We start from the raw sequence: 72,089 nt of genomic DNA, 5'->3' as shown, positions 1-72,089 counted from the left end.
ATGGTTTAGTTCACACGCCTATTTACAAATTGTGTAGAATAAATTTTAAAATATATTTTTCTTTTATTTACACATTATTATCGTTTAATAGGCCTATATATTTTTAAATATTTTTTTATCCAAATGTTTTTCGGTTTTGTTTTTTGTGTGTATAGTCAAAGAACGAGGGATAAAAGTTTTAATTCCTGACGCTGTTACGTCCATTGAATAATTCAAATAGAGGAGTAAAGGCGAGGCGTTCAGTGGAGGTGAGAATGTGATCATGGTGAGGCGGAGTATGTGATCACGGTAAGGTGGAGTATGTGATCACGGTGAGGTGGAGTATGTGATTACCGTGAGTTTGAGTATGTGATCACGGTGAGGTGGAGTATGTGATCATGGTGAGGTGGAGTATGTGATCATGGTGAGGCGGAGTATGTGATCACGGTAAGGTGGAGTATGTGATCACGGTGAGGTGGAGTATGTGATCACAGTGAGGTGGAGTATGTAATCATGGTGAGGTGGGGTATGTGATTACCGTGAGTTTGAGTATGTGATCACAGTGAAGTGGAGTATGTGATCATGGTGAGGTGGAGTATGTGATCACGGTGAGGTGGAGTATGTGATTACCGTGAGTTTGAGTATGTGATCACGGTGAGGTGGAGTATGTGATCACAGTGAGGTGGAGTATGTTATTACAATGAGGTGGAGTATGTGATCATGGTGAGGTGGAGTATGTGATTACCGTGAGTTTGAGTATGTGATCACGGTGAGGTGGAGTATGTGATCACAGTGAAGTGGAGTATGTGATCATGGTGAGGTGGAGTATGTGATTACCGTGAGTTTGAGTATGTGATCACGGTGAGGTGGAGTATGTGATCACAGTGAGGTGGAGTATGTGATCATGGTGAGGTGGAGTATGTGATTACCGTGAGTTTGAGTATGTGATCACAGTGAAGTGGAGTATGTGATCATGGTGAGGTGGAGTATGTGATCACGGTGAGGTGGAGTATGTGATCATGGTGAGGTGGAGTATGTTATTACAATGAGGTGGAGTATGTGATCATGGTGAGGTGGAGTATGTGATTACCGTGAGTTTGAGTATGTGATCACGGTGAGGTGGAGTATGTGATCATGGTGAGGTGGAGTATGTGATCACAGTGAAGTGGAGTATGTGATCATGGTGAGGTGGAGTATGTGATCACAGTGAAGTGGAGTATGTGATCATGGTGAGGTGGAGTATGTGATTACGGTGAGGTGGAGTATGTGATCATGGTGAGGTGGAGTATGTGGTTATGGTGAGGTGGAGTATGATACCATGGTAAGGTGGAGTAAGTGATCACGGTGAGGTGGAGTATGTGATCACGGTGAGGTGGAGTATGTGGTTATGGTGAGGTGGAGTATGATACCATGGTAAGGTGGAGTATGTGATTACCGTGAGTTTGAGTATGTGATCACGGTGAGGTGGAGTATGTGATCACGGTGAGGTGGAGTATGTGATCATGGTGAGGTGGAGTATGTGGTTATGGTGAGGTGGAGTATGATACCATGGTAAGGTGGAGTATGTGATCACGGTGAGGTGGAGTATGTGATCACGGTGAGGTGGAGTATGTGATCATGGTGAGGTGGAGTATGTGGTCATGGTGAGGTGGAGTATGATACCATGGTAAGGTGGAGTATGTGATTATGGTGAGGTGGAGTATGTGATCATGGTGAGGTGGAGTATGTGATAACTGTGAGGTGGAGTATGTGATCACGGTGAGGTGGAGTATGTGATCATGGTGAGGTGGAGTATGTGATCATGGTGAGGTGGAGTATGTGGTCATGGTGAGGTGGAGTATGATAACATGGTAAGGTGGAGTATGTGATTATGGTGAGGTGGAGTATGTGATCATGGTGAGGTGGAGTATGTGATAACTGTGAGGTGGAGTATGTGATCACGGTGAGGTGGAGTATGTGATCATGGTAAGGTGGAGAACAGAAACAAGGAAAAAAAACTTTTTTGGCATTGACTCAAAAGGCATTTTGGTAAGTTATCTCATAGTGAAAGAAAATCATTAGGACTGTGAACGTTTTTCACAGACACAAGATTATTTGTCTTGACAAACAACAGAATTATTTTTTGTCAGTAAATAAAAATTAATAATAAAAATTAATTAATTAATTTATGAACTTATTTTCAGGAAAAAACAAAACTTTCTGTGAAGTAACAATTAACAGACTAACATAAAACCTCAACACAATGTTAAAAATAATGACCAGATGTATTTGTAAAAGGAATAAGAATGTGTACATTTATGAAATATGTAAGAAAATCTGAGCACTGAATTTCTAAATATTTTAATTTATCATTTACTATCAAGAGATTATTATAAACTGATCATTCTTAGAATTAGTTGAATTGAATAAGTAAAAGAATTTTATTAAGTAAAATAAGCAAAGCTAAATAAACAACTGTGTAAAATTTAGCCGCATTTTCAAGGTCTTCAAAACTAAAATTTGTGTAATTGTAATACACAAAAAAATGAGAATTCCACAAAAAAATAACAGCAATCTCATGTACATTTAAATCAATACCACATTCATCAAATCATTTTTTAAAAGAACTAATGTAAGAGATTTTTATATGGCATCCTCAGTCCATCAAATTTACAGAAAAATATTTAGTAAACGATCATTTAAACTATTCACAAAAATAAATTATCAAAAACAAAGATTTTTAAATTATTATCAAAAATATAAATTCTAAAATTATTATTAAATATTTTAAATATGACAAAAATCTCTAAAACAGGATATATGAAACATCTATATATTATATTAAAGATTATATATAAGAAGCATAGTTTCAAAAAACTCCCAGTCTGGGTCTATCAAAAGTTTGGAAATCTATTTGAAATTGCGGTTCATGAATGAATTGTTTCAAAAGATACCTAATATTTGTGTTTATTTTGTTTTATTATAGTACATTGTCTTTACAAACATTTTATTAATGTAAAGAGTAAATGTTGTAAATAGCAGAAAAAAATTGACTTTCAGTTGCTGAAGTTAAAAATAATTTTAAAATATAGAAAACTGGAGGAAAATTCTTTTCTTAAGAATTGAAATCTTGACAGAAAAATAATAAAATCAATATTCTATAACAGAAGTGTAAAAAAGTTGTTAGATTTTTAAATACCTTTTGGTTCAAAGTAATCCAAAGAAATCCTAGTAAAGATTTATAACACAGTGGAAGATTCAGATTTTTAGATTACAGGGCTAAATAAAAACTATTTGAATACACAAAAGAGTTATACAAAAAAAGCAGAGATTACTGTCTATTTATAGCTTCTTGAGGTGGAATTTCGCCCATTATTACACAGAAACATAGGCTTCTACAAAATTCATTGCTTCTACAAAAATCATATTTACAAAAATACAAAAAATTTTGGCAGTGGGGATATGAAAATAAAGTTCTGACTTTGTGGATAATACTAAAGAAAAATACTTTAGAAAAATTTTTTTGACTTATTTAATACAAATAAATATATAATTTTTAAAAAATCACCTCAAGTCATAAAGAAAATGGATTGAGTAAATATATAGCAGTATGTAAATACTAAAATGCTAATAAATAAATATATAATATATGGATGGATAAATTAAAAAATAAGTACATGTTCCAAGTACTCTAACACATTTATAAGTCTATGTTAGTCAGACTGAAATAATCACAAAGCATAAATGCAAAAAATGACCATAAAGATGTAATTTAAGTAAACCGTACATCAAATAAAAATATAAAATACTTGAAATAAAAATGTTTGAAACATTTGTTAATACTAAAATGTTAATTTGAAATATCTTTCACTTGGTATTTTTTAAACTAGACATTTTTAAATGTCGACAATTCCACATTTGTACAGAAAGGCCAATTTATGTTTGAGCAATGGTTTCATAGTTCTTGTAACAGCTGACTTTGGAGAATTTCTTCTTGTAACACCCAACTTGGAACACTTTCACTTGCATCATCCGACTCTGGAACTGTGATCTGCTAGCCAGATTTCTAGAAGTCCTTTACGATGTCAAAAAAGTATCACCGCTGTAAAAAAATTTAAAATATTTTTTTAAATGCCTATTTTTAAAAAGCTTTCAAAATCAAACTAACAAAAATAAATGTAAGATTCAAACCAAATAACCTATATAACTGGAAATAATTTTTTTTTAAATAATGTAACACTAAAATATAAGAAAATTTTCAATAAATTTCAAATAAATAAAAATACAATCAGCTGGTTAATATTTTATTTTTTTGTTTTATTCATACATTTAAACATATTAATAGTATTTATTATTCAAGAGGCATGAATATATAATGCTGCATCTAATTATTCAATAATTTATAACTATTAATTTAATATTATTAAATAATTATTAATTAAATTGTACACAATAAAATAAAAGGGAATTTAGTAGAGTAAGGAAATAAATTCCTTGTAATTCTAGTACACTGTGATCTAGCACTCTAATATACGAATATTAAAAAACTCCAAAAGTGGATTAAAAAAAATTGTAATAAAGTTTCAATATATACTAATTTAAAATCCCAAATAAAATATCTGAATTTTTTCTGGAAGTCAAAACTATTTTTGGCACGCTAAGTTATTATGAATCTGCTACCAAAACAAAGCAAAGTAGATAGGTCAGAACTAAGGCAAACAAGTGAGACTTTATAAAACTAAAATCTCCAGAGGACCAATCAGATACAGTGTGTGTGTTTGATAGATATTTGTAACGTAATAATGTATGCTATCTTCTCTTCCTACTTTTGATAATGAAAACAACTAAAAATAATGTTTTCATTTACTTCACAGTCAATTATATAGTTCTTTGACAAATAGAATAATCTAAATCAGAGACTTATTTTAGTCTGAAAGTTGACCAACCAGCGCTACTTTATTTTGAACTGAGTTTTTGCACAATACCTCATGACACTACTTAATTTGAAAATATTCTACCTCAAAAGTGAAGGTGCTTTTTTAAGATCCCTTACATTAACAGTGTTGTACTCTGCTTCCTCCCCCCCCCCCCCCCCTACACACATTATTATGTGTCCAATGCCATCAAATAAAACCTATACATTATTTACAAAAAAATAGTTGGAGATATTAAATGCACAGACTTTACGTCACTGTGCACCATTAAATATTAAATATTCTCTTTGGAAATTTTGATTTTCATTATATTGAATCTTAAGTGTTACAAACAAATTTTAGACCTTTTAAAACAAAATATAAAATAATATAAAAATATACTTTAGCTAAGGCAATTAAACTTGTATATATATAATCAAGTAATAATTGTAATTATTGTTGTGTTTAGATGTCATTGTTAAACAGTTTTCCAAATCTAAACCTTTTTGCTTTCTTGTCTGTCATACGGTGAATAGTTTTCTGTGAATAGACAAAAGACATTACAAAATAGTTGCATTAAAAGACAAAAGACATTACAAAATAGTTGCATTAAAAGACAAAAGACATTACAAAATAGTTGCATTAAAAGACAAAAGACATTACAAAATAGTTGCATTATAAGACAAAAGACATTACAAAATAGTTGCATCATTAGGCAATGGACCTTAAGTTGCATTAAATAGAAAATATTTTTTTTAAATTGCATTAATATGATAAATTATAAATGCTAAAACAATACCTGTTTTGTAAATATATTTCAGATTAAGCATGAATATAATTGTCAAGTACAGTAATTTCTTTCTTTAATGAGAAAATAGGGAGTGGGAAACTTATTTATAGTATCTCATATTAATTTTGAGAAGTGCTTATACTGTCTCATGGTAAGGAAATACATTTTCTTCTCAAAGATGATGTACATTTAGCTTCTAATTATAGGCATACATATTTTTAGAATTTCTAAACAGATGCTGCAAATTTATTATTTGTTTTAAGTGCTGTATAACAGAATCTAGCGTATGGCAGCTTTTAGAGTAGGTTTTAAGCTGGTTTATTGTGCAAATGGCATTAACAATATAATTTTTTAACACATGATATCTTAGTTAGGGTTAGGGGGTTATTATGTTTAATGGTTAGGGATTACGTTTAGGGTTTAGAGCTCGGGTTTATCTAAGATTGCAGTATTAAAGACTTTAATCAGAGCTAATAATAAGAATTTGAACTGACCATTGAAATAAGCAACTTTTGTAGCATCTAAAAGTTACGAAGGCGTTATTTTATTTAATCTCAGACTTTATTTGTTAGGGCGGAGGTAATACAAAATGTACTTATTTCTGCTCAACAGAATTTACTTCCTTAGTGCCTTGCATATTTCCTCTATTGTAGGCAGCAATAAGTAAGCACTACCCCAATTTTGAAAATTAGTGGCAAAAATTGACCATTCAAATATTATAATTTCACAACAAAAAAGTTGACATTTTAACTACATTCCTTTGCTTGGGCAAGTGATATATCCTTAATTGCGTGTATAAATGTAAACAAAAAAATTCAGCCTAAATATATTATTGTTTAGCTCAGGTTACCTTGAGCAGTGCCTAAATATATTATTTTGTTCAGCTTACTTTGAGCAGTGAAGTAAAAGAAATGTTTTATTCAGCTTAAATTTGAGCAGTATCTAAATCTATTATTTTTTTATTCAGCTTATTTTGAACACTGAGGTAAAAGAAATGTTTTATTAAGCTTACTCTGAGCAGTATCTAAATCTATTACTGTTTGTATTCAGCCTACTTTGAACACTGAGGTAAAAGAAATGTTTTATCCAGCTTACTTGCAACTGTAACTTGTTCATGAAAAACACTTCCTTCCAGCCTCGTTTGTCTGTTAGCATCAACAGCTCTTGTGTGATGGGTGCAGTTGAATGGTCCATATAAATCTTAGACCACACCGTGTCAGAGGAACACAGCTACCAGATAAATATGATGGAATATGGTCATTAGTTATCTAATACATTCATACAGTTTTAGCAAGATTAATAACAACATTTTAACCCCTAGTGTTGAATATAGGGTTACAGGTATCATTGATTGTAAAAAAAAACAAAAAGCTCTACAATTCAGAGATGTCAGTTGGTTCAGTGGCACACGATGACGTAACTGAGGGTGTCACCCCCTCCAATAATTTAGCTTTTTCATTTTGGTGTTGCCCCTCTTCTCTATCTATGTTATTATTACAGTGTTTTGACTGTAAATTTTACAATTTTTTTTTTAATTAGGGTGACCCCCCCCCCTTAATGGGGTCACAAATGGGCATCAGAAAGTACTATGGAGAGGTGTGGTTGCATCCCTAAGCTCAAAAAGAGGTCCATGGGATTATGGAGGATTTTTGTTTTAAATTCTCAAAAATTTAAAAGTATTTTACCTGACACTTTAAAATGTGGCAACTTTATTTGCTTTATTCAAAGATGCCATTTACTTTGCAAACAAGTTAGAACTAATTGCATTGTAAATTAACAGGAAATACATTGGCATAATGATTATAACGGCAATGCTATAGGTGTTGTTCCCTGCAAATTAATATTTGGGCAAAAAAAATTTTTAAATCAAATTATCCGAATTTTTAAAAATTTTGCCTAGAAATATCCCTATAAATAACCATTTTATCAGAATTGTCTGCAAACTTAGACTATGCTCCATGAAAAAGAATAGGGTCAATCAAGAGTTATGGTAATGCATGGTCAGACAGTAGATCACAAAGATCCTAACCCTGGATCAGGAAATTAAAGACACCATAATAAACCTCCTAAGTTAACTTGTTTACCATGGTCGATTTTTACCAAATACAAAATACTTTACAGTTTCAACACAAGGGTAAAACCAAAGCATGTGTGTCAAAATTGTAAATTATGGAGAAAATTTTTTCTAGCCCTGGCTAAGGTCAGAAGGGAAGCTAGTCTAAGTATAACTCAATTTCCTTTTCAAACCTGATGATCTATGGGGCAAGTGAAGTAGTGTTCACCTGTTTCTGTGATCTCAGGATAAAGTAGTCAGTACTACGCCCAGCTGCCCTTACTTTCCTTAACATGAATCAGGTACACTTCAGAGCTATGAGGACTCAGGTACATTCTACGGACGAACCCAGATTTGAGCTCGAGATTTTGGAGGTAGCAGTCATGTGCTCTACTATTCAACCATGCCATCTTAGTGATAAGGAGTTACTGTTTATGTACCTCTCTAAACATTCTGTTAACTTGTCCCAACTTAGAAACAGCTGTCAAGTCAAGATTGAAGATGATTCTTAAAAGAACCTTCCTTGGGAGCCTGTTGAGGCAGTCAATGTGGCCGAGGATGAGTCTGTCAACAAAATGCAACTCATGCTCCCCAAGGGTCCTCGCTATTTCACCTGCAAGGATAAAAACATAGCCATGTTCATTATAATTGAAGTACTTTTTAAAACAAATGAAATATTTCAGATAAATTATTGTTCAATTGATACTAGCCTTAAATGTTTTATATAAAAATAAATTTTAAAGATTTTTGTTTTTGTTTTAAACATTCAAAATTGATTTGAGTTAACTACAACCATATTCATAGTAATGCTAGAATTTAAACATGGCATGCATTATTATACATTTAACTACTTAACTAATATGTGGTTTTGGCTAGTCAACAGATAATAATATTACTGATTGTTTTAATTTTTTAAGTTTTCTTTTCTTGTTACATTGAGTGAAGTAAAATACCCTTTGAGACCAACAGGATTGAGCTCATCAGTTTCTTTGACTTTAGATATCTGTCTGAGAAATGTGGTCAGCATTATGACAATCCACTACCCCCCCCCCCTCCCTCCAAATTGAGTTAATGTGCCCATCAGAGTTAAAGGTAATCTGGGACTTCCTGTAAAGACTCAAGACTTATGGCAGTCATGTTCCTTTCAATCTGATGACATCATCATTCCTGTGGACCCCTTGTCGAGCTTATGGACACGGCCCAACTGACAACTTATCACAGAAAGATGCTGCTTAGTTAAATACCTCTCATTCTTGTATCATCAGGGAATTCATCGTAAGTGCATTTCATGTCGGTTGGTTGTTGGTTCGCATCTGCTCTTGTAGGAGGAATTATTCTCCAAATTCTGAAATGGATCTTCATAAAAAACAAAAGTAATGTTTTTTATGAATATTTTTTTTTTTTTAAATTGAATGGTTCAAAAGAATGTGGGGGAAAATGTACAAAAAAAAATTGAAGTTTCTTATTCTATGAGATTTATTTTAAAATTTGTGAGATATAAAATAATGATTCTGTGGTGGAGGGTACTCAAGTGCTGCTAAACTATGCGATGTTCTTCAACAGCTTTAGTTAATCTAATACAGTGTATTTTGTGAGTGTTATTGCTGTGATATTTTAGTCAATTCAGGGCTAAACACAACAATTCTTGTAAATAAATTACTAGCTTATTCACAGGAGTAGAAATATTAATCTTTATTTGAAAATTTGCAAAACATTTCAGTTTTTTTTAAAATTAAACCAAGGGACTATAGGGTAATTTTGTCTAATCAGCAATTTATAATAAGGTAATTAAATAAGAAAAATAGTTGAAATTTGGCTTGACACCGTTTGTTTTCAATTAAATAAATGTGATAATATTATCTATAAAAAGACTAAATATTTTGAAAATTACTGAAGGAAAATAGTTCTCTCTCTTTTATGTTTACTTATCTTCTTGTATTCCATATAAATAAACTCTTTATTGTTTATATTACTCAAATACATGGTCTTAGAAATAACTTAATAATAAATATGCTAGTGGCTATAACTAGTTCTTATAGGATTAGGTATGATTTAGTAATAGTATGATTTAGCATTGTGTTGAATTATCAGGACTGTTGTTCTGCTTATACATAAGAACAATCATTTTGCAATTTATTGCAAATTCTTTATCTAGCTGATTTCCACTCCTGTAAAACGACAGGATGTATATTGTGAGTAAGGTGCAAATACTATAGGTCATTTGACATTTTTGTCTTGCATCTTACTCCCACCCGATATTTACCCTGGGTGTGGGTAAAATGCAAAGATATCTGCAAAAATTACTGACTTCGAGCCATTGGATGAAAGGTGTAGTAGTGCATAAAAGACAGACATACACACACAGATTGCTTTTTATATATATAGATTTCTTAATAAAAAAATAAACTACACTTTTTAAATTGTTTACTAATACTTCTACGCTTTCTATGAGTACAACAATACAAAGTGTAAAAGATCGGAAGGTATTGGCCTTACATTGAAAATGTGGTTTAATATTTCTCCCACTGACAAGACTATATACTATATGAACCCACAGTGACCCCAAGCGCTTTTGTCTTACTGCTCTTGCTTAGGTTATGACCTATGTTCAAGTTTTTGTATGCACTGACTGTGACCATTCAAACTGCTGGATTTTTCTCGCGCAGACAAAACTTGAGCTGGCCAGAAGCGGGCGACAATGTTTAGAATTTCAAATACCCCACAGACTAGATCTCTTTATTTCATCTCGCAATTAATCAAACGCCTCACCATTTCATATCTCACAATTTACCAACACCCCCTTTCCTCCCTGATCAAAGCAATGACATGTAATAGATGTCAAGCCTCTTTGTTGGTATGCTTATGTCTGATGTTCATATGTATCATCATCATGAGGGCAAAAAGTCACTCACTCATTTCAGCATATGCCAAACTAGTATAAAATATTACTAGATCTAGATCTATATTCTCTTAGGGCTTATTAGGCTATAATTAGGACATTACTAATTTTAGTAATTTACTATCTATGATTACGGCCTAGAGAAAATAATATAAGGTAATCTATCGTTTTAGGTACGTAAAATCAGCAGAGGCTAGTAATGTGAAAAAAAACTGACTCATTACATTTTAGTTTAGTAATTTTTTCACATTTTTAGGAGGATTTATGTTTTGAAAGTTACAAAAATGTTTCAAAGTTTCATTCAGGTACCTGTTTTTAAGCAATTAAATTAAAACTTTTCAGTAATAAAGAAAGACTAGCTATATTTTCATCAGATGCAACTAAGCTTATTTACTTTAGCAGCCATCTTGCTTAAATTCTTTTTGGTAACATTTTAGCCGGAGATTTAGGAGAAACCTCTCTAATTTACAGATGGCCACTGTTTGAATAGCAAATCTTGGTCGCAAACACTGCCGTTTAGTTGACCTATATAATATATATTGATAATATAATTATAATGATTATAATATGATAGGTCATATTTACTATTTTGCTTTTGGCTTATTATTCAGTTATCTATTAAATTTATTATATTTAACACAAATATATCAAAATATACTTGTATTAAAGCCATAACAATGAGGCAACTTTCTTTCACATTTCTAGCCTTGGCTGATTCTACGCACCTAAATTCTAAAACGATAGATTAGGCCTACCTAAAATTAAAATAATATAGTAGGCCTAGGGCCTACTCTGCCTAGGGTAATAAATATTTAATTTTATTGTGAGTGTTTCTTGTAATAAATACTTCGAAGTGACTACGCGTCTCGCAGGTTGGATTTGCCATCTTGTGATTGAAAATGCTTACTTTTTCCTTTTCCAACACATCCGGTGTGGTTGAGTCAACAGTGTGCCGGCTGTAGACTGTTCAAACCCTGGATTAGCACGACCAATACTAGTTTCTTTTATAAATTTTATTTTTTTCATATTGAAAACATGACGTGTGATTCTTTTTTTTTAAATAAAATTTCCAAACATCGTCACTGGCGTGATTGCTTGCTTATGTTTACTATCACGTCAGTGAAAAATCCCACCACGGCCCACGCTGGCGGGGTCACTGTGAATTCAGCAGGCCTAAAGCCTAAAGCATATGTCATAGAGTGAAAACCAGTTCACGAGATCGTCTGGGTCTTCACTTCTCTCCCCCCCCTTCCCCCTTAAGCAAATTGAAAGTTTTTTAAGTTCACATAGGATTAATATTAATAATATAGACTTAGATCTACTATCATGCATGCTAGATAGCTGGAAAAACTATTTACTAAAGGGCAGTGTGATTTAATTTATCTAGATTGCTGCTAGATCTAGGACTATCATCTGACCCACTACTGACACTGTACTGTTTTTTTTACAAATACTAGACTAGATCTAGTAACTAGACTAGATCTAGATTATTAGGTGTTGAAATAATTAATAATTATTATAGGTAATCTATCGTTTTGGGTACGTAAAATCGCCCGCGGCTATTAATGTACGAAAACGTTACCTCATTGTCAAGGCTTTAATAGAAGTTTATTGTCATATGTTTGTGTCAAATATTATAGATAAATGAATAATAAACCTAAATCAATGGCTAAATATATCGATATAGGCCAGAAATTAACTTTAAACAGCAGTGTCTGAGAGCAAGATTTGCTATATAAACAGCAGCCATTTGTAAAATAGAGTGACTTCCCCCTGAATCTCGTGCTAAAAGCTTATAAAAATAAAACTTAAACAAGATGGCTGCTATAGTAAATGAGCATGGTTGCATCTGTTGGAAACATCGCTAGTCTTCATTTATTACGGAAAAGTTTTAATTCAATTGTTTAAAAACAGGTACATAAATGAAACAAGGAAACATTTTTATATTTTAAAAAACATAAATCCTCAACATGTGAAATAATTATTAAAATTTAAGGAGTCACCTGGTTTTCACATTACAAGTCGCGGGCGATTTTACGTACCCAAAACGATAGATTACCCTATTATTATAATACACTTAAACTAGACCTAAGATCTAGATCTAGATCTATGTCAACATTAAATTGCTAACACGAAAAAAAATCGGGCAGTCTATTTATTTAGATCGCGTGCCACCAAGGTAGAGGATTCAGCGTAACGCGGAACGAACCGCGCAAATGCGGCCTAGGCCTAGGGCCTAAAAATTTAGATCTAAAAATACTTTACCATTTCTGGAGTAATAAATAACTGTAAAAAATCTTTAGATGGTGCGGGTGCAACGTCTGTTACTTGATAAAGTGATCCATCCTGAGCCATCCACGGTGCGCATTTTGCTTTCCAGCCAGTTAAGTCTAATTTCATACTCAACTGGCTGGATTTCATACTCTGTCTAGACGACATTTTGAAGCTGTACCGTCACCATCCCAACGACCTTCACCTCGCTCGTGAACTTCCGATCAGAAAATCCTTAAAGTTAAATTCACTAGCGGCTAGAATCTAGACGAGATCTATTATGTGTGTGTATATATGATGTTTCTTTAACATGATCTGTTTTAAACATAATTAATTGTAAGGTCGTTTAGGGAGGGGGTAGTTTATTGAAATGTAATGCAATATATAGCTAAAAGGCTAAAAGCTTAAGGGTGGGGGGGGGGGGGTTACAGAAAATGTGACAACCACAGATTTGTACCCCCAGATATTTTGCTCCTGTGGAAAGGGTGATTTTGAAACTTCAGTAATAAACGGCTAATATAAGAATGGTTAATGCTTATTAGATCTAGCTTATATTTAAATTTGATATTTTTCTTCTCCTCCACCAGCTTCGCCCGTTCGTTCCCCAGCCCGAGTAATGTTTGAAAGAAACACGCATTACGGTGTATTTTTAGTGTGGTCAGCACTGTGCGCAACTGCCTTTATTTTCCTCAACGTAAGTCAGGTACCCATCAGAGCTGGGTGGACTTAAGGAAGTGTTTCTTTCAGTCCTTTTTCTCCGGCCACTTGAGACTTCAGGGTTCGATGGACTTGAATTTCCGGTGGGGGATGGTAGACACTGGATAAAGTATAATATATTTTCTATAAAAATTGTATATTTTGTCGTTCGAGTGGGGTGGGCGGTTGATGAGGGGGGGGGGGCACTGAAATTAAAATAAAGCGATGATCCTACCGTCATGAGGTAGAATTATCAATAAAATCAGCATCAAAATGTGGCAATTTAAGACACTTATTTTTTTTTTATATTAATATACAAATAAGAATTGAAGCCAGTATAAACTATTAATGTATTATTTAAATTTCAAGACTCGTGTTTTATACTGAGATACATAATTTTTTTTAGAAATCTAGATCTATTATTTTTAGTGTTTACTAGATCTATAATTGTTTCAGAAAATAGTTTAGACCTTTTCCCCCTTAAAAATCAGACATAGCTCTGTGTTATGATTTGCGGAATACGTCATCAGTTTCAGCTGTGTACAATATATCCCAGAAAAGAAAAGCAGCAGTCCGAAGTTGAGATTTCTAGTTATAAAAATGACAATTTATACACCATCACAGGGTGAAAAGAAACCCGACAAAGATGTTTCAGAGCCAGAAGTTGTCACTGAACCTTTGGTATGATAGACCTTTATTTTGTAGTTAATATAATAGTTTATTTATTCGTAGTATAAAAGTGCACTGTTAGGACGGTTCGGTAGCGGTTGCCTACACTTTGCCTTCTACACACTAACTAAGACTAACACTAAACTACACTTCTTTTCTCTTTCTGAGCTGAGTGTTGTAAGTTGTTGTTTTGCCAATTGCTGCAATTAGATCTAGACTCTTTCTAATTTACAATCTTAAATCTGCAATAATAATAGTAATAATATTAGTGCTGGGGGATTTTTTATACCTGTGTCTATGCATTTTGTAGTTAGTCTCATATAAATTCAATTTTCTTCAAATTATAAAAAGAATAGCATATAATTGTAGAGCTTTAAAAATGCAATCCAACAGTACCAATTTTATTAATTTAGCATAATCGGTTGATTAAATATAATTTTTTTAGTGTCGCAAATAAAATATATAGAAACGCGACCAAAAACGCAGGTAAAAAGTCAAATTCACTTGTTTTAAAGCTAGTAAGCAAGAAAAGACATGATTCTTTCTTACTATTGAAATCAGTTTGCTTATACCTACATTTTTTTACACCAAGGTGAAAGTAAATAGTTTATATAAATTTATAAAATGCCATTTATATAATTTATTGTATGTTTTGTGATGAATTTTCAATTGGAAAATACCGCATTTGGAAGCAGAAAGGTAAATTCTACAGAACAGATGTTGTTTGGAATGTTATAGATTATAGATCTAGGCCTACATCAAAATGTTTGTTTAATAAAATTCAATTAGAGTCCACCCATTTCTGATGGGTACCTGATATACATTGGGGAAATTAAAGGTAAAAAGTAAAGGCGGCTGTGAATATCGCTGACCACACGGACAATCACTTCATATGCCGAGGTCAAGAAACATGAACTCTACTTTATCTGCCAAATAGATTGCTTTGTCTACAGAGGAATCTTAATTAATGTTTACAGGGGCCTAATAAAATTGAGTTATGTTTGTAAAAACAGTGGGCCTAAGCTTTAAAAACTTATTTTGGTCAATATCGGAAAAAATAAAAATCTTTTCGGCTAAATGGGTTGAAAAAAGCTTTGAATTTGTTTCATTGTTTGTTATTATATCTTGTAGTATTTAGAATTGAAGCTTTCTTTCTTAATTACAAGTTGTATTAATTTCAAACCTTAATGTAATTTCTTTTTAATTCAGTATTAGCCTAAATGTAAGGTAGGCTACAGAATTCAGATATTACCTATGGTTTTGTGATTTTTATATGTTTATAACATTTGTGTTTATGAAATGACCTAATGAAGTTATCAAGCAAAGTGTTTTATTATTATTTTAATAGGCCTGCAAGTTATAAGTACAAAATATAGATATCTAATCACTAGATCTAGATCTAGAATCTAGGTTTAAGTTTAAGAAAAAACTACCAAAAGGGTTTGAAATACTTAAATATAGTACTAAAAGTAGCTATGTTTTGAAAAAAAAATATCTTAAACTGGAGACATTCAATTTAAAAGTCATTATAAAAACTCCACGATCTAGATTTATTTCTAGATCTCTAGTAGGAATACAGATTTAGAGGCTTTCCCATCAGTATCAATGTACTATCTTAGCTATGTGGGAGGTCAGTACGAGTTCACTGGGAAAAAAATCGGATCTGCCGTAGGGGGGTGGGTTTAGTGCGCAAATGCTCCTGACCGATTGCCAAAAGGTACAGAAATTCTAAAGATACATTTTAAAAGAAAAATGGACGGCTGAACTGCAGTTATCAAAATATCTGTGTAAGTAGAAGTATAAATAATAATATTTTACACAAATATAGCTGTCTTTTGCTAAATCTAGCTCAATTTCCACGAAAATCGCATCCGGTCGCAATAATTTTTATATCAGCTTGTCGGCCATTCAACGATCTATCACGTGTAGCAGACGCCAAACAGATTTACCCGTATGGTATTGCGCGAATGCTATTTTTAGCAACAGTGCCGAGACGCGATCGAAAAAAACGAACTAGAAAGTGGCTATAAAAAAGCGGGTCAGGGGAGGTAATTCAACTCGCGTTATGAGACTAGCTACATTTTGGTGAAAAATTAGGCCTAAACAAATTCTTTTTATTTAAAAAAGTATCAGCAATAGCTAGGACAATGGTAAACTAAGTCAATTTAGTGTGTCCGATAATAACATCTGTAAAAACTTCTAAAAAGTAAAAAGGAGTGTTAGGTGGTTAGGTTACTGTGTCAACTGTGTGTTGTGTGTGGTACACTTGTAGAGTAGAGTACTTGTAGACTGTAGACTGTGGGGTCAGTAACTAAAATACAAACAATACATGGCTTGATTATCAGAATCTCAAGGCACCTCTTAAGCCTTAAGGTCTAACCCCAACCCTAGTCCCACCACACTCCTAACCCTTATTTCTAACCATAAAACTAGGGTTGTCGGTATCGGCCGAGATCGCGGTAAAAATGAAAGTTTCCAAAGCAGATACATCCCATTTTTATAGAAATGATATTTATTTTTGGATATTTTGACATTAGTAAATACTCATTTGAAAGTAGTCACCGTAAGTAGGTCACGTTGCCCCCATTGACGCCAATGTTATATTTCTTCATCCCGATCCGCCGGCTTTTAGTTTTGATACACTAACAACAGTATTCTTATGTAATGTACAAACAAACAAATCTCCTACTTGTTGTTTTAAAAATATTTTAATATACCTGTCTTTCATTTTTTTCAACTCTGGTTCTAGTTTTGCTTGAAGTAAAATTTTGCTGAGTCAGACATAGGTTACCTGTCTGTTGCTAGAATACACTACACTAGCTATGTGCTAACTGTAATTTTAAGTATTCAAGTTCTACTTACCCTTACTTATAGTCATATTTATATGCTGAAAATCAGAATTCATACACAATACACACATAAAAACATTGATCAGATAACTTCAGTTCACTTTTAACAAAATGGCCTCTACTTCACCTGCCCAAAATAATAAGGCAATTATATGCACATTACAGTGTTCAAGTCATTTACTTTAGATTGCTAACTATGTAGTTCTTTCATTCACTGTATTTATATAAAGCATTGCTTTAGAAACTTTTTCATATTTGCGCAGCAATGTTTTATAACAAAATGGCTTAAAGATGGACTCTACTTCACCTGCCCAATATAATGGGGCAGTTATATGCATATTACAGTGTTCAAGTCATTTACTTTAGATTGCTAACTATGAAGCTCTTTCATTCACTGTAAAACATTGCTTTAGAAACATTTTCAATTTTGCGCAGCACAGGTTTTTTGGGGTTATAGAAGGAAGCCAACACAAAAATATGCTTCTGTATTATTTTTATTCATTTCAACAGCATTAACAAGTTCTATATATCATTCTAGCTAAACTCTACAAATATGAACAAAATACAACTGCAAGTAAAATAACTATGCTCAATTTATTCAGGCATACCATGACTTGTCACAATTGGCCAATGCAAAAGCAAGGGGATTCCACCCCTCACAAAAAAATTCGCTAAAAAAACTATTTGAGCTAGACAAAAAAATCTTTTTTGTTTTGTTTTCATATAGTTGAGCTCTACAAGAATATGTAATTTTTATTTTTATATTATGATTAGTGTTTTTTTTACCAAAATCCCTAATAAAACTAGTCGAGATTGCAATACTACTAACAACCTAATAAAAGTTTGGGGGTCCATTCTCTTATAGGCAGCCTAGGTTTCATTTGATCTTTCAAGCAATAAAGAAGTTAATTGTATTTGTATACGGACTTAGTGTTTGATTATTGTCGACCCTGTCCTCACATCACAACAGGAAGCTAATTCTTTACTTGAACTATATAAAAGATAAATATAACTCAAACTTTCTGTATGGAATACATTTTCTTTTTCAATACATATGGATAATAAATTAATTAGCTCAAACACATTGGCAGAGTGGGGAGCATAATACATTTCAAAACTGGAGCCAATCAGCGTTGTCTTTGCCTTCACACTGTAAATGACAAAGTGTTCACAAACATAAATAACTTTTTTTTAAAATTATGTTGTATTTATGGATATTATGAAAGCCTATGTGTTGTTTTTATTTTTCAAAAATGTTTTGAAATGAAAAATCATGTTTTTTTCCAGGAAAGCCCATTGTACCTATTCTTAACTTAGGCATTGAAATATCACTACATCTATATCACTAACTAAGAAAAAAAAAGTTCTTCCATCTTAATTGGGCAGTTCTGTTGCATTTTTAACGTTAAAACTTTATTACTATATGACTATTTAACATTGACATAACTTTCAAATGATTTGATGCATAATAAGTAAATAACTAATGTCTTATTTAACAGTGACATAGCTTTCATAATAATTTGATTCATAATAAATAATATAAATACAAAATAGTATTGAGACAAATTAAAAAACCTTGATAGAATGACAAGCTTGTAATTAGTTTTTTGTAGGTAAGGATGACACACAAGTATTTTATTCTTTTTATGAGAGTAATGGTGGCCACGAAATAAGTTATTTAAATCATTTAAGTAATTTTTTTGTCCCTAAATCCAGTCTAGTCTTAAATTTGTTGATACCTTGAAATGGGTGTGAAAAGGATATAGATCTTTTTTTTTAGCAATAGTGTATGTTAAATTATGAAGTGATTTAATAAGAAATTGAGTGAAAGTTGTTATGAAACGAAGTCATCTGTATGGTTGGTATATGATGGTGATGATGATGACTGCAAACACAATTTCAGCTATTTCAGCTTCTTAATTTTAATGATTGATACTTTAGTCTTGGATAACATCATAATCTTGAACATAGATAGTGGCCAGCCTTAGGGCCAGCCCTGCAACACTGCAACACACAAAATACGACTACATCCTAACCAAGCTAAAAGTTCAACTGTCCTAATTTCTTCTCCCCCAAGCTTCACCCTTGAGTTTCTTAACCCCTGCCTGACCCTGGCAGTCCATCGCGGGGGAGGGGCGGGCGCCCTAACCTGCACTAGCTACGGGGATGCATTGTGTCCCTGTTCAGGTGTGGGGGGGTGGCGGTGGGAACGGCAGTACACTCTGTCACAGTTCAGGTGTGGGGCAGGAGGGGGGTGGGGTAGATACCCACTAGCCGTGGGACGAGGGGGGTTGGACTCAGTTATAACAAAAGTGTATAGTAGTAATTAAAATTTATCAGGGCGTTGCAGTTATAAAAAAAAAGCATGCAATGCCATAACTGAAAATAAAAAATGCACACTATTACTATTAATCTAAAAAAGTGAATGTGTTTAATGTTATTGTTGTTTGAGATAAACCTTAGCATACATCTAAGTCGAGGATTACCTTATTTGTTTTGTAATTCTGCTAATACTAGTTCCTTACATACCTTGTTTGTTTTGTAATTCTGCTAATACTAGTTCCTTATATACCTTGTTTGTTTTGTAATTCTGCTAATACTAGTTCCTTATATACCTCATTTGTTTTGTAATTCTGCTAATACTAGTTCATAATATACCTTGTAATGTTTGTTTTGTAATTCTGCTAATACTAGTTCCTTATATACCTTGTTTGTTTTGTAATTCTGCTAATACTAGTTCCTTATATACCTTGTTTGTTTTGTAATTCTGCTAATACTAGTTCCTTATATACCTTGTTTGTTTTGTAATTCTGCTAATACTAGTTCCTCATATACCTTGTTTGTTTTGTAATTCTGCTAATACTAGTTCCTTATCTTACATGACAGACCAGCTTCAAAGATGAGGAGGAGGCTGCCTTAGACAACCAGGTCCAGGTGAACTATTTCCAGAGGAAGAGACGCACATACTGCATTCACCTTCTGCTGATCATCTTCATCCTTGTCGTGCTGGCATGTGGAGCTATTGGTGCCACAGTCTTCTACAAACATCTTAACAAAAGGGTAAGTTTGTTTTTTGATAAAGTAACACAACCTCTCTAACACTTGTAAGTCTTTAGAATTTCTCGCAAGTGTGGTGCAATCTAGTGCTCTAATACAGATACTAAATAAATAATAATTTAATTTTCTTTGCATTTAAAACTGGGTTGAATTGTTTAGAACTCTGACAACCACGTTTTCCCCAACACATTTTCCAAAGATGTGTACCAAAATTAGCTTATAGCAGAAGTACCTAAAAATGCAAGTGAATTTTATTAAATCTGTAAATGTAAAATTGTTAAATCTGCCTCCATAAGTAAATTTTAAAAATATTTTATAGCACAGGTTCCCAATGTTGGGGGGGGGGGGGGGAGGGGTGTCATCAATTTGTATATAAACCAAACAAAATTATCTTTTTGATTGTGTAGCGGTCACTTGTAAAAATTTGGGAACCTCTGGTTGAAAGAGTAGTTTTAAACAAAGTGCACTAACTTGTCTGTGTGTTATGTGTATATATAAAAGTGGCGTAACTTGAGTGAAAAAAATGTTTCAGAGCACTGAATTTATAATTATGTCATTTTAATGTATTATATACAAACACATTGTTTTATACTTTGCATTCAACTGTTCTTATAATTTGCATTCGCATAGCACACGTTACATGTAGCTTTTGTTTGAAGTAGTTGTCTATTTTAGTTTACTGTAGGAGTTTGTTTTTAATAGAAAAAAATTATTTGCCTAAAAAAACTTACTTGCCTAAAAACAGTTGGTGGTAGTTGGAAAAACATCTACATTTAAATTGAATGATTACCTCCCTAAACCTAAGACTAACGAAAACAGAGTAAGTAGGAAAAAAACATTGTTTCTCTCTTTGAAAACTTCAGAGTCTGTGCTATGACACATGGTTCTATGCATTGTGTGCTGCTAAAATAGCCTTTTATTTTTAAGCCATCACAGCCTCTCTCAAGCCAACTTTACACATTCTAAAAGTTTGCTTTTCATATTATCTGTTGAAAATATTTCTGTTTATGTGTACTTTCAGCTTGTTTGATAAGAGTACTTTTTTAAAAAGTTTTTTTTTTGTACATACAGTTCTTTTATAGAATTGTAGTATATTTGGTACAATACTAATAGTTATCTAAAAGTGATAAAATGACTACTTTGATATGTTGATTTTCATCATGTGACCACTTGCTTTTTTAAGTAACACTACCGTGGAGTCCACTTTGTTTTCCAATGCTTGTGAATTCTCAAGAAAATATTAAGCATTGGTTTTATCTATTTCATCACACATAGAAGAATATCCTCACAGTCATTGCACAATTGCTTAAGCCATTGTTTCATTTTATATAAATACTTTTTTTTTTAATGAATAAAATTTGTTTAGCTACTATTTGTCTGAAGTGAAATGAATTTTATAAAAATGCTATAAAATATTGTTGAATAATTTTGATTTATACTTTAGTTCCATAATAATGTGTGTAATATACATTTTAAATATTGAATTTTTCGTTATTTAACCTTATAATAAAAACATTTTTATTTCTGAAAATGATTACATTGAATTTAAGAAAATATTTACATAACTGCCTATAGATAGCAGAAAAATGTATCACTTGCACAGCTTTATGTATTCATATTATTTTTCTGTTAAATTTGTACACCATTAAACCAACAGATTTGTATGGCTATTTTATTTCCTTTCACATTGACTGTTTAATTATCTCACCATCAAGTAATATTGATACTGCAGCTCTCTCCAAGCAGACATTTAGGTCTCCTCTGTTTAGTGAACATTCATTAATGTCATCTTTGAGTGTCATCTACTAGTTGTCACTCTATTTTTAACTAAACTATTATTAATTAAACAAATAAAGTTTATGTAATTACATTTACATTTTTTTAAAAATGCTACAATAATGCCAAACACATAATTTAGATATTACCCTAATTATTGCTAATAACTACGGCTAATAACAAAATGTCCTAAAGATTGAGATGGTTTGTTTTATAGTGTATTGAGATGCTGATAATGGAACTATTATTTGTATTTTGTAACAGACTGGTCAGTTTGTCTCATTGTAGTGTGCATAGTTTGCATGTAAAATACACTTTTGAATCAATATGCATACAAGGGCGCCATATTAAGTATAATGACTACACTTATGTAGCTCTTATTATATGGCATTTCCTCTGATTATGGTGTACTTATCTGATGTACTTTTCTTTTAAAATATTTGAAAAACTAAACATAATGAATACATCAGGGAAAATTCATCCAGTAAATAGAAGACTAAATTGACTGTATATAAAACTACAACTATGGTGATGTTAAACTTAGAACATAAACATCCTTTCTCCAGGTTTACAGTGGAGTCTGTGGGAACATTTACATTGACACCCAGTACAACAGAAGCCTGGATAGGTTTATTGGAGATGCTCTGGAGGACCAGCCCATGGACTATGTCGAGGAGAGGATCCAAGTTTCAGAAGTTGACCTGTATGAAGAGCTGTACACACCACGCTTTGACGAGGTCCGCGAGAATCTGGTCTGGCATGATTTTGCTAGGGTGAGTTGAGGATCTGGTCTGTTATGACTTTGCTAGGGTGAGTTGAGAATCTGGTCTGTTATGACTTTGCTAGGGTGAGTTGAGAATCTGGTCTGGCATGACTTTGCTAGGGTGAGTTGAGAATCTGGTCTGGCATGACTTTGCTAGGGTGAGTTGAGAATCTGGTCTGTTATGACTTTGCTAGGGTGAGTTGAGAATCTGGTCTGGCATGACTTTGCTAGGGTGAGTTGAGAATCTAGTCTGGCATGACTTTGCTAGGGTGAGTTGAGAATCTGGTCTGGCATGACTTTGCTAGGGTGAGTTGATTATGTCTAATGTCAGCTTTCACACCCTAATGTCAAGAAATAGCTGGTCTTTCATAGCTTAGCTAGGTGTATTTTCTAACTTAAGTAAACTTTTTAAAACCCATAGGTCTGTTCAGGAGGTGAAGTAGAGTTGGTCAGTATCTTTGAGATGAACGCATTTTAGAACTGGCTTTCACTTCTCCTTTTCGACATGATTTATGTATCAGTTTTACATGCCACCAACTAATAACATTGTTGAATATTTAAAAACTATTGTTACTCTCAGAATTTCTCTGTGATCATTGTCCCTCCATTTTTACTTTCAGAATTTCTCTGTGACCATTGTCCCTCCATTGTTACTTTCAGAATTTCTCTGTGATCATTGTCCCTCCATTGTTACTTTCAGAACATCTCTGTGATCATTGTCCCTCCATTGTTACTTTCAGAATTTCTCTGTGATCATTGTCCCTCCATTGTTACTTTCAGAATTTCTCTGTGATCATTGACCGCGAGGTAAGGATGTGCTATGTCATGAAACTCAACAGGAGCATCATTGCCCCTCCCAGGGATTTGATTGACCTTGTGGACAAACTAATGGTAAACATTTAAAATGCTTTTCTAACACTGACCAAATGACAAATAATTCTAAAAAATAATAGTGGAAAACATTATTACATGGCCATTGTAGCTGTACAATTTTCTATGGCCATTGTGGTAAACATCCTAAATTTAAATCAGTTGTCTATCAACACAGCTTAGCATCTATAAATAAAATGTTTAAACTATGTGTCATTCATCCAACAACACTTGTCCTGTTTCACTATCATTCCATCTGCTATATTTGCACCTAAATAAAAAAAAAATGAAACACCAGGAACTAGCTCTATGCTGATGAATTAAACAATTAACTCTATTATGCACTCCTTTTTTTCTCTTCCTGGTTATAATTACTAATGGCGGTTTAGTCATTTGTATTATTTATTTAGTAGTTTGTCAGACAAAAGCTTTTCAAGTTCTGACATATTTTTGTACGACTGCATTGTATTAGATACTTCCAAAAATATGTATTGCTTCAATAGGGGGTCGGCGTGGTCGAGTCGGTAAAGCTCATGGTTGCTAAACCGAAAAGTCTCGAGTTCGAACCCTCGGGCAGATGAGGCTCGTTAGCTGGGGACAGCGACTCTTCTAGGAGAGACAACTCCAAAATTAAACAACTGCTGCCTTGTAGTTTGTTCTTGGTTGGACAAAGGCTATGGAAGCAAATCCAAAAAGAAAAGCAGGCTGAAATCGGAGTCAATGGCCTCAATGGCGCATAACCAGTTGACACGTAACGCTTAATTGTGTTGGAGGCGTGGTTGAGTCGGCAAAAAAGCTCATGGTTGATAAATCGAACAAAGTCTCGAGTTCAAACCCACTGGCAGATAAATCTCGATCACCCTCAACACTAATAATTAAGAACGAAGAAGAAGAAAAGAATCCTTTAATAAAAGTAACTAAGTTTTAAATTTTTTTTTTTAAAACCCCACTGGACACCCGCAGTATTATTTGTAGGTTTTGTTTTGGGGCCTGTTCTCTATGTATAGTTGTATAGTTTTGTATTTTACAGGCTGGTGATGTTAGTAAAATAGGTTTGATTACAAAATAAATGTAAGGTTTGCAATTGATGTTTTGCCTGTAGGGGTAGATAAATCAATTGTATTAAAATAGAAGAAAAAAACATGGTAAATACTTAAAATATATTACTGTAACTGTAAAACAAGAATGCACTATCATAAAAAAATATATTATTTATTTTTAAATTAAAAAAGAAGACAACTTAATATTAAACTGGGATCAGATTACTTATAGTCGCAATTAAAGTAAGTTTTAATTTGAAGCTCAAAATGAGTTCAGTTTCATTATAAATATTGACAATGACAGTTTAAATACTCTTAATCAGTATGGTGTTACATTGAGTTATTATATTTTTATATTACCCTTGATGCAGATACTATTCCATAGTGACTACTCTAGGCGAAAAGATACAAGACTTTGTGACCAGATTTTTTATGCATATATTATAAACAATTAGATTGCCAAATGATTTGTCTTCTTCAGTCTGGATACTACCTGCCCAAAGCCAGGGTAATCAGAGAAAATTACCACATGGTTCAACCTCGTTTGAGTGACCTCTCCACCCTCGGCCCTCGCATCGCCTCCAAGTGTGGGGAGTATGCTACTTACTGGCTAGAGAAATTTGTTGGGGGAGGTAAAACATTTTTTTTCTGCTGGTACTTCTTTTTTTTTTCCTTGTTAATATCTGTCCAAAATGTTTATAATGGTTGCAATTTTATTTGCTTTGTACTTCCATTGATGAAGTTGAAATAATTTGTATGTTCTATTTTGTGTCTATTGGCAGCAGTTTAAAAACTTAACCTATTCTAATTTGCAGTTGTAAAGCGAAGTGTGAAGGAGATCATAGATGACAAGAAGACCTATGCAGTCTTGTCAAACCACATTGACCATCAAGAGATTTACAAAATCATCGTCCATGACTACCGAGAGGTTGAGGTAGCTAGTGCTGAGTAAAACATCAGCACAGCCCCCGCTGGACACAGCAGATTAGACACGTGTTTTTTTATTTACTTTAAATGAGGTCAAAAAGAAACAGAAAAAAAACAAAACATTCCTATTTTAAAGAAATTAGTGCTGTTCTAGCTAAAAAGAATATTTTGTTAGCCTGTTTGATAATCACTTTGGCTTTTTATCTACATATGGTTAGCTAATTTTGTAGTAGGGGTTTTAATTATAATTTTAAGAAAGAAAATAATTTTAAATTCAATATTTCAAATTTTCAAAATATGGGGAAGTAGTTTTTGTTTGTCCTTTGACAAATTTGTAAATATCTTTCTTTTGCCATTTATGTAACCTTTCAATTATCTCAAGCTTTTCAATCTAGCTGGAAAAATTTTGTTTACAGAAATAAACTTTCTTTTAGTTTACAATTATTTTAACATAAAACCCAAATGGCAATTTGTCTTCTGTTTTTCTTTTTGTTCTCAGAACTGTAATTGTTTGTAAATTACTTTCCTGTGTGAAAGTACTTGCCATGGCCCTACTTGTTGACAGATATTGATAATGAATCCAGTCCTTAACTCGTTAAATTCAGAGAGAAGTGTCTATTGCCAATTGTCTAAAAAAATGACATTTGAACAATTTTTTAATTACATGTTGATACTTTTTTGCATGCACTTTATTTATCTTATGTATCATGTTGTATTATATTGATAATCCTCTTTGTATGAGAAAAGGAAAACACTTAAATTTGTTTTTATTGTGCTTTGTTTGATAAAAAATATTTTGGCCAAAACTAACTTGTAGTATTTTAAATTAGATTATGTTCAGTTTATGAAACAAATTTTCACCTGTTCTCAACTTAAAGTATGATATAAATTACTTCAATTGTAGGTTAAAATCTTTTAAGCAGTAGTTAATAATTTATAATTTGCAGGTAAGTTCATGAACTCTTTATGTCCATATATGTAAGTTATTCAAAATTAATGAATGGTCACTTTTTATATTGTGCTAGACACTTGAAATATTGGATGTTTCAATGTCAAATATTTTTTCTTAAATTTATGTAAACTGCATTTGTATTAAATGTTTGTAATTTTTTTTTTTGGCTAACTTTGTACCATTGTGTAGCATAAACAGATTTTTTTTTTCATTTTAATTGTAATGGTCAGGCAAAAATGTAATTATCTGTCTACTAAATTTTCTCACTCAATCAGTCTGCCATTTTTTGTAAGTTTTGTTTTTAAAAATGTAATGTAATTCATTCCAAATTTTCAAAAGTGTATACATTTTTTTTTATAACATCGCATTTTAATACCTACAATTTTTAATATACTATGACAAATCACATGTACAAATAAAAATTCACTCATATTTTTTTAGACAGTTTCTACTTCTACTACAAATAGAAAGAATAACTCATCAGCATTTAATTATAAGTTTACTTAAGTGGCATGATAAAATGGTCACAGGTACAGCCTGGTTTATTTTTCAACACATTTTTTTAAAGCTGGTTTTGTAATTCACTGGCTAGAATAGCACATTAATTGTAGACTTAAGTCGCCTTATGTTATTGTGGAGGTAATGGATTTTATATATTTTTCTATTGTACATGTTTTTCTTTTGTTTAATTAAATAATTGATATACTAATAGATGTAATCCAGCTCCAACACAAGACGTTATCAATTTTTTTTTTAAAAATGCATTGTCAAAATACAATTTTTTTTGTCAAAACTTTACAAAACTGGCTCGTTTTTTTTTACTTCAAAGTAATGGTCAACACTTTTTTGGGGTTTGGCTGAAATGAATCTGTGATAATTTATTAACTTTAGATGGAACAAAAAACTGTTGAAAGACGACTAAGAAGTCTTGCTGTTGTACAAACGCTTATTGTAGTTGGTCCTGTAGAATATCACTCGTCGTCGCTCTGAGAATCAAAAATATTTCATGTCCATTGTATATAAATAGAAAACAAAACTTTGTTACCTTTTAACAAAAAAAAATGTAAGATTTTTAAATTTTCGCTTGCTTCCTCTGCAAACATTTAGTTTTGTTTAAACTTGTTAAGTTGGAATTTGAAGAGTATTTTTACAACAGGTTAAATATAAATTGTATATGCATGTTGTATGTCAAAAGAAAACAATTATAACTTCCATTTACTTTTGTGGAAATTTTAATTAAAGATTTTAACTGTAAAAAGGTGTTTTTTTTTGTACAACTTGACCAAGTTGGACGATAACAAAAATTAATTCAGTTTATCCCTGTTGAAAAAAAAATGCTCTTCAATTTATTTATAACAGCTTTTTAATGTTTTATTGTATTTTAAGTTTACAAGCACTGCTCTAACCTTTTTTATTGTTTATATAAATCATCATAAAATTAAGTCAACATTGGATTTAAAATATCCCTACTAAATCTAAAACTGTAGATCATAAAATTGATGTTTCCCTTATAGGCTGATTATACCAACCCAATCAAAGCACTAACTGTTACTCTAGTATTTTAGTAAGACTGTTCAGTATTTGGTTGTAAATAAAATGTCTCTAAAACTATTGTGTTCTGTTCTTTTTTATGGGGTTTTTTTTCTAAAACTTTACATTGCTGTTCCAGCAATAGTAATAGCGTAATTTGTTAGCAATCTTTATCATTTATTTGATAGCTCATCTTTCATATTGGGGATAGACAGGTGGTGAAATAATTGATGAGGTACTTTTGGTATTCCAAAGGATAACCATAAAATAGTAATTAGCAATTATGGACGGCAATGCGTTTTTGTTTTTTTTTGACATTTTACAAAGTTCATTTTGAATTATTAATTTTTGCTGCAGTTGTGTGCTTTACACAGGCCACCGAAATGTTACAAATCGTGTGTTGCCAGAACAGTTGGGCTGAGAAATACTTGGTAATCGTTTTTGTGGTAAAATGTGAAGGAAAACTTCGAAGTTGTTTCCCTTTAAAAAAAAAACACAAAAAGGGCTCCTACTTCTTGATTGACTTGGTCTCTATTCAAGCTCGAGTTTGAATTTCGGATACATGAATAGGTGAAATGTCAGGGTTAGTTTTTATTGGCTAAAATTAGCTTCAACACAGATTCAGTCTTTAGATGTCCTGATATATATAGACAAAACGTGTTGAAGATTATGCATAAAATTATAACCACTCCCTTTATAACAAGTTGCTGCAGACAAAAATCCTGTTAGCCATATTCTGATAATAGATGATAGGCCTACTGGTTTAATTTAGCTTTAGGCACTGAATGAAAGAGTGACTAGATCCTTTACTTTGAAGCCCTAAAACCAATGAAGGAATATGCTACTCAGAGAAATAGGAGATTAGAGAACGACTTTTTTCACATTATTCATGAAGCTAAATATGCTGATCACACCTTCCCTGCCAAAATAATAGCTACACAAACCATTGAATATGCCAGAGAACTTGAAATGATAGTATAAACTTTGATGTTAAAGCCTTTTTCATCTGTTTTATTAAACTAAATTGACATATTTGATTTGAAAGGAACTTACATTTTAATAAAGATTTTAAAAAAAGCTTGGGATAAAGATTTTAAAAAAGCTTAGGATTGTAAAATGTGACGGATTGTGTTAAATTTCAAACAATGGATTATTTTTAAAAAGTACATCTGAATAGCAATAGAAACATAAATAGGGACATAAATATTTTGAAAAGAAAATATGATTGGTCAGTCTGAAAAAAGTTGTTTAGTGGTTTTTTTGTGAGAGTGAACTTTTGTACAACATGTGGATTTTGAACTTAATTTTATTAAACTTCAAACAATAAAAAAATGTTTGGAAGAACATGTTTGTTGTTGCCAGTTCACAAAATAAAATACTTAAAAAAAACTTTTTAAAAAACCACGTTTTTCTTGTGGACTAAAAAGTAGAAAATAACTATTTACATACATTTGATGACAAAAAACGTGGGTACGTTCACCATCAAATTTCCCGACCCATCTGCCCGACCCACGTTTTTTGTCATCAAATGTATGTAAATAGTTATTTTCTACTTTTTAGTCCACAAGAAAAACGTGGTTTTTTAAAAAGTTTTTTTTAAGTATTTTATTTTCTCCTTTTTAGTCCGTTGCTACACATGAAAAACGTGGTTTTTAAAAAAGTTTTTTATATAGTTTATTTTCTACTTTATCTAATGACTTGATTAAGTATGACTTGACTAAGTGTTTATAAATACACGGACTAAAAATCTTGAGCGACCAGGATTCGAACCTGGGTTGTCGCGGCCACAACGCGAAGTACTAACCACTATACGATCACGGCCAGCGCGCTCACATCGATAGGGGCCGAAGTAACTGTGTCAATAGGCCTCCAGTCTTGTCGGTATCTTTAGAAATCATGTCCTCAATTTTATGGTCCTTAGGGCGTAATTAAATTAAGCTAATTACGGTCTCTAATTGCTAGTTTTTATGATTGCATCTGAAATTGTTAGGCGAAAGTAGCCTGCATGCCAAATTTCAGATCTATAAAACAATCAGAAGTGGGCTAATTTTCGATGTCAATTTTAACAACAAACACACGCGAAGCTGAGTTAATAAAAACGTGTTAAAAAATACATTAAAAACACCAATTATTTCTTTAAAACAAAAAAAAAAAGGAATGAAAGAGTGACTAAAGATTTTTTTTTGTTTGAAATATTGATTTTTTATAAAAACGTCCCATGAATGAGACGCTAGCAACGTACGGCCCCATGTAAATTTGTTGCAAAAAAATCATATTTCACGAAATATGGCTAATCACGCGAAAATTAAACTGTATACTGAGTTTGTATTGTTAGACCAATGATTACATTGTTTAATGTTCAATTAGGTCTAAAAAGCAGAAATTATATACAAACGTCTAGTTTTCTTTCAATCTTGTGTCCATCAAAATGAATAACACTTCGACATAACTAAAGCTGTGACTGGTACATATATACATATTTAAACATCTATTGACATGGCTCATAAGACCAGTATGTAATCTAGGGGGTCGTTTAGCCAGGGTGTGATCTAGATGGGTCATTTAGCCCGTGTGTATTTCAGACAAGCCCAGGTTCCGAACTCACGACTTTCAGGTCAGTAAGTAAACGGGCTACTGCTAGACCACGCGTCCCCTAATGTGTGTTCTAGATGAGCCATGATACCAGGGTGTAATTAAGAAGGTTAGAAACTAGAGGGCCATCAAACCATTGTATAACCCGAAAACGTTCCATTTGGGCTACTTAACCAGTAGCCTATATTTGTATTTGGATTCTGTGACTAGTTTAAAGTCTAAGCCAGACTCACGAGACTATAGAGTCAGAGGCGTCGCGAGGGGTGGGGAAGGGGGGGGGGGGGGCGGTGGGATGCGACGCCACTGTATAGAGTTGAATGGTATTTTGCAGTCACAGGGTTGTTGGAGATGGAATACAATGTAGTTTAAGGCATGAAACAAAGGAAAGACAAGAAAGTTGGCTATAAAAATATGGTAAATCTTAAAGTGTATGTTTTACTTTGTCAAAAAGATTACATTTTCGGTTTTTTTAGTTCATGAACGTTGGCTATTAAAACGAGGTCATTATTTAAGTGTGTAAATTTTGGGTTTTCTAGTCAGTGCCGGCGACAGGTTATTTAGCGCCCTAGGCAAAACTTATTAAAACGTGGTAGATAAGTATATAAAAAACTAATTACTGAATTACAGGTCTATACAGTCGAAATAAAGAATGTTAACTGCTACTTGGCATTACAGACTTATTTAATTGTTTTCTTTATTAACTGTGTGACACCAAAATAAAAAGGAAAAGTGACTGGTAAAAAGCGCCCCGACCTTTCCAAATGATGGAGGTGGCGGGAAGGGAGGGGGCGTATTTTCGCCAACGCAAATCACTATATATAGGCCTAATTTGACGAGGGGACGCAAAATAGATAGTTCGTCCTAGGCACCGAAAAAGATCGCTTGGCTTTTGAATATTACCTTGTATATAGTTTATATAATATAATCAAAGTTGTTAATTATTAGATACTTTTTAATAATGGCTATTACGCATTTTTGCCCCCCCCCCATGGATAACGCCCTAGGCGACCGCCTATTTTGCCTTATACGTACCGGCCTTGTTTCTAGTTCACCATTAAACAAATCATCTCCTCACTTTGTATTATTGTACAAGTGGGTTTGTTGATCAAAATAACCATCACTAGATGGCGCTGTTGAATAGGGCGCCGAGAGTATCGAAGCACCGTTTGCTAGTATTACATGCACTGTTGCCTGCGGTTTGCAACGGTGAGGTTCCCATGAACCAACGGGCGTCGTCTAGAGCACGCATGCGCAGTATTTTTACCGGAAGCGACACTTAGAGCCTGGTGTAAGTGGTCAGGTCATCAAATGACCTCTTGAAAGCAAGGCTAAACGCTAAACACAATTTTTGATCCCACTCTGATACAAACGGTACAAGTAAATAAAAAAAAAGTGACTGCTTGAATAATTCATTGGGTATAAAAGCATGATACTATTTATTGTACAGTATAAAAAGATCATAATATAATCCTAAATTATGAAGATAATCTTAATATTTTTGTGTCTATTTTTTTACCACACAACCTTGACTCTTTTAGGTTAAAATATACTAATCACATATCAATAGCACTAGTCGCGTAGGCAGGCTTTTGTCATGAAGGGGTTCATAGAGGGGGGGGGGGGTGTCGAAAGGATTGTAAACTTAAAGCGTTACATTAGACCAGGGGTCTCCAAACTTATCAGCCAGAGGGCCGCATTAACTATCAAATATCAGATCAGGGGGCCAGAGTTTCTTCAAGACATCTCTTCAAGGTGGTAGCGCCCCCCCCCCCCCCCCCGGAGAACGAGTACCGCCCCCATCCCCTTAACGAAATATGGTTTATATAGAAATATATAAAAATTTCAAGTGTCGTTCCCCCCCCCCCCCCCCCCCCCGCGGGAGAAAAAAGTCTGAAAGAAACACTGTCAGTGGCAAACACCACACTCGAGGTCCAAGTTTGCTCTCACATTCTTCTTCACGTATTTCAATCTTGAAACTATTTGCTCCCACAGGTATCTTGTTCCAAAATTTGAAAGGTACTTTGATGATAAAGTTTTAATATTAGGAAAATCTTCCTTTTGCAAAAACTTATACAAACCCACCCGCCATTCTTTGAACGTGTCTCTAATGACCTCCAGCTGCAGTTCATCTTTGCAACTGGCTACGTTTGCTTCAAATGGGTTCTGAAACAGTCTTTTTTTCTGCCTTTGAATCCAAGTCAGAAAACCGCTACTGAAACTGCAGCTTGAAGTCTTTGATGATCTCGTATGCAAATGACGTGGGGAACTCAGTGGTTGCTTCAGCCGTAAAAACCTTGCACTACTGAGAGTGCGTCAAGTTGTTGGCTTGTACTTGTTCCAAAAACATGACAAGTTTGGATCTGGAGGCCTTTAGGTGGGTGTATAGATCAGAAACTAAATTTCCATCTCTTGAAGTTTTAGGTTCAGAAAATTTAATTTAAATGACTAGTTATGTTTGCAGCAGAGGCCAATTTCTATACCTACTCTTCATCAAACAGTAAGTGCATCAGCTTGTGGTTTGCCTTTACTTTCAAGGAAGTCACCTATTTCCTTTCTTAACTTAAATACTCTGCTCAGAAAAATTTCTTGCAAATTAGCCATCTTACTGCTGTGAAATATGGTAAATCTTGCGATTCTGTGTTTCTATCTTTTAACATGTCTCTGAACTATCTATATTCTCTCCGGTGCCATATATTCTTGGTAGGGAAGCCAGCTCTTGTGTTATGTTTATGTCTTCATCCACACCTCTAATGAACATAAGCAGTTGAGATGTGGAACAGCTGTCCAGCAACTGATCCATTACAATGTAAAAATTTCGAAACTTGCTTGCATTTTTCGCTATTTGAGTCACGATGTTTTCACCAATGTCTGCAACACGGCGAGCAATGGTATTTGCACCCAAAGCTGTATTTTCAAATTGTTTTTAATTTTCTGGGCATAGTTTCTCAGCCACCACTAACAAACATTTATTCCGTGGACTAAAAGATCGCCGCGGGCCGGATGAGAGGACCTCGCGGGCCGTATCTGGCCCGCGAGCCGGAGTTTGGAGACCCCTGCATTAGACAAATTCCATTTTTTTGTGGGGGGGAGGGCCTACTTATTTTCAGTGTATTTAAAAGTTTATTATTATTATAAAGTTGTTTTTTTTTACATTAGTTTTATTTTTCAATTTTTCAGTAGATTGTAATCTATAAAAAAAAAAAAACCCCAGTAATCTACCCCTTCTTAGTTTGTGGTTGAAGCTAGGGGGAAAAATCACCTAAAAGTGAAAAAAAAAACAGTTCACCGTCGTCGAATAGATGATCAATCAATCGTTACTATTTAATTGTGTTATCTCCTGTTTTTTAGCAATCTTTTTATCTAATTTTTATGACTAATCTTATGTCTGATTCTATTTTTAAAAAGAGGAATCTTGCATTGTTATCGGAGGTAAGCATAACTGGAAAGTTGTGAACGAAATCGTTGCATTAGAAGTGGGTTTAAAATAAAATAAAGTTACAAGATTAGCCACAAAACCATCAACAGATATTGTGAACAAAATAAAAGCTTATAATAAAATTAGAAGTATATTCCTTTCCCAAATGTAAACATTGTAAATAAATATAAGTGTATTTTTCCTTCTTTTTTTGTGACAGACATACTTCGTAAACAAGCTGGTGAATTTTTCCTTCCCTTTTGTGAAAATAACTGAAATAGGCATATTTTGTCAACAAACAATGGTGAATTTTTCCTCCTCTTTTGTGAGATGCTTTGTAAACAAAGATGTATTCGTCGAGTTATATTTATAGGTCAATGACGTCCAAGTATTGCAGGTCGGGATATTTATATTCCACTTGTTTGTGAGTTGGTTTATTCTGGGATGGATGAGGAACAAACCAAAAACAACTAAAAACGTGCGGAAATTGTGGTCAGTTTGGACGTAGTAAGACTGTGAGGAGAGAGTGATATTGTGTGGGGGGTGTGGGGGTTAGGGTTGATGTTTTGGGAGATGGTGAGGCAAGTAGAGATATTTGATTGGCTTGTTTGGCCAGTATAATCATTGGTGGGATTGGGGAATAATTGCAAGTACATATATAATAATGGTGGCGATTTTGCTGAAATACTTCGCTGTTTTTTTCGACCGTCATTTTCCTGGGTTTTACTTTACCTAAACCAAAGAAAATAGAATAAAAATCTTTACGAAAATACAATCGTATACCTTTTATTTATCTTACTAGGCTAACGATCAATAGCATAAGCAATGCAATAATGCTGCCACCCACTATACAATCTATTTCTATATATTGGCTTTTCAAACTATTGCTTACCTAGTGGATATATTTACTAAACAAAAATACTGCCTAAATATTGGCAATATATTTCATCAATAATACAAACTATTGATCTCACGTTGGCTATACAGACCAACCACTATACAAATACAATATTGCCCACATAGTGGCAATATATTCCACAGACTAAACAAACTATTGCCTACATATTGACTGTACAGTCCAGCTACTATACAAATTATTGCCTACATACTCGCAATATATTCCATCAACTATATAAACTATTACCAATATACAAACTGATACCTAGTATCGATTCATACCATACAACGCTACCAGAAATTCTGCTAGAGCATATGTGTCTAGACATCTAATACACGGGTAAACTATGTGCTCTAAACCAAACCCATATAGTGCTTAAACCAAACCCCATATAGTGCTCTAAACCAAACCCCATATAGTGCTCTAAACCCAAACCCCATATAGTGCTCTAAACCAAACCCCATATTATAGTGCTCTAAACCAAACCACATATAGTGCTCTAAACCAAACCCCATATTATAGTGCTCTAAACCAAACCACATATAGTGCTCTAAACCAAACCCCATATAGTGCTCTAAACCAAACCCCATATTATAGTGCTCTAAACCAAACCCCATATAGTGCTCTAAACCAAACCCCATATAGTGCTCTAAACCAAACCCTATATAGTGCTCTAAACCAAACCATATATAGTGCTCTAAACCAAACTACATATAGTGCTCTAAACAATGCTGTATAAACCAAACCACATATAGTGCTTTAAACCAAACCACATATAGTGTTCTAAACCAAACCACATATAGTCCTCTAAACAAACCACATATAGTGCTCTAAACCAAAACCCATATATTGCTCTAAACCAAACTACATATAGTGCTCTAAACAATGCTCTTTAAACCAAACCACATATAGTGCTTTAAACTAAACCACATATAGTGCTTTAAACTAAACCACATATCGTGCTTTAAAAAAAATCCCATATCTAAATTTCCTTTTATCATGTTGGATCAAAAACACATATAATTCAACATTCTAACGTTACAGACGGATAGCCAACTAACTAGGTGTGGATTTGTTCCAATTTAAAATCCAGTTGGACTAAAATTCTAACAAATAGCGTTTCGCTTTTGGTATTCAATTATAAAAATACAGATTGTAATACATAATAATGATTTACAACGTTTAAAAAAATAGGATAGAGCTTACTCCATTAGTAAATGGTGTATTGACTATTCTAGTTTAGGCGAAATTATGTAAACGTGAGTTACACATTCAGCCATGAAGGATGAGGCGATGTGAAGCGATTCTCATTCTTAAGGGAAGACGATGGTTCTCAAGTTGTATATAGCAACGCCTAGATAAAATAGCAACAGCCTTCAAGTCTGAAGTCACACGTATGCCTTGGAGGGTCTTCAAGTGTGTTGTAAGTCAACACACTGCTAGGTTCAACATGGATTATCGTAGGAGATTTTAGTTATTGCGTAGTTCGGTAGTTAAGATTATCTTTCTTGATTCCCGTATATAACAAAGAATCGGATATATATATATATATATATATATATATATATATATATATATATATATAGTAAGTTTTTGTGGCAGTCTCCATCATACCTCTGACTTTACTTCCCAAATAGATGAATTCCACCACTTCCTCTATTACTATTATTTTATTTTATTTTTTTTTGTTTTGTCTTCTGGCCTTAGTGGGTCTTTGACTTTGGCTTACATTTTCAAGACTTTACTTTTTCCGGTGTTGATCTTAAGGCTATCGTTGCAGCATACTATGCAAAGGCTGTTTATTTTTTGTGTAAGTTTAGGTGACTGCTAGTTAACAAACTCAAATCATCGGACCATTCCTCAAGGATGGAAGTACGTGTCTATTGTATGCTTTGACTTTCACATTCCAAAGTTTTGTGCAAAACCCATACATATTAAGGCTGAATATCATAAGTGATCGAATACGTGCCTGCCCCACACTGTGTTTGACTTGCCAATTGTCAGAAAGTTTGTTTATGTGTGGCCACGGTTTCCAGAACTTAGAACCTCTGTTGCCATGAACTTTAACCCCAAATTGAAACTACAAATAATTACTCACAAAGTAATCACACCCATATTTTTTTCAGTTAGTCTATCAGAATGGTTTTAACACATTCATCTGTTTCCAACGAGTTGTTATGTATTTTAAAACCGAAGAGGAACTTAAATTTACTGTGTTAAACATATACTTATATTTTTGTCAATTTATCTGTAGTTGGGCAGGCTCGAATTTCATGCATTCTTGATACAATAACAAACACTTGAACTGCAAACGATGGATACGATAAAATGTATTTTATTCTTCATGTGCGTGCTACCTCAAGTAGCTTCAGCGAATCCTGGTAGGCAACATTGTATATTCGTAACAAAGAAGTTGATCAAAAAGATTTGATAGTTCATAGATTGGTTAATAGATCAGATATTTTTAGAAGTTCAATACAAGAGGCTAATAAGTTTTAGGCGCACTTATAGTTTTGAATATACGTTAAAAATTCTCATATTTAACAATTTTTATTTTAATCTTGTAGATAACCTGTCGTTATAAAACGATTCTAGGTTTTATACACCATTACCATTACCAAACAAACACACAGATATAAAAATCACTACTATTGGCTATATATATATATATATATATATATATATATATATATATATATATATATATATATATATATATATATATATATATATATATATATATATATGTATATATATTTGCGAATATATACGCCTATACACGTATGTTTAGTTATCTAATTGATGTATCTAACGCAGGCAGCAAGTGTGTTGATAAAGAGATTCTCTGTGAGTTTCTAGCCAGCTCCATCCCAGCGTTCTGTACCCAGAAAATTCACGATGCCTACGTCATGGAGAACTGCCAGAAGAGCTGCGGACTGTGTCCGTCAACATCCGTTCTAAGTAAGTTGTCCGTCAACATCCGTTCTAAGTAAGTTGTCCGTCAACATCCGTTCTAAGTAAGTTGTCCGTCAACATCCGTTCTAAGTAAGTTGTACGTCAACATCCGTTCTAAGTAAGTTGTCCGTCAACATCCGTTCTAAGTAAGTTGTACGTCAACATCCGTTCTAAGTAAGTTGTACGTCAACATCCGTTCTAAGTAAGTTGTCGGTCAACATCCGTTCTAAGTAAGTTGTCGGTCAACATCCGTTCTAAGTAAGTTGTCCGTCAACATCCGTTCTAAGTAAGTTGTCTGTCAACATCCGTTCTAAGTAAGTTGTCCGTCAATATAACGTGTGTGGAGATCCATTTGGACCCGCATCCACCACCCTCCCTCCTCACCAGTCAACACACTGCTACATGTCGAATATTCCGTACCCCCCCCCCCCTCACGCTCCCAACACAGAAAGTATATAATATATGGATGATCCGATTTTAGTTAGAAAATGAGAGTTTAATTGTCAGTCAAGCCATTAGTTATTCAAGTTCATTCACATCAATTAGTCTAAATCACATTTGTCAATGACACTTTGATCCATTGAGTCACTGGAAGTAGGATGGGTTTTTATTCATGACTGTAGGGACCAATGTGGTCTTTTTTACTTCCTAGTTGAGGCTGAGTTAATTGAGCAAGTGTTTCATACACACGGTCCGTGGTCCGTATGTGGGCCACTAAAGTGGGATGGATGGTTGGATGGACGGATGGACGGATGGATGGGTGGGTGGGTGGGTGGGTGGATGATTGATGGATAGGATAGGATAAACATATGGACCGATATAGTGAAGGGCAAATAGAGGAAACAAGACGAATAGAATGGTTACAGATGATATATATATATATATATACTAGCCGTCCCGGCCAGGCCCTGCTCTGGCTTCTGTGAAAAACCTTTCTGTTAAAGACCATTACCTGTGTGTTTAGTAATCATCATAAACCCGGCATTGCCCACCCAAACCACAACCAACCAAAACAACAAAACGAAAACAAAAACCTAACAACAAACCCAACCACAACCACAAACACCAATACAAACACAAAGAAAAAACAAACAAAAAAGCAAATGAAAACAAAAACCTAACAACAAACCCAACCACAAACACCAATACCAACAAAAAAAAACAACGAAAAACAAACCAAATCCAAACGCAAAACCAACCAAAAACACAAATACAAACCCAAAGAAAAAAACACAAACAAAAACGAAAAAAGAAAGAACAAAAACGAACCAAATCAAAACGCAACCACTAACGCAAACCCACCTAAACACAAAGAAAACACTAACGCGAACATAAACGCCCGGGGCGGAATCACCTGTTTTAGCTTAATGAACGACTATAGTACCCCAACTTATTCAGTCTTTTGCACTCACTTAAACGAACGCGCCTGTTTCAATTTAATAAACAATTTTAATACTCCAAGCTTATCCGTAAAATACCTACAACATTTGCACTTGATCAATCCCCGCTAATTATGTAATTATTTTTTTTCCCAACACCAAAACAAAGTAATTAAAAAGTAAATTATTTTCACGGAATGCAATGGTTTTATAAAGGGAAGTAATTGTGTTTTTCCTAATTTATCAAAGGGAAGTAAGTGCTATAGGACTAAATAAAGACATAATTAGAATTTTTGTAAAAGATGATATTTTTTTTTAAACTTGTGTTTAATGAACATGCCGACAATTATTACTATAATTTGAAAAATGAAAATTATTTCCCAACACTTTCAATAGTAATTTTTTAGCTCATAAATTTAGACAAATGCGCACGCTAATTTTCTAACTTTTAAATTCGTACAATTCCAACGATATACAAATGCATTACATACAGAACTGAGCTTTATATATTAGATATATATATATATATATAACTATATCAGACTGACATAAATTTAGCACTGCGTTCATACATTACTTTTAGTTTTATAAATAACTCCCTTAATTACGACGTAGATATTATCAGTTACATTCATTCAACGCGGATTTATTTCTGCGCGTTTAACGCACGAGGGCTACAAAATACTTGAACACAACGCGTTAAATCCTGCACTTTTACATACAAGTTGCGCTAATGGGACAGTCAATTGCAGTAACTTCCCTTGGCCCTTACTAAAACTAGTTATTTCCCCTTTAAAAATTCCCTTTCAAGTACATCAAACAATTAGAAAAAACAACTACGCTATCTGCAAAAGCACTTCACAGTTTTGGCTTACTAATTGCATTTTTTGCTTTGTTTAAAGAACAAAGATTTTTTAAAACATATTACGAAATCTGTTAAGAGTACGATAATAGAGGCCTGTTTTAACTAAAGCTCAAAGGAAAAGGGTTATTCAGTTTCAAACTCATTATGAACTTTTTTTCTCACTCTGATCAAAGTTCAGCAAACGAATTTTAAGCCACTCCTAACATGAACATTCTGAAACACACACACATTTATCGTTGTTTTAATCAGTACACCAGAATCAGTTCCAGGATTCTCTTTCTGGGCGGGATAATATTTACTTCACCAGTCCCCTCACCCCCACCCCATAAAGATTCCAGTGCCTTCAGTCCCAGAAATGAATGTAGTAAAGAAATGCTGAACCGTTTTCATTTTGATTGACTATTTTAAATATTTTTTGGCCCATAAAGTATCTAAAAAAGTATAGATCCTATTTTTTTAACATTATATATATATATATATATATATATATATATATATATATATATATATATATATATATATATATATATATATATATATGGATATTTGTATATACATACATAAGTTTATCTTTTACACACATAATAAAATAACTTGTATTTTCCATTAAGACAATTGTAAAAGAAAATGATGTCGTTAAAATGAATGTTAAAGAATTAGTAGACCATTGACTTGTATTATATAGTTAACCCTTAAAGCGTGGCTTGGCGCGCTTTAAGGGTTAAAACGAAATTATTAATCTCCTTACAACAACATAAGATCATGATGTATTTATTTCACGAATTTCTAAAAACATAATTTACAGTTCTGAAATATATATATATATATATATATATATATATATATATATATATATATATATATATATATATATGAGTATACAAAAATATTTCCATTAAACCGAGCAAACTATCTTTTTTAAAAGTAAATCAAAACTGATGTATAAAAAATCTCGCTTTAAAATAAATATTGCAAATTTAAACTTGCACCCTAATTTTCTATTTGATATTTTTTCCGCGAGTTTTTTAAGAACTATGTCTTAAAACTACACTGAACAAAATAGAAACATTATTTAAAAAAATTAACACAATTTATTGACAGTTGACATCAGGTTTGAATATAGATAGATATTTTAAGTCAAGACCAAGCTAAGGTATTTCGAAACTCTGTTACGTATCTTCTCGAATCTTGCAAGTTTGTGTTCTCGAATCTTGCAAGTTTGTGAAGGCGCGCTGGGCAAAGTGCGTGTTTGTCGGAGTGTCTAAAGTACTCACATCCGGTGTGTTGGCGGAATACAAAGTTTACACTCGCTGGCGAATAACGTTAATTAATTAATTAATATATGATAATTAATAGTTTTAACAATATTTATGCATACTTGTGAACCGGTGATTTAAAAAAAATGATGAATGCTTAATTAACATGTTAATATTCCATATTGTGTTTGTAAGCTACAACTAAAAGAGAAATTAAATTAGAATTAAATTAGAATAATCAACTTTAATGTGATATTTCTCTTCACTGCTGGATACAAAAATGGCGTTTAATTAGCAAGTCAAATGTGTCTAGGATATCTATAAAAAGTGTGTAATATATTGTTTAGATATAGTCGATATTTGTGTTATTCAATATGTATGCGGGTGTTTCCTACGTGAAATATGTGTATAGTTCGATAGTATTTCTTAGTTTGGGATGTTTTGTTACAACTGCTGCAAGTAAGTACATTAGAATCGTAGTCGCTCTTATAAATGTTTAAGGAGTTTTTTTTAGTTCCCCCTTTTTTTTTAATTTTATTTGGGAAACATAATACAATATTTTAAACTATTTTAGCGAGCAGAATCACAACATACATAAAATAATTTCACTTTTTAAATTGATGGATATATACAACTTCGCCGGTCAGATGAGGCTCTATATCTGAAGACAAAACTAAAACATAAACAACTGATGCTTATATATATATATATATATATATATATACATATATATATACATATATATATACACACACACACATATATATATATATATATATATATATATATATATATATATATATATATATATATATATATATATATATATATATATATAATTATTTATATAGTGAATGTTACACAAACATATTAACACACAAAGCAGTATCCAATTTCGAGATAGGTTGGTAAACTTTAGCCTGAAGATCTAGAAGAGTAATTGCACCAAATAATTTCTTATTATATTAAATTTAAACATAAAACCACAGAGTCACAGAGACCCAACATACATTTCACCTCAGCACGTCTCATTCCACGGGCCATTCATACAAACACTAAGAGATACATTCATCATACATAGAACTACACAGACTAAAGACAACAATTAGCTAATAGGAAATAACTGGGTATTGACTTTTCAGTTAACCATGACACCAATTTAATATGGGCCCAGAGCCCCTCAGGCAAGACCTACGCGGTAGCAAGGCTGGTAGCCATACAAGGTAACCCTAGGAACTGGACCACAAGCAGACGACCACAGGTAGCTAAATGCTGACCAGAGATGGTGTATGTCAGTCGTATCTATGTAGCGATCTGTTTGTTTATAAACAGTATGAATACATGTCTCTTCAATGTGTCTTTATGTTAATTATAACAGTATTTTGTCTGCTCTCTCTCTCTCTCTCTCTCTCTCTCTCTCTATATATATATATATATATATATATATATATATATATATATATATATATATATATAGGGCCTATATATGTATATATATATTTATTTATAAATATATATATATATATATATATATATATATATATATATATATATATATATAAAGTATTTCGAAATGTCTAATTGTACGTATGTGTATTTGATTTCTATTTGTTCCTTCGTATGACATTGTGTACATCCGATCATGAAAAATGAAAATCAATGTGTGTATAGTGTTGTAGTTTATTTTGACAACCTAAACTTGATGATGTCCGTGTACTTCGTCTTAAGTTAAGATTTCTTGTTGTTGTGTTGTTGTAATTGTGTTGTAACTGTGTAGTTATTGTGTTGTTGTGTTGTTGTTGTATTGTTGTTGTACTTATTGTTGTTGTTGTGTTGCTGTTTTGTTGCATTGTTATTGCGTTGTATTGCTGTTTGTTGATGTGTTGTTGTTGTTGTGTTGCTGTTGTGTTGTTGTTGTTGTTGTGTTCTTGTTATTGTGTTGTTGACGTGTTGTTGTTATGTTGTTGCTATGTTGTTGTTGTTTTGTTGTTGTGTTGTTATGTTGTTATTGTGTTGTTGATGTAATTTGCGTGAGTTTATTTGTGTGTGTGTGTTTGTATGATTTCTAATGAGCTTATGTGATAGGTCCATACATTTCTATATGTGGATATTGTTAGTATCCTCTTTATATATGTCTGTGTGTCTAACCGTTATTGTTGAAGATTGTTAGGCCAACCCTCTAATCACTTTCATCACTCTGTGACCTTTGCACCTACAGGTCACGTATATTGGCGCCCCCCATTTCACCTGGGAGTTCAAGTCACTGGGGTTTCACTGGGAGGACCAAACTCTCTTCTGGAGCGAGGGGGTCAACAAGAAGATACAGGTGAGGGAACTGTGGTACAGAGATTCAAAACACTGCACTATATATGTAGAATATATATATATATATATATATATATATATATATATATATATATATATATATATATATATATACATGTATATATATATATACTCCATTAAAGTAAATGTGCATGACGTCTTTCAGTGTCTAGTACTGAATGGATCTGTAGACACATTGACCCTGTACACGGGAACTTCCTCTGAAGTGTACGGTATCGCCGTCGACTGGCTCTCCAGGAATCTCTACTTCACGGACGCCCTGTACAACTGGATCATGATGATATCCACCGACCCCAACAGGACTGGATACAAGATCATCATCCAGGACTGGCTGGATTCGCCACACGGACTAGCGGTGTATCCACAAAAAGGGTTTGTTGTGTTTATAGTGTGTTATGTGAAGAGAATTTAAAATGGGATGTCCATAATACATTCACACATGTTGACAATAGCATTTGGTCCGATCGGAATTTATATATATATATATACATATATATATATATATATATATATATATATATATATATATATATATGATCCGATCGGATATAATGTAAACTATTAAAGCTCGGTATTCAATAAAACATGTATTTTATCATTATTTTATCTTTTATTAATTTAATGTTGAAAGGATATAATCCATTTTTAAGGGGACGCAACCCTTAAATGTATTCTAAACACTCTTAAACATAAAAAGACACAAGATTTATTGCGTTAAAATACGTGACATTTAAAATATCTAACAACTCTAAATTTTAAAAGAAATATGTTTCCTATGGTCTATTAATCTTTATATTTAAATATAATTTGACTATAATTAATATAGTTAAACAGAAACATTAATAAGTAATGTATTTTACTCAAAAAAAAAGTTTATCGCGATAAAGTTGCTTAAAACCTTGTGTGCGTCATAGGTAAACAAGTTAATTAAAAAAGTCTAGTGACATTTATGCGCAATTTCCTTATGTTATCTAAAAATAGCTCTGACGTATAATGCTGGGGTGCGTTCAAGCTAGAAGAACGATCGGTTTGAAGGTGTTTATGTAATTTTAAAATTTGTGACCGAACGAGAGGATATTTTTGAAAACTTTCTTCGGCAATATTGTTCTAAATTATGGCAGGAATCGATTGGTACATGTTTCAAGTCGCTAAGTGGTCTGGTTGTCGAGATATGGGCCAAAAACTGAATGTTTTTAAGGTTTTTGGGCTTTTCCGGGAAATACATGAAATAAACCCGGAATTTTTATGGCCTATGCTCATTCTCGTAACTTGTTTAACATAATTGCATTTGGAACTAGTCATCGATATTGCTTCGTTGAGGAGGAGATACGACTTAAAGCCCGGACACACATTCATCCATACATTCATTCATCCATCCATCCATTCCCAGAAATGACGAGTTAATAAACGCAATTCTCCAGAATGGAAATTGCGCTAAAAAAAATTGTAATTTTCGCTAATATTTCATTTTGCCAAACTATTTTATTATTACATAAACCAGGGGTCGGCAACCTGCGGCTCGCGAGCCGAATCCGGCTCTTTTGATATCAAGATGCGGCTCTCCAGCTCCTTGAACAAATACTAATAATCTTAATCAAAAAATAAAATATTTGAAATAAAAAAAAATTTTAGTGTCTCTTTAAAACCAGGGAAATTTTTGAAAATTTTAACTTTTGGCTTTTCCGCTTCAAAAGGTTGCCGACCCCTGACATAAGCTAATAGGCAACATACAAGCTGAAAACTGTTGGTAAGCACAATAGGTGGCATTCCCCGCAGATCTGTGCAACTTCAGAAACGTTTTGGTGTTCTCTAAACAGCCTTTAATTAATGTTCAAATTTGCCTTTTTGTTCCATAAGCCTCGGTAGAGTTCGCATACCTACCTAAAAAATATCGCATTAGCTGTGACATTATATATTAGCTGTGACATTATATATATATAATGTATAGAACAGCGTAATCTCTAAGTAAAAAAAAATGCAAGTAGGCTGCTACATACTTAACATATGGTAAAATTCAGCATCATTCTTGGACTGACTTAGATTAAAAGCAAATAAGTTTATAGCTTTTTGAAAACTATCTTCAGCTGATGAATCGATCTGATAACCTGGCTATGTATGCCAACTTTAAAACTAGGTATATACTTGTCACAATGTAATTTGTGCACGTCATCATTCTTTTCTTTCGTGGCAGAGGCACAGGCGTCTATGAAGTAGAGTTCATGTGTTTCAATTACAGGGCATATTAGTTAATTTTCTTTGGGCCCCTAGTCATCTGTCATTGTGGCTTTAGTCAGTTTTTCTTGGGCCCCTTAGTAATCCGTCAGGTTCTCTTTAATCAGTTTTTTTGGGGCCCTTAGTCATCTGTTTTGGTTGCTTTAGTCAGTTTTTCTTGGGGCCCTTAGTCATCTGCTTTGGTTGCTTTAGTCAGTTTTTCTTGGGGCCCTTAGTCATCTGCTTTGGTTGCTTTAGTCAGTTTTTCTTGGGCCCCTTAGTAATCAGTCAGGTTCTCTTTAATCAGTTTTTTTGGGGCCCTTAGTCATCTGCTTTGGTTGCTTTAGTCAGTTTTTCTTGGGGCCCTTAGTCATCTGCTTTGGTTGCTTTAGTCAGTTTTTCTTGGGCCCCTTAGTAATCAGTCAGGTTCTCTTTAATCAGTTTTTTTGGGGCCCTTAGTCATCTGTTTTGGTTGCTTTAGTCAGTTTTTCTTGGGGCCCTTAGTCATCTGCTTTGGTTGCTTTAGTCAGTTTTTCTTGGGGCCCTTAGTCATCTGCTTTGGTTGCTTTAGTCAGTTTTTCTTGGGCCCCTTAGTAATCAGTCAGGTTCTCTTTAATCAGTTTTTTTGGGGCCCTTAGTCATCTGTTTTGGTTGCTTTAGTCAGTTTTTCTTGGGGCCCTTAGTCATCTGTTTTGGTTGCTTTAGTCAGTTTTTCTTGGGCCCCTTAGTAATCAGTCAGGTTCTCTTTAATCAGTTTTTTTGGGGCCCTTAGTCATCTGTTTTGGTTGCTTTAGTCAGTTTTTCTTGGGGCCCTAAGTCATCTGTTTTGGTTGCGTTAGTCAGTTTTTCTTGGGCCCCTTAGTAATCAGTCAGGTTCTCTTTAATCAGTTTTTTTGGGGCCCTTAGTCATCTGTTTTGGTTGCTTTAGTCAGTTTTTCTTGGGGCCCTAATTCATCAGTCCGGTTCTCTTTAATCAGTTTTTTTATTTCAGTTCAGGGCCGTTGTCATTTGTCAGGGTCCTTAAGTACACTTTATAAAATGTTGACCTATTCAAATTATCCAGCTAGCTATTCTACTACAGACAGATCTAAAAGTAAAACTGTCTTCTGCTTGTTCTGTGTTTCTCAGATATCTCTTCTGGTCCGATTGGGGAGCTCGCCCAAAAATTGAAGTCTCGTCACTTCTCGGCGAGTCTCGGACAATATTGGTCGAGAAGAACATCGTGCGACCCCGCGGTCTGGCGATCGACTACAGCTCAGACACACTGTACTGGGTGGACATGTTCAAGTACACGCTCGAGTCGGTGCGGTTTGACGGCAGCCTGAGGAAGGTGATCCACAGGGAGGAGGGGACGTCGTTCTATGGTGTGGCTCTTTATGAGGTCAGTTGGTGGTATGGGCAGGGGGGGGCGTCGTTCTACGGGGTGGCTCTTTATGAGGTCAGTTGGTGGTATGGGGGGGGGGGGAAGGTGAGCTCTTTATGAGGTCAGTTGGTGGTATGGGGGGGGGGGGAGCGTCGTTCTACGGGGTGGCTCTTTATGAGGTCAGTTGGTGGTATGAGGCGGGGGGGGGGGGGGGGGGGGAAGGTGTGGCTCTTTATGAGGTCAGTTGGTGGTATGGGGCGGGGGGGGGAAGGTGTGGCTCTTTATGAGGTCAGTTGGTGGTATGGGGGGAGCGTCGTTCTACGGGGTGGCTCTTTATGAGGTCAGTTGGTTTTATGGGGGGATTCGTTCTACGGTGTGGCTCTTTATGAGGTCAGTTGGGGGTATGGGGCGGGGGGGGGGAGGTGTGGCTCTTTATGAGGTCAGTTGGTTGTATGGGGGGGGGAGCGTCGTTCTACGGGGTGGCTCTTTATGAGGTCAGTTGGTGGTATGGGGCGGGGGGGGGGAAGGTGTGGCTCTTTATGAGGTCAGTTGGTGGTATGGGGCGGGGGGGGGGAAGGTGTGGCTCTTTATGAGGTCAGTTGGTGGTATGGGGGGAGCGTCGTTCTACGGGGTGGCTCTTTATGAGGTCAGTTGGTTTTATGGGGGGATTCGTTCTACGGTGTGGCTCTTTATGAGGTCAGTTGGGGGTATGGGGCGGGGGGGGAGGTGTGGCTTTTTATGAGGTCAGTTGGTTGTATTGAGGGGGGGGGGCGTCGTTCTACGGGGTGGTTCTTTATGAGGTCAGTTGGGGGTATGGGGCGGGGGGGGGGGGAGGTGTGGCTTTTTATGAGGTCAGTTGGTTGTATTGAGGGGGGGGGGGGCGTCGTTCTACGGGGTGGTTCTTTATGAGGTCAGTTGGTTGTATGGGGCGGGCGGTGTGGCTCTTTATTAGGTGAGCTGGTTGTATAGGTAGGGGGGGGGCGTCGTTCTATGGGGTGGCTCTTTATGAGGTCACTGGGCTGTATAGGGTGTGGGGAGGGGGAGGGGGAGGGGGATGAGGTGGCTCTTGATGAGGTCATTTGTTTTTATAAGGACGGGGGGGGGGGCGGCTCAGATAGTGGACTAAATGGGCCCCTGAGCAATTTGAACAAGACTCTCAAAAAGTTTCTTAAAGTGTTATACAAGTTTCTCGTTCTGTCTTCACGTGATCTAGAACTTTCTTTTTCTGACGGAGCGGTCGAAAGGGATGCTGAAGATTTTCGACAACGAGCAGCGATTGGTCAGTTTCACCCTCGGCAACACGCCATACGACATCATCATGTATGACGAGTCTCAGCAACCCGGAAACTCTAGTAAGTAAACCAAAAGTGAATGTAAAACAGTAAGTAGACCGGAAATGGATATAAACAGTAGATACACCGGAAGTGGATGTAGTATAGTAAGTTTACATGGTGTAACATCATACTTCAACAAACTTGACTATTTAGCCGAAATTAGCGTCACTATATATGTCAAGTATAACATGTCCAGTATAACATTCAGTATAACATGACTAGTATATTATGTCCAGTATAACATTTAGTATAACATGCCTAGTATTTTATGTCCAGTATTACTTGTCGAGTATAACATGCCCAGGCTAAAATGTCCATTACAACATATCAAGTATAACATGAATAGTATAACATCCAGTATTAAATCTACTTAACATGCCGAGTATAACATGTCAAGTATAAAGTGCCTAGTATATTATGTACAGTATAACATATCCTGTATAACATATCCCGTATAACATGTCCCGTATAACATATCCCGTATAACATGTCGTGTATAACATGTCCACTATGTCATGTCCCGTATAACATGTCCCGTATAAAATGTCCAACGTCTATCCAGGTGACTGTGAAAACCTCGGATGTGAGCAAATGTGCGTCCTTGACCCGAAGAAAGGCGCTGCTTGTATCTGCGGGGAAGGGTTTACCTTGGAAGAAGGTTCCACAACAAAATGCAAAGGTACATTTGTCACTTACTTCAGCATCTAAAGTTTAACTTACGTGTAATGTAATTTAGGTTTGCAAAGTTTTTTTTAGTTATTTTTTTTTATGTATCATTGTATGTTGCTATTGCTTGCTATGCATCCCCCACATACATGAATGGCATTCTCCCCAGTCCCTTAACAAAGTTTAAACCTCTATCTCCCCAGTATCCTAACAAAGTTAAACCTCATATTTCCCCAGTTTTAAACATCCAGTTTTTTACCTCTTACCTCGTAAGTCTCCTGATAAGGTTTAACCTCATATGCCCTAGTCTCCTAACAAAGTTAAACCTTCTATCTCTCCAATCTCCTTACAGAAATTAACCCCCTATCCCCCCAGTTTATAAAACACAAAGTTTAACCAACTATCTCCCCAGTCTCCCAACAGTTTGTCCATCTGTCACACAAAGTTTAACCCCCTATCTCCCCAGCCCCTAACAAAGTTTAACCCCCTATCTCCCCAGTCTCCCAACAGTTTGTCCATCCACCACACAAAGTTTAACCTCCTATCTCCCCAGCCCCCTAACAAAGTTTAACCCCCTATCTCCCCAGTCTCCCAACAGTTTGTCCATCCACCACACAAAGTTTAACCTCCTATCTCCCCAGTCCCCTAACAAAGTTTAACCCCCTATCTCCCCAGTTCCCTAACAAAGTTTAACCCCCTATCTCCCCAGTCCCCTAACAAAGTTTAACCCCCTATCTCCCCAGTCCCCTAACAAAGTTTAACCCCCTATCTCCCCAGTCCCCTAACAAAGTTTAACCCCCTATCTCCCCAGTCCCCTAACAAAGTTTAACCCCCTATCTCCCCAGTCCCCTAACAAAGTTTAACCCCCTATCTCCCCAGTCCCCTAACAAAGTTTAACCCCCTATCTCCCCAGTCCCCTAACAAAGTTTAACCCCCTATCTCCCCAGTCCCCTAACAAAGTTTAACCCCCTATCTCCCCAGTCCCCTAACAAAGTTTAACCCCCTATCTCCCCAGTCCCCTAACAAAGTTTAACCCCCTATCTCCCCAGTCCCCTAACAATGTTTAACCCCCTATCTCCCCAGTCTCCCAACAGTTTGTCCATCCGTCACACATCTATGCCATCAGAGACTCCATCTGTCACTACCCGGCGAACCTGGCTGACATGTCACTTGCTAACATTACGCTCGACTCGCAGTGTTTCCTGGAAGATAGGCAGGTAATGGTTCTAACTGCCACAGGTAGTGGTTTCACCTGCCACAGGTAAAAGTTTTAAGTGCCACAAGTAACTATTAAATAAGAGCAGGCAATAACTCTACCAGTCTCAGGTAGTAGTTTAACGTGCCACAGGTCATAGTTTCACCTGTTACAGGTAACGTCTATACCTGAGCAGGTAATACCCCTACCTGCAGCATGTAATTATACCTGGGACGGCTTACACCCCTCATAGCTCCCCCCTCCCATACCCCCCCGCTGTCAACTACTGTACAGAAAATAACAAAACTATCAACCATCGCCTTTCTTCATTGCTTTTGCGGAAACTGGGAACCTCCTAGAAGGGGGGGGGGGATACTTAAATTTCCGTGAGGAGCGGGGGGTGGTTACTGGCTAAGTCATATATGTGCTATTTAAATTACTTTTTTTAAAATTTGTTTTCTGGGGCGGAGGGGGAGGTGAACGTGCTGTGAGTGGAGCCCCCCCCCCCCTCCCCCCAAGAGATACCTAAAAGAAACTCTTCTTGGTGTGTTCATTCATTCAATGAAGACTTTTGTTTATGTTGTCATGTCCAGGGCTACACGACCTTGACCTTCGACGCGAGGGAGAACACTCTGTACTACTTCGGGAACAACTCGAAGACCATCAGCCGCATCCCGCTGGAGGTGGGCGGCAAGGGCAAGCTGGTGACCGGGGGCTCAGGGGAGGTCAAAGGTGAACAGAGCTCACTCTTATATCACCGTGGTGTCATCCTGTGATGTTGCGGACGTACAAGAAAAATTCTAAGAATGATTTTTTTTTAGTGAAATCTAATTGACACAAAAAACCACAATGTAAATACAGCATTTCGAAACAGGTTCACTGACTGCATATTCAAGTGGGTTGTAAGTCAAGAGCCTCCCCCCCCCCTTCTTCCCTTCCCTCTCAACAGGCATGCACTTAACGCTGCTAAGCATTGCAGTGTCCACACAACTTTCCTCCTCCCCCCCTTCCCCCCACTCCATTATAATGACACTTTTTATGTGCTACATTTTGAGAGGATACACATTAGATATAACCCCTGACAACACACTTCATAAATTAAAAACGTGTTCGTTTACGTTTAAGAGTGTCTAATATATCCTACCACTAAAATACTAATTATACGTTTATCTTTTGTGTTTTATCTTTTGTTTTATCTCACCCATTTAAGCTGAGTTTAACCAGTGAGCTAATGTGTTAAACCTGTCGAAACAAACATGTATAGTAAACTGTTAAACCATCTCTGTTATGTTAATATTAACCGTTAAAAAAAACAACTTTTCTGTGAAACATAGTGAGCTAACCCATCTCTTTGAACTTCTAAACTTATACCTCTGTAACACGCTATAAAAATACTTCTTATCCAACAGACTCTATTGTTTATTCTTCTAAACTAACCTTCAGACTGTTTAGCCTCTAGACTATTTAACCCGCTGAGCTTACACGACTCTTTAACAAGCTAACTCAACAGTTTAACCTGCTAATGCCAGACTTTAATCTGTTAACTTGACAGTTTAACCTCATAACTAAACAGTTTAACAGTTTAACATTCTAACTCGAACATTTAACCTTCTAACTCGACAGTTAAACCTGCTAACGCCCCACTTTAATCTGTTCTTGACAGTTTAACATGCTACCTCGAAAGTTCAACCTCCTAGTTCAACAGTTAAACCTTTTAACTCGACAGTTTAACTCGCTAACTCCACGGTTTAACCTGCTAATTAGACTATTTAACCTATTAATTAGACTGTTGAACCTGTTAATTAGACTGTTTAACCTATTAATTAGAATGTTTAACCTGCTAATTAGACTGTTTATCCTACCCAGTAGACTGTTTAACCTGCTAATAAGACTGTTTAACCTGCTAATTAGACTGTTTAACCTACTCATTAGACTGTTTAACCTGCTAATTAGACTGTTTAGCCTGCTAACTTGACTGTTCAACCTCCTAGCTCAACAGTTAAACTTTTTAACTCGACAGTTTAACTCGCTAACTCCACGGTTTAACCTGTTCATTAGACTGTTTAACCTGCTAATTAGACTGTATAACCTGCTAATTAGACTGTTTAAACTACTAATCAGACTGTTTAATGTACTAATTAGACTGTTTAACCTTCTAACTCGATAGTTCAACCTGCTAATTAGACTGTTTAACCTGCTAATTAGACTGTTTAACCTACTAATTAGACCGTTTAACCTGCTAACTTGACAGTTAAACCTGCTAACTTGACTGTTTAACCTGCTAATCAGACTGTTTAACCTACTAATTAGACTGTTTAACCTGCTAATTAGACTGTTTAACATACTAATCAGACTGTTTAACCTACTAATTAGACTGTTTAACCTTCTAACTCGATAGTTTAACCTGCTAATTAGACTGTTTAACCTGCTAATTAGACTGTTTAACATACTAATCAGACTGTTTAACCTACTAATTAGACTGTTTAACCTACTAATTAGACTGTTGAACCTGCTAATTAGACTGTTTAACCTGCTAACTTGACTGTTTAACCTGCTAACTTCACTGTTTAACCTGCTAACTTCACTGTTTAACCTGCTAACTAGACTGTTTAACCTTCTTAATGGATAGTTTAACCTACTAATTAGACTGTTGAACCTGCTAATTAGACTGTTTAACCTGCTAACTTGACTGTTTAACCTGCAGGCATGGCCCTCGACTGGGTGGCCGGCAACCTCTACTGGACAGACAGCACCAACAGGGTGATTAAAGTGGCCAAGAAAAACGGATCATTCCAGAGGATTCTACTCGACAACCTGACCAACCCGATGGCCATAGCAGTCCACCCAGGACTGGGGTAGGTCGTCTGGTGGTTCTCGTGATCTGTGGGCTGAATGGTTGGTGTATAGGTCGGAGTTGGGTTGTCGTGATCTATGGGGTTGTAGGGGAATGGCTGAATGGTTGGTGTATAGGTCGGAGCAGGGTTGTCGTGATCTATGGGGTTGTAGGGGAATGGCTGAATGGTTGGTGTTTAGGTCGGAGCAGGGTTGTCGTGATCTATGGGGTTGTAGGGGAATGGCTGAATGGTTGGTGTATAGGTCGGAGCAGGGTTGTCGTGATCTATGGGGTTGTAGGGGAATGGCTGAATGGTTGGTGTATAGGTCGGAGTTGGGTTGTCGTGATCTATGGGGTTGTAGGGGAATGGCTGAATGGTTGGTGTATAGGTCGGAGCAGGGTTGTCGTGATCTATGGGGTTGTAGGGGAATGGCTGAATGGTTGGTGTATAGGTCGGAGCAGGGTTGTTCAGATAAGGGGTTGGAGTTGATACGGTTTTGATAGTTATATGAAAAGATTGCCAAGATCTGTATAGATAGCTATCTGAAAAGATTGCCGAGATCTGTATAGATAGCAATCTGAACAGATTGCCAAAAACCGTTTTCAACATTGAATAAACGCATCGATATCACTAATTTACATTAAACTGAGAATAATGATGAAGGCATTAAAACTTTTTTTTGTTTAATATAGAAGGAAAAAAAAACTGGGTGTACTTAAATTTAAAGAACATTAAAAAAAAAACATTTTATATTCATATCCGCTTTCGAAGAAATATAACAATTAATATTAGTTTCCTGTAGCATTTCCGCTCATCAGCCTTAGGGAGTAAATAATTACTAGAATATCTATTTTAAATTGTTTCCTAGAATAATTTTTTTTTTATATTTCGAAACGGGAACTAGAGTTTTGTTACGAAAAGGTGAGGCTTTTTAAAAATCAGAAGTGGCTAAGGGGAGACAAGAATGAAATTAAAACAAACTGTAAACGCACGAACTGAAAAAAGATCGACCCCTGCACAATAGATTAGTCATTTTTAAAAGGAGCTATTTACAATAAAGTTTTTCAAATTATCATTACCATAGGCCTAATGGTTTTTTTTTTGTTTACTGAAATTTAAAATTTCATACATTTTCAAAAACATAATAAAACAAACATGACCTTGATTTGTTGTTTTAATGATGACGTATTTTTTATTTTTTTTAGAGAAATTTACTGGACTGACCACGGTCGTCTGCCGGACGTAGCGGCGACTGTGGAAAAGGCGAACATGGACGGCACGGATAGGACTGTGATCGTGAGGGTAGAGACCGGTCAGCCGAATCATCTTTACGTCGACTATGAAAAAAATTGGTGAGTAGACTTCTAGGGCGTCGCTAGGGGGTGAGATGGGGTGCTACCCGCCCCATATAGCAAAAACGCTCAGACACCCTTAATAATATGAATTATGTTTTAAATACAAAGTCTGAAACTGAAATAATATTATTTAAAATAAATAAAATCAAACTTCAAAAAATTGAAATAAAATGTATTCTAAAATGGAGTTTATAGAAAACCATCAACTTGCAAAAAACTTTTTTGAAATTTCGCAGTGTTGCTTTTGTGCAGTTATTGTAGATCTGTGTATATATTTCAATATAATTTTAAATATTTTTTTAATTTAGTGTGTACTGGGCTGACTCAATACTTTTCCACGTGACTAAGTACAATCTAACGAATGGTAAAGTTTCTGTCGTATACGAACAAACGAATGTCAAATTTTACGGATTATCAATGTTTAAGGTAATACTATTTGTTAAGTCATAATTTTGTTGTATTCCATGTGTTTTCCATGTGTATTCCATAATATGTATTCCATGTATATTCCACATTTATTCCATTTGTATTCCATGTGTATACAGTGAGTAGCCCATGCATACCTTTGTGTATTCAAAGTGTTTTGACCTTTAGTACCTAATACTCATCTCTAGATGTAGTCGACAAAAACGTGTAGTCACTAGCTCGATAACATGCCCTACCTCCGCACTTTACTTAAAAGGTGTGCATCAATCCACACCTACCCACCGACTTCCACAACTACTATTTCAGAACTCTATGCTTCTCCCCTATCCCATTACTGCATGCCTACATGCCCGTAATATCTGGAGCTAAACCCTCTTTCCATCACCAGTTTCAGAACTAAATGCTACTATTAAAATTACAACCAGCCCCCATCCACACACTTTACATGTTTTAGGACTAAATGCAAGTAATTAATTTAACCCCCATCTCCCCCACCTCCCCCACCATATTTCAGGACTATATGCAACTAATATATGTAACCTAACCCCACCTCCCCCACCCCACCCTATTTCAGGACGATATGCAACTAATATCTGTAACCTAACCCCACACCTCCCCCACCCCCACCTCCCCCACCCGCACCCTATTCCAGGACTATATGCAACTAATATCTCTAACCTCACCTACCCCACCCCCACCCACCCCCCCCCCCCCCATTTCTGGACTATACGCCACTAATATCTCTAACCTAACCCCCACCTCCCCCACCCCCACCATATTCTAGGACTATATGCAAATAATTTCTCTAACCTAACCCCCCACCCCCACCCTATTCCATGACTATACGCCACTAATATCTCTAACCTTACACCCCCCCCCCCCCCCCCCAGGACTACATCCTCTGGACTGACACAGACGACCTGAACGGGATCCACGTGGCCCGCCTGGACAAGCAGGAGAAGGTGCGGGGTATCATCCACCCCAAGAACGGCGTGGCCGCGGACCTCATCACGTTCGACATCAAAGCCCAGCCCGACATCAAAAGTAAGGTCTCCGTTTGTTGTGTTGACGTCACGTCATCTCCGTTTGTTGTGGTGAGGTCACGTCATCTCCGTTTGTTATGGTGTAATCAAGTCATCTCCATTTGTTATGTTGTAATCTAGTCATTTTCATTTGTTATGTTGTAATCTAGTCATTTTCATTTGTTATGGTGTAATCTATTCATTTTCATTTGTTATGTTGTAATCTAGTTATTTTCATTTGTTATGTTGTAATCTAGTTATTTTCATTTGTTATGGTGTAATCTAGTCATTTTCATTTGTTATGTTGTAATCTAGTCATTTTCATGTGTTGTGGTGTAATCTAGTCATTTTCATTTGTTATGGTGTAATCTATTCATTTTCATTTGTTATGTTGTAATCTAGTCATTTTCATTTGTTATGGTGTAATCTATTCATTTTCATGTGTTATGGTGTAATCTATTCATTTTCATTTGTTATGTTGTAATCTAGTCATTTTCATTTGTTATGATGTAATCTAGTCATTTTCATTTGTTATGGTGTAATCTAGTCATTTTCATTTGTTATGGTGTGATGTAGTCATTTTCATTTGTTATGGTGTGATCTAGTCATTTTCATTTGTTATGGTGTAATCTAGTCATCTCAATTTGTTATGGTGCAATCAAGTCATATATTTTTGTATGGCGTCTCCTCATCTACATCTGATATTTTACATGACTTCCAATCTTGTTTTAATTCAATTTATTATTTTTAATACCACGTTATCTACATACGTTTGTTATATAAAAAGATCCGCGATCTCCGTTTGTTTGGACATAAATAAAGACCGAAACGAACTGGCAGAAAAGGTCTGTCTAAAACCGAGGTTTACATAGTAAGCCGAAAAACTTCATAAACTTCAGCTTTTCCACTACATTTCACACCAACTATCATTCCGAAAGTTTTAAGATTGTTCACGTTTTGTTCAATTTTGTTTTCGAAATATAACAAGTTTAAAAAATGCTGAATTTTTTTTTTACGTTGATACATCACATATGTGAATACTGACAAAAAATTATGTTTTCAGCTTTTAAAAAATCTATTACGTGATAATGAATGCATTAATTTTAATTTGTAAAAGTCAACAGATCACATATGTGAATACTAAAAAAAAAATATCAAAAAAACAAAAACAAAAATATTATGTTTTCAGCTTTTAAAAAATCTATTACGTGAAAGTGAATGCATTAATTTGTATCTGTGAATGCCTGCAGATTTGTGTAATGAGGCCGAGTATAAGTGCTCACACTTGTGTCTTCTAACACGAAATAAACAAGCCAGGTGTCTCTGTGGCAACGGTTATGTTCTCTCTAGTGACGGATTCACGTGCAACACGGGTGAGTACACATTTATACAGATTGTGTATTTATATAAACAACCAGTAAAGTATTGTAAAATCAATAGTTCTGTCATATGAAATTGTATTGTTTATTTGTATGACGACTTCAAAATGTTGATTTCATAGTAAGGTTTCTCTAACCTTAAGCCTTGTCCTAACACTAACCAAACCCTAGCTAAACGCCAATTCCTTCCGTGTGGTTTACGCAATTCCTGAGCCTAATAATAAATATTACTCTAACCCGCCTATCGATACGCGCAGAGAAGAAAAAAACAATACGATACTGCATTGATATCCATTTTGTTTTCGAAAATCACACATTTTTCTTTCCTTGATTAACACTTTAATAACCTCAGAAATGATACTATTTGACAAAAGTGCCAATGTTTCTGACAGACCCCTATCTGGACCACTTCCTGTTGGTCAACGATGCCTTCCAGAGGCAAATCTTCCAGGTCAGCCTGGTGAATGGGGTGGAGACTACGATCAATCTAATGCTGACCCATGAACCCGTGGCCGTGTCCTTTGACCCTTTCGATTTGAAGGTGAGTTCATCGTTTGATTATGTGAAATGGGAGTTGATCCATGGGATTTGGATATTTTGAGTTGTTCATCATTGGGAATTGGATGTTTCAAGCTGAGTTCAACGTTTGTATCAAAACATTTAAACATAAGTTCGGCGCCCGGGGACAAACTTTCAATTTGGCGCCCCCCCCCCCCCCTCCCACATATATTTTTTTTAATTTTATAATTCAAAACTGCAGCTAAAATGAGCTTTTAAATTTTTTCCGACCCATTTTGGCGCCCTTAGGGTCGGCGCCCGGGGACATATATAACCCCCCCCCCCCTCTTTGCAACGCCTCTGGAAATTTGTAGATGAGTTCATTATTTGCTATGGCATAGTGCTGAGTATACTATCCCTTCATATGCTGAGTTCACAAAAATATGTTACCTCTACATCACAAACCCAATGGACCTTCAGGTTTGAAAGGGTATATTACCACTTATCATTTGACACTGAATATTTAAAGATAAATTAATTGTTTGTTCCTTTCTTTATAAAAGTGAGCTCAACGTTTCCCCTTTAGGATTGTCTAAATCCATCGTATGTCCCTTGATATTTGCTGGTGAGTTGTACGAACAGACATTACGATTTGAAGATGACAAGTTTGTTGCAACACCAGGGTCAAACTAACTTTCCCTTTGTGAAAACGCAGGTGTTCTGGTCCGATAACAAAGCGAACGTCATCAAAGAGGCAACACTTGATGGTCAGTTTGAAAAGGAAGTCACTTTGCTAAATAACAGTGAGTATTCATTATTTTTATAGATTTTATAAACTGTAGCCTAATTGTTCATTGTTCAGTATTTGTTCAATGTTTTAATACATTTTATAAACAGTAATTGTTCATTCTTCAGTACTTTTTCAATGATTTAATACATTTTATAAACAGTACGTGTTCACTGTTTTAATGTTTTAATTCATTTTATAAACAACTTGTTCATTTTTATTGTTTTAATGCATTTTACACACATTTTTATAACTGCGTAGTTAAATTTACCCCATGGGATATTTTCGAACACATACCTTAGTAAAAGGTCTACCTGCATTCGATGTTTCTTTTACGCCAGTATCCTGACCATAAGCTTTCTTAGCCCTATCACTACCCTTCACACTACCTTAGAACTTGCCACGAATTCTAACTATATCCCGGCAGTTTCTTCCAGGCATCTCTTCGGGGGAGGGAGGGTGGGAGGTTGGCTTCCGAAAACGTCATGATCTAGTAAGTACATACTTGACCACAATAACAAAACCTCCCCCTCCACCCACCCCCCGCCCTCCACAGTGTCCATGTGCGACGGGCTGGCGATTGACTACCTGAACAGACTCATCTTCTACACCGACACCGGAAATGACGTCATCGGGGTCATCAGCCAGAACAACTACGACATGCAGGCGTACATCGTCACATCCGGTTTGGATGAGCCAAGGGACATTGTGGTGTCGCCCAACCAAGGGTAGGTTTATGACATTTGGGGTTTGAATGTCATCACTACCAGGGGTAGGTTTATGACATTTGGGGTTTGAATGTCATCACTAACAGGGGTAGGTTTATGACATTTGGGGTTTGAATGTCATCATTAACAGGGGTAGGTTTATGACATTTGGGGTTTGAATGTCATCATTAACAGGGGTAGGTTTATGACATTTGGGGTTTGAATGTCATCATTAACAGGGGTAGGTTTATGACATTTGGGGTTTGAATGTCATCACTACCAGGGGTAGGTTTATGACATTTGGGGTTTGAATGTCATCACTACCATGGATAGGTTTATGACATTTCGCTTTATGACAGCTGGGGTTTGAATGTCATCTCTACCGTGGGTAGGTTTATGACATTTCGCTTTATGACAGCTGGGGTTTGAATGTCATCACTACCATGGGTAGGTTTATGACATTTCGCTTTATGACAGCTGGGGTTTGAATGTCATCACTACCATGGGTAGGTTTATGACATTTCGCTTTATGACAGCTGGGGTTTGAATGGCATCACTACAAGGGGTAGGTTTATGACATTTCGCTTTATGACAGCTGGGGTTTGAATGGCATCACTACCATGGGTAGGTTTATGACATTTCGCTTTATGACAGCTGGGGTTTGAATGGCATCACTACAAGGGGTAGGTTTATGACATTTCGCTTTATGACAGCTGGGGTTTGAATGTCATCACTACCATGGGTAGGTTTATGACATTCCCTTTCAGGACAGTTCAGTTAGGTGGTAAATGTCATCACAAACAGGAGCAAGTTTCTGAGATTTCCTTTCAATAAGGTTATATTTTTTAAATGAATTCACTACCATAGGTAGTTTATGACATTTCATTTCATGACAATGTCGCCGAATTTAATCAATGGTAGGTTAATAAATATCAGAGTATTCAAACAAACAAATGTTTTTAAATGGCACCTGATAATTTCATCAATTTTAATAATGTTAAGTATTATGTCGTATTTTTCTCTGATGGTTGGGTACATGAAACTTACAGGGTGGGGGGGGGGGGGGGGGGGGGAGAAAACAGAAATAGTGTATGTTTTCAATGTAAATGATACATTTTTCTATTTCTTCCGAGAAGGGGTTGAACGTGCGGAGGGGGGGGGTGTAGTGCCCCTTGAAGAAATGCTTGTTAAAAACTCCGATCAGCTGTCGACTGATTTTTTTATCTCTTAGTTTTTATTTTTTCTACCTTTAATCTACCTGCCTGCCACTTGATACAGCCTTGACCTCGTGTAACCTTGACCTTGTATGTCCACTAGGGTGATCTTCTGGTCAGACTGGGGCGCCAGGGCCAACATATGCCGGTCTAACATGGACGGCAGCAACGTCGAGGTGATCGTCAAGTTCAACAGCACCGCCTGGCCTAACGGCCTAGCCCTTGACCTAGCCGGTACCTTATCATTAACTCATATCGTGTAGAATAGGGCTGGTAAGTAGGTCACCAACCAGTTCTACGGCTCAATAAAGACTGCATGAGACATAGAACTGGTTGGTGACCTACTTACCATCCCTATTAGGCATAACTGTTGTTTAACTTAAAAGAAGTAACTGAATTTTTAACAACAATATAGCGATATATGTAAACAGTGTAATTCCCTTTGAAATACATTTTAGCTTGGAGCAAAAGAAGTAGAGTGTCTTGTTTCTGTATTTAAATGATGCTATTTCCTCAAATAATTTGTATACTTATGTTAATAAGTAATTTAAAATATGTAATTAAAATATAGATAATATAATTAATAATTACTCAATGTGTTTTTAGCTATACCCAAAGATCATTTTTACAAGTAGAAAGTAAATTTCTGTGGGTGCTATTCAATATTATCTAAGCCGATGTAAAAAAAAAAAAAACTAAATTGTTCCAAAACGATCTTTGGAAAAAAAATTATATCTTAAAAAACGTTTTCGTTGCATATAATCTGCTTGTACAAGACCCCAGTGTTGAAAGACTTGAGGCCAGACATGCCCTAATTGCTTGCACTCCACAGAGAACAACCTGTACTGGGTGGACGCCCATGGGGACACGGTCAATGTCATTGATCTGGCCACCCGAGTCATCACCGTCTTGATGGAGGAGCCGGGCGCCCACTACTTCTCCGTAGAGGTTTCAGGGGAGTTCCTGTACGTCGGCGATTGGAAGAAAAAGTGAGTACTGTCTGAGTCATGTTAGTTACTTCCCATTTAGAAGAAAAAATAACAAAGGGAAGTAATATGTACATATGCTGAAGAATATCAATAAAACGTTAAGAAATTAAATAGTATTGAAACAAAATAAAAGTTATTAACTTTAATATCACTTTACATCACAATTACTCGTTGCATATATTTCTTTTATAAATATCTATTTTTTAATTGTGTTTGGAGTTATTATCTATATTTTAATTTAAATAAGAAAGTATTAACGGTAATAAGTACATAATTTCTAGAGTTCTTATTACAAATATTAATAAGTAATACTACAAATGGTCGCTTGGTATTATTATTTACAGAACAATGTTTGAATCTTTTAAAAAAAAGTTTGGACTCAGGTGTCCATGCTACATCCTTCTATCTATATAATTCTCTTCTTGGAGACGATAGAAAACACCAAGCTGCAAGCGCGCTCCCTACCACCCTCACCCCCACATGGTCTGGTGAACTGCGGTTCACGCTAAATGTTTACAATCGTAGAGCCGGGTTTAGTGACGGTTATTAGGGGCAGATAATGTAGTTTGAAACGATTTTAAACTTAGGGGAGGTAACTAAGATGAGTTTGCTTTCAAGGGGCGGGATGGGGGGGTGGGGTAGGGGTTGGGGGAAAGGAGGGGGTAACATCCTTAACGACCATCTAATAGTGTTTTAAAGCAAATATTTTCAGTGGCAGCATTGGTACTGTCGAATTCACAAATTATGAATTACTGAAAAGTAGAAAATAAAACAACTAAATAGCGACGTATGATACGCCGCGGGTTGGCTCGTATATATATAATTTTCTTCATGGGGACCATACGAGACACCACGCAGCTTAGCCGTTCCTACCCCGCTTTTTTAGGCATATCACTATCACCCTCACCCCCCACCTGTCAGATGAGCTATGGTTCACCCCGAATGTTTACAATAGTAGAGACTATTAGGGGCAGATAATTTAGTTTTTAAAGGATTTGATACTAAGGGGAGATAATAAGTTCTGCTTGATCCATTGTCGTCTGTAAACGGCTGATTTCGCTGGGCGGGGTGGGGGGGGGAGGAGGCAAAGGGGTGGGGTAGTGTCGAATTATGAATTGTTTATAAGTAGAAAATATAACAACTAGATAGCGGCGTATGCTACGTCGCAGTTCAGCTCGTATAATATAATTTTATTTTCTTAAACCCCATAATTATTTTTGCTCTAATTATAAACCCATCCCCCCCTTTTCCACCTCCCCTCCCCCGTACCCCACCCCCCTCACACACACACACAAACAAAATGCCCATTATTCCCAGGTCTTCTCTTAACTCTTCACATGAGACCAAAACAGTGTCGATTTTTACTTTTAAAAACGAGATTAAAATAAGATTGTTTGTATTATGCTTAAGTAAACAATTTTCAATGGACGAAATACGTGTCAGAATGAAGTATTATGCACACACAAAAATGTTACTTAGAGACTTTATTGATTAAAAATCGAAGGCTTTTGGGATTAAATCCTGTAACTAAAATTTAATAATTTCTCGAGAAGCGAATTCTTTTAAACTCTGAACGTTACAGTTGGGCGATGCATTTCTAAGTAGTCTGTCTCACTACATTTTAAATTGATTATTGAAACAATTTCCTAATTGGGTTATTTAACCTATTGCATTGCAAAGTGTATCTATCACGAGACAACAAATCATACAAAAATAGGTTCTAACTCATTTCGGGCCTGAGAAATCGGGTTTTAAAAACGTCTTTATCTCAAATTGTTACCCTCCGAAAATTGTGAAAACTTCATATCTGGCACGCTGGTCAATGGTATTTAAGCACTGATATTCGATTAGTGTATAGCCTAATTTTGTATATTTGATTTTAATTTAATAAAGCCAATTTTTTTAAAGAAATGTACTTTACAAAAACAAAGGGGGGAGAATTAAGCGGGTGTTTGCATGCTAAGAGCTAATATAGAGGTTAATATAGTGCAAATAATACTTAAATTCCTTTTTTATTAATTCAATTGTTTTAAACATTTAAATCAGTAACAATAATTTATTTGATAGATTAATTTTTTTTGTAAATATTCATTTCTAATGTATATTTAAATATTTCCAAAAATGTATAAAAGAACATTTAAAAAATATGGTGATGTGTCTCTGATGTATAGTTTCAAAATAAAGCACTATTTTACTTTAAAAAAACAAAAAACATTGGAATCGACACAATGAACTGATTCCGCTGCTATGCCACAACCTCCCCACCCCCTAACTGTCCCTCGCGTTAAACTAAATACTTCAATCAAACAAAAACATTTTTATTCTCCACCTAGCAGACGCTTCACTACCCCGTGGTCTCTCACAAACCTTCCCCATCCCCCATAACGACCTTACCTTCACTCCACAGGATACAGTTTATCCTTTCGAGTTTTGTACATATCAAACCTAGTATCACCACATATATGTCATTATGTAAATATTCATTATGTACAGTTATAAAATCCCTCGATTTCATTTGATGTTTGACATTATGGCAAATGATATCGATGTTGATATATTTGTTTTATATTGAAAATAAAAGCATACATTTTTTTTTTAAAAAAAAGCTTGATAAGTCGTGGATTATGTGTTCCTTTAAATCTTCGAACTTAAATGCGACCAATTATTTTCATACTTTTTAGAGTACTACAAAAGTTTAAAAATATTTTGTTATTTGAGCGCGGTACTAGGAAAATGATCTTTCATCAATAATTTTTTCAATATTTTAGGCATCTCTCCAGAAAAAAAGGGGGGGGGGGAGAGCAGTGAGCCCCAGGGCTTGTCCACCGTCCCTCCCTCCTGATTATATAGAGAAAAAAATTTATATAGAACATATGTACTTTAATAAATGTACCCCCCCCCCCCCCCCCCTCCGGAAATTTAAGATGCCGCCCTGAGAAAAATATCTAAAAGAAACCATGCTTGCACCCCAGGATAAACCTCTATTTGCGTTGTCGCAATTTCACAGAGAGAAATCAAGCACTCTAACGTGTTTATTTTTTATTTCAGCTATTTGAGGCGTATGAAAAAGAAAGGGGGAACATTGGAACAGTTCGGTCCGTCAACGTTTACCCGTCTTTATGGCATAAAGGGCTACAACTCGTCAGAAAGATTTAGAGGTTGGTTTAAAGTATTTTAATTGTTTATTCGCAAAACATACTTGGTAAATGAGAGATTAGTTTTAAAGATTAAAACTAAGATGAAATAGTATAAGAATTCTATAAGAATTTTGTTTTATAATTTTTAGTATTCAACGAATCAATCGTTCTTTAAACCTTTAAAAATCAATCATTCCTTAATCTTTTATCAATCAATCATTCCTCACCTGCAAATATTCAATGAGTGCATACAACATACCTCGTTATGGTTTTTAAAAAAAAGATCTAGAGTTGCACAACAGTAGTTGAACAATGTAGAGCAGGGGTCGGCAACCAGCGGCTCGCGAGCCGCATGCGGCTCTTTTGATGTCAAGTTGCGGCTCTTCAGCTCCATGCACAAATATTAATACTTATTTTATTTTATTTCCAAAACTCATAAAAATATTAGTCTGCAACACTCTGTAATAAACGACATAACAATAGTTATAAACAATAAACATTCACCATTCTATTAGAATATTAATAGCTACCCCCTATCTCAGTGTACTTCCTATTACATTGTCCATTCCGAATTGAAATATTCAACTTCACAAAGAAACTAAACCAGCTAAGTGTAAAACTGAAAGGAAAACCCAGCCTATGTCTTGCTTGAAAAGGTTGTTTGTTTCGAAAAAAAATATGTTTGTTGAATACATGATGAGCGGTGAATTACTTCATTACGAAAAATCTGAAAAAAAAATATCGTTATGAAACCGATTCAATCACTTCAGCATTAATATAAACAAAATGAAGGGTGTTTTCACTGAGAGATTTGAACTATTCAAAACAAATGCAAGTACTCTGACTTACATAGTAGATCCTCTCAACACAAATTCAAATGAGATTATCTCATATATTCAAAGCTATTTATTTTAAATTATATATATATTATGATATTTGTTTAGGATTATATATATATATATATATATATATATATATATATATATATATATATATATATATATATATATATATATTTATATATATATATATATATATATATATAGTATGATATTTGTTTAGGATTATATATATACTAAACAAATATAACATTGACATAAAAATGTTAGTGGCTCTTTAAAAACCTGGTAATGTCGTAAATTGTAACTTTTGGCTCTTTCGTCTCAAAAGGTTGCCGACCCCTGATGTAGAGAAAAGAAACTATTTTGATTAGTGATCCAAATATTTAATGAGTGCTGTGTTGTTATCATATCTACTTGATATATCTTGGTAGTTTTGAATCATGTGTAATATTTTGGCTGTAAATGTTGTGTCATAATGGCGATTGGATGTGAATGCTGTAAATCTGATTGTTTTGCAATATTTGTGTGAGAAGAGTCACCTAATAGATATTCGCTAAATTTGTATGAACGTTTTCTTTTTCCTTTAAAATTATATATAGGGATACAAATGCCGTTTAGCAGAAAATAAAATGCTTAATAGATGTTATATGTAAAAATAAAATTGAAAATAAAAACATTAATAGAACACTAAAAAAAATAATTTAAAAAAGATACTACAGTAAATATATCCCAATACGTCATCTCTCTCTCTCTCTCTCTCTTTGTCTCTCTCTCTCTCTCTGTCTCTCTCTCTCTCTCTCTGTCTCTCTCTCTCTCTCTCTCTGTCCGCATTCCCGAGCCGAAGAGATCAGTATCTTCAGCGATAATGTGATGGCTGTCTTAAATGTACAAACTAAATTTAACTTAAATAAAGAAAAAAGTTTAAAGCAATATTCGAATGTAGGGGTCGACGACAAATTCCCGAAAGACACTTGCCCATAAGGCCGAATTCCCGAAAGGACACTTGCCCGAATGCGACAAATGCCCGAAAGGACACTTGCCCGAATGCGACAAATGCCCGAATGGACACTTACCCGAATGCGACAAACGCCCGAATGGACACTTGCCCGAATGCGACAAATGTCCGAAAACCGCTGACTTCTTAGCGACTAACAGTGTGTTGTGTTAACACGTGTGTTGTCTTAACACATGTGTGTTGTTTTTGCCGCAGGTATCAGCGTGTGTGCTCACAGTGCCTGCGACCATCTCTGCCTGCCGCAGGTCAACAACCTGTACACGTGCGTGTGTACAACAGGATACGTCCTGGTTGGTCAGTTCTGTAAACCAAGTAAGTGACCCATCCATCCATCCACCCATCCACCCATCCACCCATCCATCCATCCACCCACCCACCCATCCATCCATCCATCCATCCACACATTAACCTATCCATCCATCCACCCATCCACCCATCCGCCCATCCATCCACCCATCCATTCTTCCACCCATTTAACCACCCATCCACCCATCCACTCATCCACCAGTCTGGCATCACATGCTACATAAGGTTTCCATCACTGTTTTATTCTACCCCATACAATCCACACCACAATGCGGACTCCTCAGCTTTCAAAATATTTTAAATTAAAACAAAAACTGATTTGTTTATTTATAATTATACAAAATTTTCTTTTTTGTCGCCTGTCATGTCTCCTAGCTTAGTATTAACTTAACATTTTCAAGTGTTTTTAAATTGACATGAATGCGTATTCATTAATCTAAAAGAGCAAAAACTAAATGTGTATAAAATGTTCTTTAATTGAAAAAAGTTTTGTAGTCTAGAGATATTTTACGTCGTTGTCTATTTTACTTTTGATTATTCAGACGTTTAAGTAGGCGAAATCCTTCTCTAAACTACAAAAGAGCACTGGAAAATCTTACTCACCTTTAATGTCTTTCAGTCATAATAAACCTGCCAACAACGCCTACCACCACGGAGTCATCCACCACTTCACCGACCACTTCCTCCACAACATCGCCGACAGCAACAACCGTCCAGTCGACCTCGACCTTGACCTCCACCATCACGGGCCTGCCCACCACCATGTACACGGACTGCGAGGACACGACCTTCGAGATAGACACCATCATAACAACATCAGCAATAGACCACAACATTACAGGTGAGTCTTCTCAAATAAAATGTATGTATATACAATTCTGTGCAACCGATTACGATGTATATATATATATATATATATATATATATATATATATATATATATATATATATATATATATATAAATATATATATATATATATATATATATATATATATATATATATATAAATATATATATATTTTTTAACAAAGACAATATATATATATATATATATATATATATATATATATATATATATATATATATATATATATATTGTCTTTGTTAAAAATTTTATATACATGAACCTCTATCCATCTATATATACGTATATAAACGTGTATATATATATATTTATATATATAATTACTATATCTATTGTATAATTACTATACGATTTTGACAGATTCAAACGCAACATTCGGCAGTTCTACAGTAGAAAGTAAGTTTATATTTTGTAAAATCTGTTTGCCACATCGCGTATAGAGTGGACGTTTTAAATATACAATTTCCCATGATTCCATTTGTTGAAAGTCACAAAAAGTTTTTGCAATGATTCCGTTTGTTGAAAGTAACAAACAAACTTTCCGACGATTCTGTTTTTGCTAAAAACCACAAACATAATTTCCTATTATTCTGTGTTTGAAAATAGTTAACAACACATCTATTTCTGATTGTACAGAGTCCACGGGTTTATCAAGTTCTGTCATCACGGCGATTGTGTGTTCTGTGTTTCTAGCCGTGGCTGCCATAGCCTTGTCGGCAGCCTTTGTTAAAAGGTGAGTTCCCTTTTGAAACTTGGTTGGGGCAGGTGAAGTAGAGTTCACCTGTTTCTGTGACCTCGCTGCTGTTACCTGGTTGGGAGGTGAGTTTCCAATTTGAAACCTGGTGTTCCGCTGGGCAGGTGAAGTAGAGTGCACCTATTTCTGTGACCTCGGCTTATTGAGCGGGTAATAGGGCTGGTAAGTAGGTCACCAAACAGTTCTACTGCTCAATAAAACCTGCTTGAGCCATAGAACTGGTTGGTGACTTACTTACCTGCCCTATTGTGGTCAGCACTTTGTCCAGCCGCCTTTTACTTCCCCTAAAGAAAGTCAAATACCCATCAGAGTTGAGTGGACTGAAGGATATGCTTCGACTCTAGCCAAGGACCCGAACTCTAGACCTTTGGGTGAAGCAATGCCTCACCGATTTTGTTATTCCTATTTCATGACTATAAAAACAATTTTTTCCATACTTTTCTAATACCATAGGCTTCGCGTTTGTTTGTTGTTGTTGTTTTTTTCGCGCTTTCCAAAATCTTGTTCTGTGTACAATATACGTATTCGAATATAATTATTTTTTGGGTTAAATTTAGCTGTAAAATTATTACACAAATCTTAATACACATACAATAATCAAATTGAAAATTACCTCTAATACTCTACATACAGTTCCTCCACAGTTAAAACATAGGATCCGATCTAACACTTTTTACTCTAATTAAACTCACCATCAGTGATAACTTTGATTTGAAAAATTGATAACAGCATGCTTGCATTAACAGACGGCCATTTCGATCCTTATTTTCAGACACTACAGGTACAAAATTCAGCACCAGAAGCTAATCGAGGACCAACACCCCACCGACTTCTACAAAATTGCCTTCAACTCCCCGGGGGACGAGACTGTGACCTTTGACACGGGGATTGAGAACCCCGTCTACGACTGCCTGAACAACCCCAGCCACACAATTCCAGATTCTCACAACAGCAGCGCGTAATTTGTTTTCTAGCGCCTGAACGGTGTTAGCATATGTGACGTTTTTATTTCTGTAACAGCTTGGATAGGATCTCACAGATATGCGGTCTAAAGATGTACATTTCGGTGTTTGGCTCCTCAGTACTAGGTGCTTCTAACTTTGACTCAAATTAAATTCGAGTCATGTATACGAGTGGCAAAGGCAGGAATTTGTATTGGGATTAGCTTCTAAGAGAATGTTTCTCCTTGCGCCCATCTGGCTACACCTCTGCTTTGATTAAAGTTGGGTTATTTAAAATTGAAAAATACAAATGAGACTCCAGATACACAGTTGTTACACTAGACCGCGTCTGAATTGCTATTTCATTTAAAATAGATGCATATATATATATATATATATATATATAAATATATATATATATATATATATATATATATATATATATATATATATATATATATATATATATATTATATGCATCATACGTATAAAAACATAACAATTTACTGTAGATTGAAACTTTAAAATAACGCCTCGAATGTTCAAGCATCATGATGTAACTAAATTCACTAAACAGCAGCTAAAAGAACACCGGGTTAGATCAACTTTATTTAAACAGGAATTTTTATTGCCTTACAAAAACGAAATTTACCTTGAATATGAACAGTGATTAGCACATTCATTAAGGTCGAAACACTACGATCTTAACAAAAAAAAATATTTTCTCTTAAATATAACATTCAACTATTTTCAACTTGTTTTAACGACACCAAAAAAAAAAAAAAAACGAAAGCACTAAGGTGTATAACCTCAGAGATGATTCAACAATAACTAAATATTTCTATTTGCATTCAGTTGAGCCTTGTTGGTTTCGCCAGTCTACATAAGGTTTGCTTATGTTTCTCATAAACTAAGCAACCAAAGAGCTTAAATTTTTTTTTCTTTATCATTTTGTTTCGTTGGGTATGAGGTACACTATTTTAAAATTCTAAATATGAATAATGGTTTGTATGTTAAAATGGTGTGTGTAAAATATGACTTTGATGCTGAACTCTTATGTACGTTTTCAGTTTATGCTTTTCACTTTTAAATATGTAAATTTACTATAAATCATACAAGCATTATTCTAGAATTTAAAAATTCCTTGTATAAAGCATCTGTTTACTGTAAGCATTAATGTGTATATTGTGTTTTAGTGGCATTTTAATTACAGAGGCATTAATTAATGACGACAGCAATTCACCTCAAACATTATTCGTTTCGTGTCCTGTAAACTGAGTGTTGTGTTTTTTAAAATCTAAATCTTATTTCTCTTGGCCAGCTATTAATTTTATCTGCTTCATTGTTTATTAAAGTAATTAATCTGTTACAGTGTTCCTTGGTACACAAAAAAAAAATAGCTTGTTTAAAAGAAATTTTACTTTTATTAAAAATAAATATCTGAACACGTAGCTGGTGTGTTTCTTTTGGTTCAGTTTTTTTTTTTTTTTGGTGATTTGTAAGTTTTACGAGTCAGTGAAACGTAATCAATTTCAATAAAACAATGTTTGTGTGTGTGCGTGAGGGGGGGGGGGCGAAATGTGGGCATGAATGTTAAGTGAGGTGAAATAGTTGAGGGGGGGGGGGGCTGAATTGAGAAATGTATGAAAATAATCGTAAATCAAGTAGAAATATTCGAAAAGTAAGCGGAAACTTAAATTTAAAACCATAAATTGTAGTGAGAAATGTTAAAAAAATCCTGAGAAAACTTTGTGAGGGCAGTTTGAATTGTGGGGGGGGGGGACGTGTGTGATTGAAAGATGGTTGGTTTGGAGACGTCTGTGGTTAGTGTGAAATATGAGGACATTATTGGTGACATAAATGTGTGTGGTAGCCGTATAAAATATGTGTGGGGTAGAAGTGGGCGGAGTGTGGGAACAGAAGTTGTGTGGGAGAAGTGTGCGGAGTGTGGGGTAGAAAATTTATGGGATAAGTGTACGGAGTGTGGGGACAGAATTTGTGTGGGAGAAGTGTGCGGAGTGTGGGGACAGAAGTTGTGTGGGAGTAATGTGCGGAGTGTGGAGACAGAAGTTGTGTGGGAGCAATGTGCGGAGTGTGGGGACAAGTTGTGTGGGACAACATTGTGGAGTGTGGGGGCAGTTGTATGGGAGTAGTTTGGAGACAGTAGTTGTGTGGGGGTAATGTGCAGAGTGTGGGGACAGAAGGTGTGTGGGAGTATTGTGCGGAGTGTGGGGACAGAAGTTGTGTGGGAGAAGTGTGCGGAGTGTGGGGACAGAAGTTGAGTGGGAGAAGTGTGCGGAGTGTGGGGACAGAAGTTGAGTGGGAGGAGTGTGGGGACAGAAGTTGTGTGGGAGTATTGTGCGGAGTGTGGGGACAGAATTTGTGTGGGAGTATTGTGCGGAGTGTGAGGACAGAAGTTGTGTGAAAATACGTTGCGGGGCCAGTGCTTGTTGATGTCCTGTCATCCGATGCTGTTGGAGCGTCAGGTTCAAAACCTGCGAACACCAGAGAGATGTTTAATTAGGATG

The 72,089-nt window shown here is 35.2% G+C and overlaps 3 protein-coding genes across 5 annotated transcripts; 2 read left to right on the top strand and 1 right to left on the bottom strand.

Annotated features, from left to right (window-relative positions):
* Nucleotides 1–2,246: 2,246 nt before the first annotated feature.
* LOC131957876 (F-box only protein 36) lies at nt 2,247–13,091 on the bottom strand. Of its 2 annotated transcripts, XM_059322687.1 has the most exons (6): nt 12,879–13,091; nt 8,959–9,070; nt 8,155–8,327; nt 6,757–6,891; nt 5,374–5,411; nt 2,247–4,060 (listed from the first exon to the last, which is right to left on the bottom strand). In XM_059322687.1, exons 1-6 carry the CDS (start codon nt 13,050–13,052, stop codon nt 4,036–4,038), a joined length of 657 nt encoding a protein of 218 aa, XP_059178670.1. In that variant the 5' UTR covers nt 13,053–13,091; the 3' UTR covers nt 2,247–4,035. The 2 variants fall into 2 exon arrangements, with proteins under 2 accessions (XP_059178670.1, XP_059178669.1); XM_059322686.1 differs by lacking the exon at nt 2,247–4,060 and having other exon boundaries at nt 5,149–5,411.
* Nucleotides 13,092–14,088: 997 nt separating this feature from the next.
* On the top strand, nt 14,089–25,803 carry LOC131957870 (integral membrane protein 2B). 2 transcript variants are annotated; one of them, XM_059322678.1, is made up of 7 exons: nt 14,089–14,261; nt 19,985–20,158; nt 20,901–20,975; nt 22,498–22,704; nt 23,475–23,585; nt 25,086–25,236; nt 25,420–25,803. In XM_059322678.1, exons 1-7 carry the CDS (start codon nt 14,181–14,183, stop codon nt 25,554–25,556), a joined length of 936 nt encoding a protein of 311 aa, XP_059178661.1. In that variant the 5' UTR covers nt 14,089–14,180; the 3' UTR covers nt 25,557–25,803. The 2 variants fall into 2 exon arrangements, with proteins under 2 accessions (XP_059178661.1, XP_059178662.1); XM_059322679.1 differs by lacking the exon at nt 20,901–20,975 and having other exon boundaries at nt 14,091–14,261; nt 25,420–25,800.
* Nucleotides 25,804–37,057: 11,254 nt separating this feature from the next.
* On the top strand, nt 37,058–69,831 carry LOC131957872 (low-density lipoprotein receptor-related protein 4). The gene is made up of 26 exons (XM_059322681.1): nt 37,058–37,299; nt 37,736–37,879; nt 42,516–42,634; nt 43,592–43,699; nt 43,865–44,091; nt 47,059–47,311; nt 48,507–48,645; nt 49,190–49,306; nt 50,377–50,510; nt 51,082–51,220; nt 53,193–53,343; nt 54,528–54,674; nt 54,986–55,103; nt 55,994–56,147; nt 57,376–57,498; nt 57,897–58,045; nt 58,718–58,805; nt 59,346–59,517; nt 60,814–60,944; nt 61,543–61,699; nt 64,748–64,857; nt 66,889–67,005; nt 67,619–67,840; nt 68,227–68,262; nt 68,503–68,599; nt 69,393–69,831. The coding sequence occupies exons 1-26, from the start codon at nt 37,233–37,235 to the stop codon at nt 69,580–69,582; spliced, it is 3,609 nt and encodes a 1,202-aa protein (XP_059178664.1). The 5' UTR covers nt 37,058–37,232; the 3' UTR covers nt 69,583–69,831.
* The last annotated feature ends 2,258 nt before the right edge of the window (nt 69,832–72,089 follow it).

The sequence above is a fragment of the Physella acuta genome, unplaced genomic scaffold, assembly GCF_028476545.2.
Source record: "Physella acuta isolate Inbredline_101_S28 unplaced genomic scaffold, ASM2847654v3 ptg001274l, whole genome shotgun sequence".
In the NCBI taxonomy this organism is placed as follows: Eukaryota; Metazoa; Mollusca; class Gastropoda; family Physidae; genus Physella; species Physella acuta.
The sequence above is the reverse complement of the archived record's forward strand: the minus strand, read 5'-3'. Positions and strand labels throughout refer to the sequence as shown.

Coding starts and splice junctions, on each gene's coding strand:
- LOC131957872 (XM_059322681.1), top strand. CDS start 37,233: ATGGATACGATAAAATGTATTTTATTCTTCATGTGCGTGCTACCTCAA. Junction 60,945..61,542: donor CCTAGCCCTTGACCTAGCCG/GTACCTTATCAT, acceptor TGCACTCCACAG/AGAACAACCTGTACTGGGTG. Junction 68,263..68,502: donor CGGCAGTTCTACAGTAGAAA/GTAAGTTTATAT, acceptor CTGATTGTACAG/AGTCCACGGGTTTATCAAGT.
- LOC131957876 (XM_059322686.1), bottom strand. CDS start 13,052: ATGTCGTCTAGACAGAGTATGAAATCCAGCCAGTTGAGTATGAAATTA. Junction 9,071..12,878: donor TATTTATTACTCCAGAAATG/GTAAAGTATTTT, acceptor TTTTTTATGAAG/ATCCATTTCAGAATTTGGAG. Junction 6,892..8,154: donor TTAACAGAATGTTTAGAGAG/GTACATAAACAG, acceptor TTTATCTGGTAG/CTGTGTTCCTCTGACACGGT.
- LOC131957870 (XM_059322678.1), top strand. CDS start 14,181: ATGACAATTTATACACCATCACAGGGTGAAAAGAAACCCGACAAAGAT. Junction 22,705..23,474: donor TCTGGCATGATTTTGCTAGG/GTGAGTTGAGGA, acceptor TGTTACTTTCAG/AATTTCTCTGTGATCATTGA. Junction 23,586..25,085: donor ACCTTGTGGACAAACTAATG/GTAAACATTTAA, acceptor TGTCTTCTTCAG/TCTGGATACTACCTGCCCAA.